This window comes from Hyaena hyaena, unplaced genomic scaffold (genome assembly GCF_003009895.1).
Source record: "Hyaena hyaena isolate Hyena2069 unplaced genomic scaffold, ASM300989v1 scaffold_4, whole genome shotgun sequence".
Taxonomy (NCBI): Eukaryota; Metazoa; Chordata; class Mammalia; order Carnivora; family Hyaenidae; genus Hyaena; species Hyaena hyaena.
This window is the reverse complement of record NW_024080636.1, coordinates 44,680-114,592: the sequence shown is the minus strand read 5'-3', so window position 1 is coordinate 114,592 and position 69,913 is coordinate 44,680. Positions and strand designations below refer to the sequence as shown.

The window sequence follows — 69,913 nt, the reverse complement described above, 5'->3', positions numbered from 1 at the left end:
GGTATCCGGTTCCTTGCACAGGTCGGGAGAGACTGGCATGGCCCAGGATGATTATGGAGGATGCCTTGAAGGAAGGGAGGAGTGAACCTGACCTTGAGGGAGGCTAGCCTGTGGCAGGTGGATCAGGGGAAGTGAGTAAGGCCGGGGACTGGAGGTGGGGTGGGCAGGATCGTGTCCTAGGATGGGGGGCAGGAGCTGGCAGGGGACATAAGGATAGAGGGGTTGTGGGGTCAGATGGTGGCACCTCTGAGCCAGGAGAGGGAGAAGGGACCGGGGTGCCCTGGGTCCCGGGAAGATGGTGAGGTCACAGCTGCTCACACAGCTGCTCACACAGCTGGAGAAGCAGGTAGCTATTTCGGAGCCTGGCTCTGGGGATTGAGGGTGGTGACCACAAGACAGTGGGCAGGGCTGTGTCCGGGGTGGCGCTGCCCCGTCATTCACAAATGTTTACTGAGCACCTACTATGTGCCAGGCTCTGTGCTGGGTGCTGGGGTGCATCTGTGAATGGGAGAAAAGTCCTGTCCATGCAGAGCTCATATCCTAATAGGGGAAGAAGACAATGACAAAATTGGTGCGACACAGGGGAGGTCCAAAGGTGACAAGTCCCATATGCCGGTCACTGTAGACCTACTGTGTGCTGGATATGGGTGAGCTGAGATCTTGGCCCTGTAGCCACTCAGCCTTGTAGGGGCCAAGACTGTGTGTGTGCATTTGCCCCCTTCTCTGTGGTTTGTGGTCAGTGGCCTGTGTCTGCGTGTGTGTGTGCACAGCTGTCTGTGGGCGTGGCTGAGTATATCCGTGCTTTGCTGGCAGCTCACTGTTTTCCTAAGTTTCTGTGTGTGTGTGTGTGTGTGTGTGTGTGTGTGTGTGTGTGTAGGGAGGTGAGGTGGTGAGGGCTGTGATTCAGACCTTCCTTTGCTGTGGCAGAAGCTGAGGTCTGGTGGGGAGGGGGTGCTTTTCCCACACACCTGTCCCCTTGGCTCTGGGGTGGGGATGGGGAGCCCAGAGGGCGCCCATGACTTTGTGGGAAGAAGGTCAGGGCGCAGCCGGAATGTGTTTGTGTTTCCTGGGTGATTGACTGGGTGATGGGAGCAGTCTGAGACAGATGTAGGAATGTTTCTGCTAATCAAAGCGGAAAGCAGGGGCGTGGGGGCCGCCTGAGGCCTCCCCCAGCCCCGCTCCACGGCCACCTGTCAGGGGCCTGGGAAGCAGCTGGGCAATGCTAGGGAGAAGCTCCCAGACCCAGGTGACCCCACTGTCCACTTCTGCCTCCCTGGGGATCGCCGGTCAGGCACGGCTCATCTGCTCCCCAAATATCCCCTGGTAGGTGGAAGGATGGGGTCCAGGGTTCAGCCCGGAGCACGATCCTGAGCGTGCAAGGGGTTTTGAGTCGGGTAGTGGGACTTTGGGCATCTGTCCCAGTAGCTGGGGGTGGGGGTGGGGTGGGAAGAGGACGTGTCCAGTTTTCCAAGGTTCCTCCTGGTGAGCCCCTATCTCCAGCCAGCCCTGCTAAGGGCAGCCCCCCTTTTCTTTCCTGGGGCATGGCTTATCAGCCCCGGAACAGTCAGTGATGGCAGGAAATCACCCAAATAGGAAAACTGAGGTGGGCTCCAGGTCTCAAGGGGTTGGGTGACATGGCCGTCCCAATTCCAGGGGTGCTGCCCTCAGCCCACTGCTCACCTGCTCCAGTCACATAGGAAGCCCATGGTCCTGGGGGAGGGGGCGGAGAAGGGAGGGGAGGCAGGTAACTGGACACCGAAACCAGTGTGGTCGGGGCTCTGCTGGGTCATCTACCCATCTTATGAGATCCAGTGACCCCCTGCCCTGTCTACAAACCTCCCCCGGGTGGGGCCGGGGTGGGGGCCCCTGCTGAGGACTCTGTAACTGAGGTCAGGGTTGTGGGGGGCCAGGGCTTTATTGGAGATGGTTGGCTGACAGTCAGCATGGCTCCTACCCCAGGACTCCCCGGGGAGCTGGGGGCTGTGCCTGTCCCCATGCCAGCCCCCAACCCTGCCCTCTTTGCACTGTGGTGACTTCCCCAACAGGGTCCTGTAAGGCTTGTGAGCCAGGAAGGACTTGCTGACTTGGTGGCTTGCCTTGTCTCCCAGGTTACCACGGGCAGGATGCCCCGGAACCCCAACTCTGGTGCTGGCAGCTCCTCAGCTCAGTCAGGTCCAAAGTCACTTTTTGCAGATTTGGCTCTGAGACGCCTCTTTTCTCCCTCTCATTTTCCCAATCTCCCCCTTGAAGATCAGGGGAGGAGGGATGTGCCTGTGAGTCACCCTATGACTCATGGGAAGCAGAGCCAGGCCTGGTGTGTGTGTGTGTGTGTGTGTGTGTGTGTTCTTATGTTAGGGGGAGGAGCCTGAGCTGAAGTGGGGAGATATCCCTTAGCTTTCTAGGCTTTAGAATAGTTTGAGTGGGGCGCCTGGGTGGCTCAGTCGGTTAAGCATCCAACTTCGGCTCAGGTCATGATCTCACGTTTGTGAGCCTGAGCCCTGCCCCGGGCTCTGTGGTGTCCGCACAGAGCCTGCTTTGGAGCCTCTGTCCCTCCCTTGCTCTCTCTTCTCTCTCTGCGCAGGTGTGAATGTGAGCTCCCCAGGCCAGGGAGATCTGTGTCCATTTCATTCACGGCTGTTTGCTCAGAGTCTACGGTAGTGCCTGGCGTACAGTAGGCTCTCACCGTGCGTTGCTGGATGAAGGTGACTGAGCCAGGGCATGGCTGTGGGCATAGAGAGAGGCACTGGGACAGGGGACTCTGGCCATCATTTCTCCAGGTGGAGTGGAGGCCTTCCTTTTCTCCGTCTCTGACCACATGAAGCTGGGCAGAGAGCCAGATGCCTGAGTTCAGATTCTGGTAACCAGTTCCCATCTCTAAGCAACAGCACCCTGGACCGTAGCCTAGGGGGCTCACCATGTTACCCCTTCGAGGTCTCAGGGTGGCATCGGACAATCCTTCGAGGTCCTTCCTAGCTCTAGGACCCAAAGGAAAGGGTTGGGAAAGGAAAGTTCTGGAAGTAGTGGGGTAGGGGGCAGGGGCGCAGAGAGAGAGGTGTCAGAGACACTGCTTAAAAAAGCAAAGCACCTAGAAGACCCAGACGTTTCATAGGAACGATCAATAACAGAAGCCCACCGCTCACTTACTCAGTGACCACACCCCCACTCCAGCCTCACATCTGTCTTATAGCACAAAGATGCCTGAGAGGGAGGCTGACCGTGTGCTTTCTCCACAGGGACGGTCCCTGGCTCCTGGCTTTTCCTTGGTGTCCCCAGCCGGCTGTACAAACCCATTTGGCCAGCCGCCATGATGGCCTGCAGAGAACCCGCGGTAGCTCCTGCGACATAGCTCCTCCTTAGTCCTCGCACACCGGCTATGTCCTTGTCACCCTGGAGGTCTGCCAGGTCTAGCTGACCAGCTTGTATTTTCTGGTATCCACATTTCCTCCCTTTTCACCCTTAGAAACAACATTTGCCTCCCATGAGCATCTAGCTCCACTTCCACTCTTTAGCCTCTCTCGGAGGTGATGGAAATGATTCTGGTACCCGGGGTCCCCAGCCATGTTTGGGCTCTTGGTGGCAGCTCCATCCAGGAGGCTGGCCGTCACCCACAGCTCTCACCCCATGTGGCCTCAGAGAGGAGAAGAGGGAGGTGATTCTGGCTAATGTCTTTTGCACATGTAAACTTTTCACTTTGAGATAACTGTGGATTTGCCTGCCGTTTCACGAAATAAGGCAGAATTCCCCTAGCTCTTTACCTGGTTTCCCCCAAAGGGAGCATCTTGCAAAAATATAGTATGATATCACAACCAGGATGTTAACACGGATACGGTCAAGACACTGAATATTTCCATTGCCACAGGGAGCCTCAAGTTGCCCTTTTATGGCCACGCCCGCTTCCCTTCAATCCCCTCCCCCTCTTTAACCCCCTACGGCTGCCCTGAAAGCACTAATCTGTTTTCCATTTCTGCAATTTTGTCATTTCAAGAATGTTATATAAATGGAATCGTGCAGTATGTAACCTTTTGGGATTGGCTTTTCTGACTCAGCATAATCTCTGGAGAGCCATCCAGGTTTTGTGGAGCTCACTGGACTGCTTCATTCCTTTTTGTTACTGACTTGCATCCCCTGGTATAGATACACGGTTTAACCACTCATTTGTTGAAGGACATCTGGGTTGTTTCCAGGTTTGGGCTAGTATGAATAAAGTTGCTGCGAGCATCTCTGAATGAGTTTTGGCGTGAACGTAAGTCTTATTTCTCTGGGATAAATGCCCAGGAGTGTAATTCCTGGGTTGAATGGTAGTTGCATGTTTAATTTTTTTTAAGTTTATTTGTTTTTTTGAGTGAGAGCATGAGCAGAGGAGGGACGGAGAGAGAGGGAGAGAGGGAGAGAGAATCACATGCAGGCTCCGTGCTGTCAGCACAGAGCCCAACTTGGGGCTCGACCCCACGAACTGTGAGATCATAACCTGAGCTGAAACCAAGTGTTGGAGGCTTAACCGACTGAGCCACCCAAGCGCCCCGCATGTTTAATTTGTAAAGAAATTGCCAAACTGTTTTCCAGAGTGGCTGTACTGTTTCACGTTCTCATGAGCAGTGTGTGAGTGATCCAGTTCCTTGGAATCCTCACCCACATTAGGTCTTGTCACCATTTTTAAAATTTTAGTCCTTCTGGGGCGCCTGGGTGACTCAGTTGGTTAAGCGTCTGACTTCAGCTCAGGTCATGATCTCACAGCCCATAAGCCCAAGCCCCGCGTCAGGCTCTGTGTTGACAGCTCAGACCCTGGACCCTGCTTTGGATTCTGTGTCTCCCTTCTCTCTGCCCCTCCCCCTCTTGCACTTGGTCTCTAGCTCCATCTCAAAAATAAATAAACATTAAAAAACGTTTTTTAATAAAATAGAATTTTAGTCATTCTGATAGGTGTATAATGATAGCTCGTTGGGCTTCGATTTGCATTTCACTGCTGGTAAATGATGATAAACATACTTCTGTGTGCTTGCCTGCCATCCTCTTTGGTGAAGTGTCCCTTCATCTGTTTGGCCCATTTTCTAACTAGATTTCCCCCCTCTTTTTTCTTTCTTTCTTTCTTTCTTTCTTTCTTTCTTTCTTTCTTTCTTTCTTTCTTTCTTTCTTTCTTTCTTTCTTTCTTTCTTTCTGTTGGATTTTGAGAGTTTTTTGTAGGTTCTAGACACTGGTCCTTTGTCAGAGAAGTGGTTTGCAAATATTTTCCCCCCAGTCTGTAGTTTCTCTTCAGCTTTTTAGGAGACTCTTCCACAAAGGAAAAATTTTAAATTTTGATGAAGCCTGACTTATTAATCTTTCCTTTTATAGCTCAGTACAAGTACTGCTTGCCTAGCCCTAGATCTCCAAGTTTTTCTCCTGTGTTTTTTTTTTCTAAACGTTTTATGTTAAAAAATTTTTTTACATTTATTTATTTTTGAGAGCCAGAGAGAGACAGAGCGTGAACAGGGGAGGGTCAGAGAGAGAGGGAGACACAGAATCCGAAGCAGGCTCCAGGCTCCGAGCTAGTGGTCAGCACAGAGCCCGACGCAGGGCACGAACCCATGAACCATGAGATCATGACCTGAGCCAAAGTCAGATGCTCAACCAACTGAGCCACCCAGGCACCCTTCCTAAAAGTTTTATAGTTTTACATGTCGCACTTAAGCGTACGGTCTCTTCTGAATTATTTTTGTATAAGGTATGAGGCTTAGGTCGAAGTGTACTTATTCTTGGAGTTTTCATTTTGCTCCAACACCATTTGCTTCTTTTCTCCATTGAGCTGCGTTTGCATTCTTGTAAAAAACTGGTCAGGGATATCTGTGTGGTCTATTTCTGAGTGCTCTAGTTTCATCGGCCTTTGCGTCCCTTGCTCTGCCAATATTATAGTCTTGCTCACTGGAGGGATGTAAGAAGCCTTACATACTTTATATATAAGGTTTTTGATAACTCATACAGACTGCTTCCTCTCACCCTGTTTTTTTCAAAATCATCCCACTGATCTAGTTCCCTTGCTTTTCCATATACGATTTAGGATAATGTTGTCTATTGTCTACAAAACATTTGGCTGGAATTTTCATAGGAATTGCATGAACCGTATGCCAGTTTGGGGAGAACTGACACTTTCACTAGGTTGGGTCTTCCTCGTGCACAAAGTACGTCTTTCCATCTGTCTTTTTCTGATTTCTTTCATCAGCTTTCTGAGAGCGATCAACATGCATGTCCTGCGTATGTGTTTCGTCAGATTTACACCTAAGTATTTATTGGTGTTTTGAGCAATTATGAATGGTATTTTAAATGTTTGTATCTTCTGTTTTGCTGCTGAGACTCTTATTTTCGTTGTTCTCAGATGTATTCGTCACACTTCTGTTATCTCGGTGTTGGCCTCATATTGTCTTTCCCCCTTCAGCTCGAGATCTTCCTGGCCTTTGGCATGATGAGCGATTTTCTAGGGATATCTGGGTATTTGGGGTATTATGGAATGAGACTGTATCTTATTAAGCCTTCTGCCGCAGACGGTTTCCTGGGAAGCTGCTTAAGTGGGAAAGTGACAAATAGGGTTAGAAGTCCAAATTACCCGCTTGGCCTCTCTCTGTTGAGGCAAGGCCTGGTGGGGCTCCCTGTCGCTGCACAGGTGGAGAGGAAAGTCCCAGCCCCCTACTTGGCCTTCCCTGAGGCACCTCAGCCAGGAGATTGGAGCACTTTATATACTGCTGAGAATGGCATTGAGGTTTCTCACGCCATCTCGCTGGCATGGGTGAGGCCCTGGAGTTTCCTCAAGGGTTTGGCTGGAGCACGCCAATTATTGCCTAAAAATTTTCTGCCTTGCTAGCTACCCCTTTTCTGGTTCTTTGGTTAGATAGAGTAGGCTTTTGTTGGCATCTGTGGTATTCAGACCCTTTGGCATTTCAGCTTCAAGTCTGGGACATATGAGGCCAAAAAAAAAAAAAATCCAACAACCAAGAAATTCATCATCGGGTTGTTTCTTGGGTCTTATGATCCCTAACTAAGCTACCTTCTTCTCCCCTCCATCCAGAACCCCCTTGGGCTCATTTTATATATTATGTCTAGAGTTTTAGCTGCACTCAGAGGACTAGGAAAATGAGTACATATCTACTACTCTCAGAAGCAGTAACATTTAAATTTAGGGGCACCTGGGTGGCTCAGTCGGTCAAGCGTCCCACTCTTGACTTCGGCTCTGGTCATGATCTCACAGTTGGTGAGTTCGAGCCCCACATCGGGCTCTGTGCTGGCAGCGCCAAGCCTGCTTGGGATTCTCTCCCCCGTCTCTCTGTCCCTCCCCTGCTTGCTTTCTATCTCTCTCTCAAAATAAAAATAAACATTTTTTAAATTTAAATTTTACTTTTTACTTCAGGTGGAGATTGTTGATTTAATTAAAAATCTTTGATTTTTCGTATACTTCCCTTTATGCAAGGCCCCCTCTTATTTTACATAAAGTGTGTGTGTGTGTCTCTCTCTCCTCATCCTTAAACAACTCCTATTGTCCTCCCTCCAAAGACTCCCCCTCTCATGTACTCAATATATGCCCTTAAATATGTGTACGCTGAACACTAAGGTAGCTTTTGGGTTGTGTGTATGCATTTCAAGTTCACACAAATGGCACCGTGTCAGACGTCCCGTTTTATTTACTTCCTTTTTAACTCAAACCCAGGTCTTTCGATGTGACCCACGTTGCCTTGCAGAGGGGTTCCTTCCGCCTACCACAGGCATCTACCGCAGGTCCTCACCCACTTCCCTAGTGAGGCATACCTGGCGCCTCTGCCTCACGGCCGCTGTGATCAGGGCCACCAGGAACATCGTGGGCATGCCCCCTGGCGACGTGGGTGCAACGTGCTCTGAGGTTTACACCAAGGCGTAGGGCTACTGGGTCACGGGCACACGCTACCACAATTGCCCCAGGGATGGCTTAGTGCTTCGGGGAGGGTTGTACCTGTTCGTGCTCCCGCCAGCTGGGTCTGGGAATCCTGTTGGGAAGACTTAAATAGCTCTGGGAGTTCTCTGGCTGAGCAGACATTATTTGGACAAGAGGAATGACTACCCTCTAAGGCACGTTTGGGCTTATAAATCACCAGGCAGTATAACCCAAGGTTCGCCGGCGTTTCCCCCTGGTGATCGGGGGAGAGTCCGGCCTGGTCTGGTGGAGGAGGGCTAAGGTATGGGATGGGGAAACATCCAGACACAGGGAGAGCCGCGAACCCCCAGGGATCCCAGAAGCTGAAAGAGCCCTTGGGAATTTGAAATGAACGAGAGGTGAAGGGAACAGCCCCTACTCCAGAGTCTGGCAAGCAGTTCATACTCAATATGCACCAACTATAAGGACCAAGGAAGGAATGATTGGCCCATGTGTGCCTTTGCACAGCTGCTGACAGTGGGCGGGGGGGGGGGGGCGGTCTGTGCTTCCGGGAACCCTAAACTCTCTTTCCTACACTGGCTCTGCCAGCAGGAGGTGCACATTTGTGAAGGGGCAGCCAGGGTCCTTGGGGCCCCCCAACACCTGCTTCTGATCTCCCTGCCTGTCTCTTCCAGCCCCTCAACTTTCATTCATTCGGTCATTCATTCACTCATTCATCCCTAAAATTCTCCCAGACACCTAACTGGGCCCCGCCCTGTGCTAAGCTTCTGGGGACTGAGAAATGAGTGACTCAGATGCCCCCCCACCCCCACCCCAGGACAGCCTCAGTTTAGAGCCCTCAGTCAGCCGGGTGTCCTTAGCCTGGAGGGCCATTCCACGGTCTCCTGGCCCGGCCTCCACTGGTTCTCTGCGGCTCAAGCCCCTTGTAAAACCAGCCCCTTCCCTGCCCCCCTCCCCTTCCCCCCTCCCCTGCATTGCTCTCCGCTGACTGTCTAGACTTCCCTTTCGGGACGTTTATTGCAATTTGTCAGTGTCTATTTCTGCAATTATTTAATTTTTTTTAAGCGTGTAACCTGTTACTCGTGACTGTTTATTCACAAGCGTTCAGTAAATACTGCGGAATAACTGTCAGAGGACTAGGGGCTAAAACGAAGGTGGCTGTGGTTTCTCCGCCAGGACAGAGAGACCGCTTCTGGCTGGGGCCAGGAGGGAGGGCTTCCTGGTGGTGGCGGTGACTCCGAACCCGACAAGGGAGCTCCAGGCAGAGAGAACCACGTGCACTGTCCACGGGCCCAACAATAAATTGCTGGGAACCAGCACGGAAGACTTGGGGCAACGGAGGTGGAGGTTGCTTTTTCTTTTCGAGTTTTTTTTAACTTTTTATTGAAGAGTAAAATGTGTAAAGAAAAATGCCTATATCATTACGTGCTCGGCTGGATGAGGTTTCGCATCCGTTAAACACACCAGCATGACCCGTGCCTGGATCAAGAGACAAGACATTGTCAGCATCCAAGAAACCCCCCTGTGCCTTCTGAGACATTATGTCTCCTGTTCCCCCCAAAATAACCACCATCCTGACTTCAGCGCCCTGTGGTCTGTTTTTGAAGTTCACATAAATGGAACCACACGGTGTCGACTCCTCTGTGTCCGGCTTCCGCCTCTCGGCATGAGGTGCGCCCGATTCTTACCCTGTGCTCCTGCTGATGGATATTCGGGTTATTTCTGGGCTTTGGCCGCCATGCATAAAGCTGCAGCAGAGGACCGTGTGCCTGTCTTTCAAGGGACATATGCATGCGAGTCTATTGGACATAGACTCAGGGGTGGGCCTGCCGGGTAGAGGGGAGGCCCACGTTCAGCCGTTGTAGACGATGCAGGACCATTTTCCGAAGTCGTAGTCCCAGAGATGTTCCCTGGGGCACCGGTGTTCTGGGCATCCCAGCTGTTCCACACCCTTACCAGCCCTCGATATTTTCTCGAATTTTCTTTTTAGCAATTTGGGCGGGTGTGCAGTGATACCTCATCGTGGTTTTATTTTGCCCTCCCCTCGTGCTTAACGATGCCTTTGTGTGTGTGCCAGCCACTTGCAGACCCTCTTTTGTAACCCCTCGCCCGCTTTTCCTTGTTGACTCTCTTTTTCTTATTGATTTGTAGGAGTTCTTTATATATTTTGGACAGTGAGTTCTCTGTCAGGTGTTTTGTTTTGTGAATACGCCATGGATCCGACACCAGGGACAGAGGTGGTTGACCTGCATTTCTAAAAGCTCCCGAGGGGCTGAGGGGGAGGACAGAGTGCCAGCCAGGAGGGAGGACCACCGCGGAGATGCTGCCCAGGGCGGTGGCTGAGCGGGTGGACGGCAGGGGCCGGGGTCTAGAAACACTTCCGCAGCAGAACCGACAAGCAGCATCTGTTGTATCATGTCATGACAAAAACAAGCTGCGGGTGGTGATGGGGCTGGGGGTGGGCAACGAGGCTGACTTCCAGGTCCCCCTGGCCGGCCGATGGGCTGACGCACTCTGCCCACCCGGCCGCCAGCAGCAAAAGGCGGCTTTGTCCTCTCCGGCCCCACCCAGGCCTGCTGGACGGAGATGCTCTGGGGTCACCGTCGGGACACTGGACAGAGTACCCAGTGGTGGAATCTGGGTCTCCAGTGGCAACTGGGGGACAAACGCCCCCCCCCCCCCACGGATACACACACACAGCTGGGCTGGTCCGTGAAGACCCTGCGCCCCAGATGGGCAGGCAGCTGCGGGATCTGCCCCAGGCAGGATGGACAATGACCGCCTGTGTGCAGCCTCCTGGCCCCTGCTGAGTCCAGGCTCAGGGGATGAAAGTCCTGCTCAGGTCCTCAGTCCCCGGGGAAAGGGGGGAAACCATTTCTGCAGTGTCTGGACTTCCAGCGCTGGAATTGGGCCTGACTCCCTCCCAGAAAGCAAGGACCCCCCACGTCTGTGCCCAGGGGTTCGTTTCTCACTGAAGCCCCACCCCCATTCTGTTTCTCAGCGTCTGCTTGGAAGAGTCTCGTACCCTCCGGCTTGAGCGTTGGGTTCAGCGGCTCATAGCGTTTCTACTATGACACTGTAACTAAACATTACGAACTCGTTCCACGATGGGAGGACTCACCACGTGCCGCACTCTGCCTTACATATGTGATGTCAGCCACTCCTCCCTCTGGCCTCTAGGGAAGTGTTCATTTTTTCCTTTGTCTTCAAATGAGGACCCTAACTCGCCCAAGTTCACACAGTCAGAGTGGCAGAGGCAGGATTTGAACTTGGGCCAGTTGGACCCTGCAACCCTCTTTTCTCCATCTCTCTGGATTGCCAGACAGTAGGGGCCATGAGGGGACTGAATGTCCCCCCCAACCAGTGACCTCATGGTCACATTATTCTGTCTATAGGAAGGGCCTGACTCTGAGCCGTGCTACCGGGAGGGGGAGGGGAGGGGGGCTATCCTGAGAGAGCTCAAGTTCATATTCTGGCTATGCCCTACCTCTCTGCCTGACCTTGGGTGAGTTGCATATCTCAGGGCCTCTGTGTCCTCATCTGAGCAATGGGGTAATCCCCACCCAGTCTCGGTCCCTTGGATTCTTGGGCGAGCAAGGTATGGAAGGGCCCAGCTGAGCGGAGCCCAGAGGACAGGGCTATCTGCTTTTGTCATGCTCCTTGTTTGGATCCCTCCTGGCGCCTAAGTAGACCTTTCCTGTTCCCTTTTTTGGTGTTAGGGAAGAGTCAGATGGCTCTCCCACCCCCTCCCACCCCAGCCTGCACTTTTCCCAGCTTACTCAGTCCCCAGCTGCCCAAGTGTCCCAGGCAGGCCCTGGGTTCTGGCCAACACTGGCGCTCCCCATCCCAGGGCTTCAGGCTGGCCAGATGGGCAGATGTCACTGAAAATAGCTTTGATAGGAGATTCTTCCCTTTCCGGTGCTCAACCACTTCCTCTCTGACAGAGCACGCGTCTCTAGAAGGTTCTGCCTGGCGGACCGAAGGGCATGCCTTGAGTCCTTGTTTCTCATTCTTGAGTGTGTCCTACAGTAGCAGACATTGAGTGGCTCCTCCCTTGGCATCCATTACCTCCCCTCCCTCCTGACAGGGCTGCCCACTTTTCTCAGCCCATACCTGGATGGGGTAATCATGGCCCATGCTCCCGGTGGGCCCTGATTGGTTTAAACCAATTACTGTATCCTATCTCATGGCTACTGTGATTGGTTCAGCGTTGGACACATGACTCAAGTCGTCCAATCAGAGCAGTGGCCTCTACTTAAGCTCCCCAGGAGGTAGACTTTCTCTCCCTCTCCACTGAATATGGAGAGAAGCCAGACCCAGACATGACGGGGGCCATACTGAGACCCCCCAGGGGAGAGCCAGCCTGGGAAAGGAGCAAATGCAAGAACATGGAGCCTAGAGATGGAGGCAGAGAAATCAGGTCCGGTCACCCGGTTTGCAGGGCTGGGTCTCTGCCTGAAACCTCAAATACCCACTTCCTTTTCACTTACTGCATAGCCCACAGATTTTAAAGCCACCTCAAGTTGGATTTTCTGTAACTTGGAATTGAAAATTTGTGCACAAAGCGTGTAGCATAATGAGGGCCAGCCCTCCAGTCCTCTTCCTTCATGTCGAGCTTACAGGATGGAGCCCCCGGCAATGCAGGCCATGCTTGTGTCATAATACATCCCTGTGGCCTCCTTAGCCTCAGGCGGAGCACCACTTAGAGGCCTCATATGGATGTTCCAGATGGGAGCACCAAGGCTCGCCATTCTCCACCCCTCCCCTACTCCGCTGGCTGTGTGCCTAAGGCCTCCGGCAGATGGGAAGGGCTTAGGACCCAGCCTGCTGAGTCCCCAGGCCTCTGGGAAGGCTCCTCTCCTCCCCCACCCTAACCCATCTGAAAATGGCAGCTGTGTTCTGTATTGCTAAAACTGGAGTGGTCCTGTCATGAGCATGGAAGGTGGAGTCTGCTCTCAGGAGCCTCCACTGTCAAGTCCAAACACCTTGCCCTGACATCCAGGACCCAGTGCCCTCCACATCTCCTCCTCACCCTCTACTCCTCCCTGGAGGCAGGAAGGGAAGCTTGTGGCAACTGTCTAGCCATCTGTCCTTACAGAAATGTGTTGGGTGTTGCCAGGCTAAGGGATGTCACCTTAAATTAATTACCATCAATCTCAAGTTGGCCCTTGGTATTTGTTCCGATGAGCTCCTTGTGGGTCATAAAGTAAAGGCTTAAGACAGCTATAATTTTGTTATCTCTCATGGATTCTGTGGGTCATGGATATGGGAGGGGATCAGCTGGGTTGTTCAGGGTTTCACAGAGTGGCAGTCACATGGTGGCTAGGCTGAAGCATCTGGGCACTAGCAGGACATCTCTCTCTCTCTCTCTCTCTCTCTCTCTCTCTCTCTCCATGGCCTCAGAGCCTTCCCATGTGGTCTCTCTACATGGGCTAGTGTGGGCTTCCTCACAGCATGGCGGCTCAGGATTTCAACAGGCGTATTCTACAACATGGAAGTGTTTCCCGTAGTAGCTTCAAGAGTGTTAGGACAGCACTTCCACTGTATTCCATTGCTAAGGAGTGAGTCACCAACTTGCCCTCCCTTCAAGGGGAGGGAAATTAGGCTTCATTCTTTAGTGGGGGAATGGAAGGTTCTAGAAGTGCTTGTGGGATGGGAGATATTGTTGCGGCCATCTTGGAAAACGCATCTGCAGAGTTCTGTTGGGCAGTGCAGCTGCATTTCTCTGGTCCCCTTGTTCCCCCTCTATGTACAAGGGCTCTTTCACACCTTCTCCTCCTTCCACAAACCTCCAGGGCCCTCTTCTCTTATTTGTAGCCCGTGGTGTTGCTGCTTTTGCACTGAAATAACGGAAGGGATCATGGGAAAACGTCTACGTGCTCCGCCCACTCTCTTGCTGGGCCCGGCACTGGCTCAGGCTGCTTTCCCTCCTGGTCTTCGTGGTGGTGGGGTACCTGCGAGTCTCCTTCATGAGCGCCCTGAACCCCATGCCTCCTGCCATCCGCACTCAACCCATACCAGTGATTTCCCCTCTCTGGGCTCATTCTCTGGGCGAGAATGCTAGTTCTTCTGCCATCTTAAAAAACAAACAAAACCTGAACCAAACCAAAAAACAGCCCTGTCTTTACCCCACCACTCATGCTGTCTGCTCCAAGGTCAACCCCAAGCGTGGCAAGGCCTGGATTAGGAGTCCAGAGGGAAGTCGGCATACTCTTAGGTCTAAATATCCAAGCAATATAAACACGTTAAACACTGGTGAAGTTGGGGCACCTGGGTGGCTTAGTTGGTTAAGCGTCCGACTTTTGCTTAGGTCATGATCTCACGGTTCGTGGGTTCGAGCCCCGCGTCGGGCTCTGTGCTGACTGCCAGCTCAGAGCCTGGAGCCTATTTCAGAGTCTGTATCCCCTCTCTCTCTGACCCTCCCCTGCACACGCTCTCTCTCTCTCTCCTAGAAATAAATAAAAATATTAAAAAAAAAACACTCGTGAAGTCAAATATAGGCTCCTTCTACTTGAGAAGTAGATCTTATTCTTTTTTTCTTACTCACGCAGTACTTATTTGTCTTCCTTCTGTTAAACTCTGAGCCACCCACTTCCCCCAGGCTGCCTGGGGAAGTATAGGAAAAGGAACCTACAAGGCAGAGGAGACAGACCCACAGGAGGTGGAGACGGCTCTGTCACGTGGCGAAGAGGAGAAAGACCACCAACGGTCGCAAGAGCCCGTGGGCTCTTGGAGGACAAAGCCCAGAATGTTGTAGGAGAAGAGCTGTTACTTCAGAGAAAGGTCCCTGACATAGTCAATGACGGGGCTCCCAAACACAGCCCCAATTTCCAGCCCCAGAGCCAGCCACCCGTACCGTGGCAGCCCGGGCCCCAGTGAACGTGGCTGCTATGTCCATACCCCATAAAATAGCTCTGGTTCAGAAGCTGTTGGGGGGGCGCCTGGGTGGCTTAGTTGGTTAAGCGTCTGACTTTCGCTTAGGTCATGATCTCGCGGTTCGTGGGTTCGAGCCCCGCGTTGGGCTCTGTGCTGACTGCCAGCTCAGAGCCTGGAGCCTGTTTCAGTCTGTGACTCCCTCTCTCTCTGACCCTCCCTGCTCACGCTGTCTCTCTCTCTCTCTCTCTCTCCTAGAAATAAATAAAACATTAAAAAAAAAAAAAAAGAAGCTGCGGCGGGGAATAAGTGAGGTCAGGAGACGTGGGGCTGCCAAGCTGCTGAGGCTCTCATCTGTCAGTGTCTCCGGCGGTTTTAGCACCAAGGCAGACAGTGATCGGCTCAACAGCTGAGCGGTGCTTGTGACCAAGTAGGCGGAGATGAACTTTGCACAGGCGACCATTTTCAGGGGATGCGGATGCAGGAGAGCTGCTCTCATTTCAGAGAAGACAAAGAGAAGTAGATCTTGGTGAAGAATCTGGATTCAGAATTCTCCCACTTCCGGAACACGGAGGCAGGCGGGGAACCAGCCTTGGCCACGGCCGTGGCCTTGGCGCTGGTCTCCAGCCCGGCCTCCTTCTTTTCTCACTTTCGGTTCCCCCCACACCTTGACCAGCCCTGAGCACCTGGCGTGTGGACACCCAGCCCAGACCAAGCTCTGTCCACCATCCCCCACCCTCGCAGCAAATGGCGACCCTTGGCCACCACTGGGGAAGGGGACAGGAGGATGACTCGTGGGTCCCTCCGAGCCCCTTGCCTGGGTCTCAGGGCACCACTGCTGCTCCCCTGTATCGCCACCCTCTTGGGAAGAGCTGTGTTGACTTGCCCTTTTAATAAGCTTCTCTCCCCGGTTCCCAGCTTAACCCCTTCCAATTAGACTTGCACCCTCCTCTCTGCAGGAAGTATATCTGTCCCACTCTCTTGAGCGCCCCCTCCTGCCTGGCTGGTCCCCCCCTTATCTCTCCCAACAGTAAAGGTAGGGGGAGCCCAGGGCTCAATCTTTGGACCTCTTCTTTGTCTACATCCCTTCCCAGGGTGATCTCATCCGATCTCTTAGGTTAATTACCATCCACAAGCCAATGACACCCAAATGTGTGTCCCCAGCTGGGACCTGGACTTCAGACTCCCACGTCTGGCTGCCTGCTCCACTGGGCCCGTTTCAGATGCATCACTGCTCATCTCAGCCCTCGCCCGTCCAACCTCAGTGCCTGCTGTCTCGGCTCCCACGCAGCCTGAACTTGCCCTTCAGTTGTCGAAGCCCCGCCCTCCCTGCCTCCCACCTTCTTATCCTTCCTGCTCACACTTCTTCCCATCTGGCACGCCATGTATTTGCCTCATTAATTGTTCTGTTGCCTGTTTCCCTCTGCTGAGACGGAAGGTGAACCGCAGGATCCCCAGACTGTGCCTGGCACATAGTAGATCCTCAAGAAATATTTCTTGAATGACTGAATGACTGAATGAATGAATGAATTGCTGATCAGTCCTTGCGTTCTTTCCCCCATGAATGTCCACTTAGTTTCAGAAGGTCTCTCAACCCTCAGATGAGCTGCAGCCTGTTTATCACTCCGGACAAAGGGTGTTCCCCTAACTACCCACCATACTGCCCTCCATTACCGTATGCCCTTCCTGAAACCCTCCTGTGAGAAGTCACCTCTTCCCTGAAGCCCTCCTGATTCACCCATCACTTTCTCTCTTTCTCTGGTGCCCTCCAAGGGCGGGGGGACCATATTATACCTGTGTTACCTGTGACTGGGGTCTGTCCCACCCTCCCGATGGACAGTGCACTTGCCAGGGAGGGCTACATCTGTAACTCCATGCTCAGCAGAACCTTAGTATACAGCGGGTGCTCACTCAGTGTTTGCTAACTTGAGCTGAACATTTGGCTTAGTGTTATGTGCAACATTTTTCATGAGGCCTTAGTTTCTTTTATCTTCAATCATGTTGATTTGTTTTTGGATTCATCTTTAATTTGTTGTTGTTTTTTATTACCTCTTTTTCCTTTTCCTGATTATAAATCAAGTGTGCCTGGCAGAAAATGTCAAAAATACCCACGAGTATAAAGGAAAGACAAGATTACCCATGATTTAAGAATCCAGAGATAATGATTATTAGCATGTGGGGTATCAGCTTCGACTTTTTTCTTTTGGGAGCACATTTTTTCTTTTACTAAATCTTATATTGTGACCATCTTCCATGGCGTCACAATTCTTCAAAGACACCACATTTCATGGGTGTCTGATATTCCACCCGTTCTACTCAGATCATCAGAAGTCACTTTACCGAGCGCCCCACGTGCTGCCCTGTGCCACACTCCACGCACATACACGCCCCCACCACCGCCGACGCGCTGGCGCACACGCCCGTGTGGCTGGCTCCCTGTCTCCACAATCGAGGTGATTTCCCAGCAGAGGGTGAGGAGTGCACCGATCATGTGGCCTCAGCAGGGTGTGTTCCAGTCTTTTCCTTTTATGGTCCCTCAGACAGACAGATGTCGGGACAGACACACGCGGGACAAACAGGCAGGAAGCAGAGAGGGGCCCTGGCAACGTGGAGGCCATGTCTTTGGGGGTGTCTGGGCTTTCCGGGGGACCAGGGGACGGGGAAGATGGAGTTGTTGGGAGCAGTTGTTGGGAGCTTGTCCCTGGCTGCACTCTGAGGGACAAGTCCCAGACAAAGGGAGGTGACAAAACAGGGCTTCCTCTGCTTAAGGGAATACAGAAGGACGTGGGTGTCCACAGGACCAAAAACCTGAACTGCAGAATCCTGGGACCCCAGAGGGCCTCAGTACGACCTCAGTGGGACTGGCCCAGAGGGACCTCCTTGTCCAACTTTCCAACGGTCAATCGCAGGTGCTGAGGTCCAGCGTAGGGACCTCGTGGGACTACTGATTTGGGCAAAGAGCTTTTTCTGCCTCCCCATGTGGCCTGGACTAGGTCTCCCCCGGCTTCTGTCCCCAGAGCCAGAGTGAGCTCTTGAAGTCTTCAATGGGCGTTGAACGCAGTGCTCCGGAGGGTCTTTAGGACTGGGCAGAGGGGTTTGGGGGGAGGGTCCTTGAGCAGCAGGAGAGGAGAGAGGGAGGGAATTTGGAGACTGGCACACGGGCTTGACCTCAGAGGCGTCCACCCCTGTGCAGACACTCTGCCTTCCCTGCTGAGTCCTATGTGACTCCTTATGTCCCCGCAGATGCAGAGGGCAGTGCAGGGAGAGAAGAAGGTCCCCGTGTCCGGGATCCCCTGCCCACAGGGAGGTTTCTGGCATGGTCGCTCCAGGGAGCTGCCCTGTCAGGCTCCCTCCCAGACTGCTCTGGCTCTCATGGTCTGAAACTAGAGGCTGTTTGCCGGGAAACGCGGAAAAGCATGAACTCGGCTCTAGGGAGGAGCAGCAAATGCGTGAGGTCCGGAGTCAGCTCGGCCTGGCTAACTAACTGTGGGATCTTGGACAAGTCATTTGCCTCCCAAGAGCCCAAGACACACCCAGGGAGGAGGCTCCAGAGGGAGACCACCCTGGGACCATGTTGTTTCTCTGAGTCTCAGAAGCCTGCAGACCATTGGTGAGGATGGAGGGCTCCCTAGAAAAACACTGAAAACCACCTCAGCACTGGGCTCAGTGGGGAGACAGGCTGGGTTTCTCCCCTTGGTCAGGGGAAGAGGCTTTGCAAAGGCATGATTACTGGGTCACAACACCACAGTGTGGCCGTGCTGAGTTTGCTTAAAGAAGGGAGACAGCCTTCCCATTTTGTAGATGGAGAAACTGAGTCTCAGAGAAGGAAAATTACTGTCCCAGGCACTAGGGACTAGAACCCAGGATCCCCCTGCCTCTCCCCTTTCCACCCCTCCGCCTCTGCCCTCTGGCCACTCTCCTGAGCTTCCCTGGGGGTAAGAGAGGGGGCTGGGGACCCCCAGAAAACAGAACCCCAAAGAGAAAACCCTTCCCTGTTGACTGACTGCCCGAGACCTTCCCAAACCTTCTTTCCAGGGTGGGGGTTTGTTTCTGTGACAGCACGGGGTGGGTAGGACTGGTGCCGGGGGGTCTCCTGTTACCCCACATCCAAGGGGCACCCCAAGTGGGACGTGGTCCTGCCTTGCAGAGAGACAGCCTGGCACTGGGCCAGTGCCCCAGCGGCAGCGGCAGCTCAAGGCAGCTGGATGGGGCTGCCGCCAAGAATCCCAGGAATGCGGAGGGGCTGTGTCCTTCCCGCTCCTTTCCTACCCCCACCTCCTAGAACAGGATATTCCCCGTCCAGGGAAGCCCAAGTCCAGCCCTCTTATGGGAAAACCTCAGGGTATGTGAGGGGGCACCGCTCCTGCCCCGGGATGGGCTTTCAGTTCAGGGGACCCCAGGGGTCTGGCACGGCAGAGGAGGACGCAGCGGGTCTGTGTGGGTTCCACTGGGTACTGAGGACCTACTATGTGCTAAGTGCTTCGTGTGCACCAACTCACAGATCTCACAGCCATTGTCGGAGAGTCTGTTTTCCAAATCAGGAAGTTGAGGCTTGGCGGCGCTAAGGAGCTTGCCTGAAGGCACCAGCCGGCACGTGGCAAAGCCAGACTCCATCCGGGTCAGCCTGACACCGATGTCTTTGCTCTCAGCCACAGGGCCAGGTGGTCTCAATGCCGCTGTGGCCACAGGGGGACGGTCTCCTGGTGCCCCCCCCCCTTGGCACCTGCAGAGGTTGGGGGGAGGGGCGTGCAACAGAGAGGCAGCCCCTTCCCCGGCAGCTGGTCTGTCCTGTAGTTGGCAAAGGGTCAGTGTGGAGTTTGTCTCTGAGATACAGGGGCCCGCAGGCCAGCTCTCCACCTCTCCGTGGCTGCTCTTGCAGGGTCCTGGCACTGGCGAATCCCGGAGTTTGACCAGGGTACATTCCATTGGTTCAGGAGGGGCTCCTCTGGACCCCTTGTGATGAGCAGGGCAGGCTGTCCCTGGGAGCGGGGGGGCAGTTCAGGGAGAGGAGGTGGGGCTCAGGAAGGCTGAAGGGAGATGCAGATGTTGGGGGGAGAGCAGGAGGGCACTGACCCCAGCCCTGTGATGCTACAGGTATGTCCCCCTCTGCCAGCCTGCACCCATGTCCTCCCTCCCGAGGCCGGCCTGCCCCTGGCCCTTCCTCTGGGCTGTACCTCGGGGGGCATCACCCAGAGGGTCAGGTGCAGCCCTCCCACACTGGCCGGAGAGCCTGGAGTGCCTAGACTTGGACCAAGCTCTGCTGGCGGCTGATGGGGTGAAGGGGGGAGGGGTGGTGCTAGAGTGGGGGAGACAGAGAGGCCTGCGGAACATTGGGCTGTGCTGCAGGACAGCCCAGCCCCAGAACCCCTCCCCAAAACAGGCCCCCAAGTGGTTGGAAACACAGCCATCTACACAGGGGGATGAGCCCATTGAAAATAGGGGAAACCGAGGCTCAGGGGGACCAGGAGACCTGCTCAAGGTCACAGAGCTGTCACTTGGCAGAACTGTAATTTGAATTCTGGTCTTGGCCCTCTCCAAGGGTGTCCGAGCTAGAACCACTCACTGGGCCCTCCCCTGCTCCTGGCCTTCCATCCTGGTCCCTTAGCCCCAGAGGTCTGGATGGTTCTGCTCCAGTGTGTCGTCCTGCGCTGGTGCCTGGTCCCCTGGGGGGCCAGGGTCAGGTAAACAGGATCCCAGCCGCACTCCCTGACCTTGTTTACCTCCCGAAAGAATGCGAGGGCATTCTTCCCCTTCCCAGGCTGTGAGTCACCCCTCAGCAATGCGCCAGGCTCCCGCCACTGCCTGCCCGGCCCCCATTCAACCCCCTCCGGACGGGACCCTTGCCTCCTCACCGGGTGATGTCAACCATGTTAGTCCCCCCCACCCCCTCCCACCCCATGGAGCCCACCAGGCCTTGAGTCGTCATGGCGACAGCTCACAACAGGAAGCAGGGCCCAGTGGAGGCCTGTGCTGGGGCAGAAACACAGGAAGCCGCGCTGAGCACTGCGTAGCATTGTCAGCCTCGTAAAAAACAAAACAGGACAAAAAGATTTAATGAGAACAATTAGCCCAAAGAAAAAGGAAAAAAAAAAAAGGCCAAAAAAACAAACAAAGCCAAACAGCCTGAAGGCAGGAGGCTGGCTGAGCTCCAAGGACCCCGTGTTTTCCCTCCCAACACAATGTCGGTTAAATAATACTTCCTTCTCAGAAGAAGCCTCCTGGGGAAGAAGGGTCCTTCCCGGTGGCTCCTCTGCTGAGTCTCCCCAACTTCTAAGGCCCCCAAGGCTAGCCTGGCTCTTCCTGGTTCCCCTCGATAGCCTTGACCAAAGCTCATTTTCGTAACTTCCACTGAAGGTTTTGAGGGACCCCTCTCTCCCCATGACATCATTACTCCCCGGCTGCTGGGAGTGAGGCATCCAGCTCGTGGAAGAGAGCACAGGCCGTCCAGCCTTCAGATGGAAATTCACCCCCTCCCCCGGCGCCCCCCCCCCCCCCCGACTGTGAGATGCACAGAGATAGCTCTTGAACTTCAGTCTTCTCACTAGTTGGCCATCGTCACCATCAGCATCATCCTCGCCACCCCACTGAGGTGGGGTGAAGCTTAAATGAGTGGGCGCTTCAACTCTCACATAGGTGTTGAATGAACAAGAGGAAGGAGGAGCGAGCCAGGCGGAAGTTAAGTGGAAGGGGTTTCCAGCCCAGTGTGAACAGTCAGAGATGGAACAAGATGCCCTGGAAGGCACAGAGCTCCCTGGCAGTAGAGATGGGCGAATACAGGCTGGCAAGACTTGGGACTTTGGAGAGGGGAGGGTACAGCGCAGGCGCCCCGGGGCTCCCTCCCTCCACCAGCTGGGGGGCGGGTCCGGGGAGTCTGTCTGGAGAAGTCCATCTGCTGTGACTGCGGAGGACAGCCCACCTCTCGGGAGCTGGAAGCCCAGCTCTCTCTCCATCACCTGGAAGGGGACCAGGACCTCGGACAAAGCCAATTAGGCTCCAGCACGGTGGAGGCCACCATTCAGGTCCTTAGGAACATGAGGATCGTGAATGACACTGGCAAGACCGCAGCAGAGTACAGGCCATCCTGCAATGTGGGCCCAGCAGTTCCTGCCAAAGTCAGGGACCCAGGAAGCAGTGCAGGGCCCGAGCTGGGGCGGGAGGGACGGGGCACTCAGGTGAGCCTGGGGGAGGCTCGGGCCGGCCCTGGGCATCAAGGAGGCCACACAGAGGAGAAGGAAGAAGCCGATAGGAATTTGTCTGGCGGTGATGGAGCAGGTAGCTGCTGTGCTCAGGGCACGGAGGTGTGGTGACGAGAAAGCCCAGCGCGTTCTGGGCACAGGAACTGGGGCCATGTGACTGCCGTGCGACTTGGTGTCAGGAAATAAGGAGTCAGTTCTACATACTACAGGCACCAGTCCCCACTGGTTGCTTCTGATCCGTGCAAGTGGACAATTTAGGGGGCCGCCTCTGCCAGCGAAGGAACGCAGGGTGCAGACGCACCAGGAAAGAGCATAGGATGGGAGATCGGGGAATCCGGGGTCTGCTGATTTGGTTTCTTCCCCTTTGAACTCAGTATCTGTGACCCATCCTGGGAGTTGAATGAGTATTTATTGAATAAATAACGGCCACCTTATACTGAGATACATAGTTTGCATACATTGTCTTACTAATCCTTCCTCCAATTCTATGAGGGAGGCCGCATTCTTCGCAGTTTTTGCAAATGAAAAGAGGTGACTCAGAGAGGTTGAGGGACTTGCCCCAGGCTGCACAGCATGTAAGCTGGATTCCTGCCATCTCAGGAGACTCAGAGAGGTTGAGGGACTTGCCCCAGGCTGCACAGCATGTAAACTGGATTCCTGCCATCTCAGGCACACCGCGCTATAGGATTTACCCTGTGCTGGCCCCATGCCAGGCCTTGGGGACACACAGACGGTCAAGCCCCAGCCATGCCTCTGAGGAGCGTGTTGGGTTAGTGCCCTCAGCTTTCCCAGTCACAGACCAAGGGGTGGCAGAGGAAGACCTAGGTTCCTCCGAGCTGCCGCACAACCAGCCTCCACGAGGAGCTGGCAGTGGGGAACCACCATGGACGGCAGGGAGGCTGTCCGGGCCCAGCGGGGGGCGCGGGGTGGGGGAAGAAAGGCTGAGGTTGGGGAGGGAAGGAGGGGCACCTGAGCAGAGATCAGGTAACCGTGGGGGGGTCCTCTGAGAAAAGGAGCAGAGACCTGGGCTTGGTGAGGGACAGGAGCCGGGGTGGTGAGGGTCCAGGAGGAAATGGACATTAGTCCCAGGCTCTGGCCCTTGAGCTGGAAGCCAGGATCCAAACACTGCGGCTGGGGGTGGGGCTCAGGTGTGCCCCGGGAAGGACACGCCTGCCCACGCCGGTCTTCTTCCCTCCGTCCGGTGCCCCCCATGCACCTGCCTCAGGGGGTGGGAGGCAGGGCCAGGATCTCTTTCAATCCCCGGTGGAAATCCTCACGGGGGCTGTTGAAATGGGCTGCAGGAAGGGGACAGAGTCTGCGGCGGCCTGTGTGTGGAGCAGGCGAGGGAATAGGAGCTTGGCGTTGCAGGCCGGAGCTGCGGGAGGGCCAGGTGGGAACAGTGCTTGTCTTCTAGGACAGGAAGGGACAAAGGGGCATCACAAATGGCCGAGGAAGGGGCAGCGGCTTTGGAGCCACCAGGCCAGAGTCCTGTTTTGGTTCCGCTCTACACCGGGGATTGGGGCTCTCTTGAGTTACTTCCCTCTCTGGGCCTCGGTTTCCTCATCTGTGAAATGCAGGGTTCTGACTGTCAGGACAGGCAGCAAGCTGGCCTTGTGCTTGAGCCTGGCCCGTCCGGGCTCAGCCCTGTCTCTGCAGTCACTTGAGAAGACCCGATGGTGAGATGTTTTAATAACACGGGACATGATACGCTGTGCAGTGCGGGAATGTTCTGGCCACAACAATCGCTAGCTGCGTGACTTGGGCAAGATGCTCCGTCTCCACACCGGTTTCCGTGCCCATAAGAGGAACAGTGCCTACCTCCTGGGGGGCAGGGAGCAAATATGCCCACGGTGGCAAAACGGTACAGGTGGTAAGTGCCCAGAGAACCATCCTGAGATGCCTTCTAACTAGGGATCCCCCAGGGGCAGTTTTACTTCTGGACCCTGTGTTCCTCCTGGCCCTCAGGGCAGAGATGGGACCGGGCGGAGGAGGAAGGAGAGAAAGTGAGAAACTCTCCGACCCAGAGGTTGGGAGGGCCTCCCTTGGCCTTGGTCTCCTGGCAGTGATCTTGGTCCTGGGGCCTCGGCACACAAAGGGAGCTGGGAGCTCACAGGGAGGCCTAGGTCCCGGGGGAGAGGTCATGGCCTGGGCTCTCAGCCAGTCACCTAACCTCTCCAGGCTCCAGGGTGCTCCTCTGTAGAAGGAGAATGGAATAAGGACCCGAGGACATCACCCTGTGGAGGCTCTGGGTGTTCTCCCTTTCCAGAATCATCAGCTGCCCTTCCAGCAGCCTCCACCTCTGTATTGGTTTTTGCCTGGCAGTCTACACTCATGCTCAGAGTCTGCCCTAAAACTGACAAAGCCCTTGACCCAGCCCCGTCCCCCCCCCGCCCCCAGACCTCTCCTCCTTCCCTCTTGTCCATTCCGTCTCTCCACCTTCACCTGATGCCGTGACCAGCACTCTGGAAGTGGCCACATCTCTCCTGGGCCTTCAGCGCCTTCTGAGTCTCCCACCTGCTCCGGCTCCAAGAGCCACCCCCTGCTGGCGTTTCCTCTGTCTCCTCTGCTTTCGCTGCCAGCCCAGCCCGGACCTTCTGGATCCTACTTGGGACCCCGGCTCCACCCTCTTTTCCCCTCCCAGCCCAGGCGCCACACCCACGTGGAACCCCTCCCCAGCAGGGGCTCAGTGAGCCAGGACCCACAGCTGAGCTGTGCAACCTTTAGTTAGCTACTTACCTTCTCTGTGCCTCAGTTGCCGCACCTGTAAAACAGGGCTAAGAGTGGCTTCTCCATCCTAGGGTGATGGAGGGATGGACTGAGGAATAAATGGAAAGCACTCAGAATGTGCCCTTGCAGAGCAAGACCAAGCCTCAGAGCACCCGAGTCACACAGCCAGTAAGCATTAGAGTGGGGACTTGAGTTCGTTCCCTTCCATTTTCCTGGGGACACACCCATCTCCCCCATCCTCCCTGAGGGGGTTTGCAGAGAAGAGCAGGCATCCCATCTCCGGGGTGGAATTCCAGGCACAGAAAAGCCAGTGGGGTAAGACCCCCTGAGGATCTGAAGTGACACCAAGTGACACCTCTTACGTTGCTGCTGGGGTTCCTGCAGGTTCTGGCTCTGCCTTCTTTGGGGCTCCATACCTTGAGGGAAGCTGGGGAGCAGGAGCTGGGCAGACAGACGCTTGGGAGCCTGGCGCCACCTGGTGGCCACAGTGAGTCCCACTGTCCTCCCGAGCGCTCAAGAACTCTGGAGAGGCATCTGGCATCCGGTAGCCATCTCTCTGCAATGACTTTTTCAACTGGCCCTTTAACAGCTCCCCCTACTTCCCTTCTTCTTCTCATAAAGCCCCTTCTACCTCTCCCCTCCCCTCTTCCCAATGCATTTCTGAAGACCAGCTTCTTACTGACCGTACTTTATTCACTCAACAACCACTGAACTCCTATAAAGTGCCTGGCTCTAGACAGAGCATGGGATGCTGAGATGAATCAGATGTGTTCCTTGTCCTGGAGGAGCTCCCAGTCTGATGGGAACACACACAGAGACAGCATCAGGACTGTGACTAGGGGAAGCCCAGGGATTTTGCAGGGGATCAGGCAGAAGGGTAGCCTGGGGTGTTTCATGGCGCAGGAGGCAGTTGAGCATCATTTTGAAAGATGGACACGACCGCGACTGGTAGAGGTCCTCGGTAATCACGGGAGGGTTGGGGAGGAATGGCAGCAAATATTGAGGTCCTGAGCTGGGAGCCATTGAAGGGTGGTCCAGTGTGTCCAACACTACCAAGCAATTGACTCAATTCTGATTCTATCCCTCGGGAGATAGTGTTGGATCCCATAGGCTAAGGGCTCCTTAGTCCTATAATTCTCCCCCCGCCACCAGCTCCCACTTCAGATGCCAATCACAAGTCTACCTTGTCACCTTGTGCTGTTGACCAAATGATCTGCTATAAATCAGAGATTCCCAAGACATCTTCCTCGGGCTCAGTGAATCTGCTAGAGCAGCTCTCAGATCTAAGGAAAACAGTTTACTAACTAGATTATCAGTTTATTATAAAAGGGTACAGCTCAGCAACAGCCACATGGAAGAGAAGCACAGAGCAAGGTCTGGGGAAAGGGGTGGGGAGCTACCATGTTCTCCAAGTCCACCACCCTCCCGAGGCCTTGGTGCGCCTGGGTGGCTCAGTCAGTTAAGCGTCTGACTTCGGCTCAGGTCATGATCTCACGGTTCGTGGGTTCGAGCCCCGCGTCGGGCTCCGTGCTGACAGCTCAGAGCCTGGAGCCTGTTTCGGACTCTGTGTCTCCCCCTCTCTCTCTGACCCTCTCCTGCTCACTCTGTCTCTATCTCTCTCTCAAAAATAAATAAAAAACATTAAAAAAAAGAAAAAGAAAGCCAATCCAGAAGCTCTCTGAACTCTATCCTTTTGGGTTTTTACGGAGGCTTTATTACACAGGCATGGCTGGTTAAATCATTGGCCGTTGGCTGTTGATTCAACCTCCAGTCCTTCTCCCCTCCTTGGAAGTTATGGGGATGGGGCTGAAGTTGGAACCCTGTAATCACCTGGTTGGTTCCCTTGGCAACCAGCCCCCATCCTTAGTTGCTTTCCAAATGTCACTTCATTAACATAAACTCCGATGTGGTTGAAAGAGGTTTGTCAGCAATATCAACATGTCTTTATGGCTCTTAACATGAAGGGGATTCCATGGGCTTCAGAAGTACGGTCCCAGGAATGGGAAGAAGACCCAGGACATATTTCTTATTAGTATCACAGTATCATGAATGGTTAGTGGGTGTCACTCTGGCTGCAAGTGCTGAATGGAAGAGGTGGCAGGGACCAAGGTGAGGGACCGAGGTGCTGGTGGCTTGATCTGGGAGGGAGAGTGGTGGTGTGGTAGTGACCATCGTGGTTGGGAGGGGAGGATGGAATTGAGAGGTGGGTGGGAGTTGAGCCAGAAGGAGGGTCTGGGACACCTTTCAGAGCCTGAGAATCTGCATTTTTAATACTTAAATGCAAACTTTAAACAACATATTTACCTTTATTTTGATTTAAAAAATCACATGTTACTTTGCCATAATTAATTAACTAGACAAGAAAAATCATGCGTTCATCTCAATAGATGCAGAAAAAGCGTTCAACATTCTGTTGTAAAGAAAACTAGGAGGGGCGCCTGGGTGGCTTAGTCGGTTAAGCGTCCGACTTTCGCTTAGGTCATGATCTTGCGGTTCGTGGGTTCGAGCCCCGCGTCGGGCTCTGTGCTGACAGCCAGCTCAGAGCCTGGAGCCTGTTTCAGTCTGTGACTCCCTCTCTCTCTGACCCTCCCCTGCTCACACTGTCTCTCTCTCTCTCTAGAAATAAATAAAAACATTAAAAAAAAAAAAAGAAAACTAGGAAAAGAAGGAAATTCTCTCAATCTACTAAAGGGTGATTTAAAAAAATCTGTTGCTGTTATCATCAATACTGGTAAAACTTTGAGTGCTTTCTCCCTAAGATGAGGAAAAAGACAGAGATGTTTGATCTCAATATTTCTAGTCAACATCAGAGGAAAAGTCTGAGCCAGTGCAATAAGGCAAGAAAAAGAAAGACCTACAGACTGGAAATGAAGGAAATCTCAGACGCGGTCCTCTATGTAGAAAATTGGGTGAAATTTACAAAAAACTGGGTGAAGTTTACATAAAAGTTAATAGAACTAATAAACGAGTTTGGCAATGTTGTAGGATACAAGGTTGATATTAAAAAAATCAAAGTAGTTCTGTATGCCAGTTGTGAACAGCTGAAAATGGACATTAAAAATGTCACCACAGCAACAAAACACTTAGGGATGGCTCTGATGAAAACGTGTAGCAAGAGTACTCCCAAAACTGCAGACCACATTGCTGAAAATTTCAAAATTGTTGAAAGAATTTAAACAAGGGCTAAATATTAGGTGTTGTTAAAGGGAGAGTTATAACATTTTCATGGATTAGAAAATTGAATATTGTTGAGGGGTCAGTCATTTTAATTTTTTTTTTTTTTTTTTATTTCTAGAGAGAGAGAGTGAGCAGGGGAGGGTCAGAGAGAGAGGGAGTCACAGACTGAAACAGGCTCCAGGCTCTGAGTTGGCTGTCAGCACAGAGCCCGACGCGGGGCTCGAACCCACGAACCGTGAGATCATGACCTAAGCGAAAGTCGGACGCTTAACCGACTAAGCCACCCAGGCGCCCCAAGGGGTCAGTCATTTTAAAATAGAGCTACAGATTCAACAATACAAATTTGATCACGACTTTTTTTGAGAGGGCGGGAGGGGGAAGAAATTGGCCAGATGGATAACTATATGGAAAAGAATGAAACTTGATCCTCACGTCACATCATATACAGAAATTAACTCATAATGGATCATACAACTTAATGTAAGAACTTCCATTCTTTGAAAGACACCTTAAAAAATTAAAAGACAAGGCACAGTCTGGGGAAAATATTTGCAAAACTTTTGTCTGATAAAGGACTTGAAATGTATGAATAAATTTATAAATTCTTATAACTCAGAAATAAGACAAGCAACCAGACTTAAAAAAACTTTTTCCTGGGTGGCTCAGTCGGTTAAGCGTCCGACTTCGACTCAGGTCATGATCTCACAGTTTGTGGGTTTGAGCCCCGCATCAGGCTCTGTGCTGAACGTTTGCTCAGAGCCTGGAGCCTGCTTCCGATTCTGTGTCTCCCTCTCTCTCTGCCCCTCCCCCGCTCATGTTCTGTCTCTCTCTGTCTCAAAAATAAATAAAACTATAAAAAATAAATATTAAAAAGTAAAAATAAAACTAAATAAATGGGCAAAAGGTTTGAAAGCACATTTTACCAAAGAAGATATAGAATGGCAAATAAGCAAATGAAAAGATGCTCAATGTCATTAGTCATCAGAGAAATGCCAAGTTGTCTCCACTCTATCAGCACACATACAACAAATAGTTAAAGTGGAAAACACTTAATATCGAGTGTTGGTAAAGGCGTGGAGCAACTGGAACTCTCAGTGTTGATGGGAAGATAAAATAGTCCAGCCAGTGTTCAAAACAGGTGGATGGTTTCTCAGAACGTTGCCGTTTACAACCCAGTGACTCATCTAGGTTGTTTCCCAAGAGACGTGAAAATAGCTTCCTAGGCATGCTGCCACAGGTACATTTCCACTGGACTCCTGGATAAATCCCTTTGTTTCTCATTATTTAAAACTTTTAAAAAAATGTTTATTAATTTTTGAGGGGGGGAGGGGCAGAGAGAAAGAGGGAGACACTGAATCCAAGGCAGGCTCCAGGCTCCCACTGGTCAGCACAGAGCCCGACGCAGGGCTTGAATCCATGAACCATGAGATCATGACCTGAGCCGAAGTTGGACCCTTAACCGACTGAGCCACCCAGGCGCCCCACCTTTGTTTTTTATTTCCTACACTTTTCTCTTAGTTGTTTTCCACCTCCTATACTTACTGGTCCTCACCAAAGTCCGTGAGCTGCTCTGTACCTTGGGCCATGGTAGATGACTCAATCCCTTGTATGCATGTTGGATAGATGACTCAATCTCTGGCATCCATTCTTTGCACCATGACTAGTTCTTGCCAATGAAATGTGCCTGGAACGTGTGTTATTTCCATGGAAGTGACATGCCTTCTTTGCTTTCTATCTTCCCTTGTCTATCAGCTGATTGTTCCTAATGTCACCAATCCATGGAACAAGGAAGCAATACTTCCTACGAATGTCTTGTTAGATGAGAAAATGGCCTCCCATTAGTTTCTGGTGCTGTCAGTCATTATTTTTGTTACACAGACTATTTTTTTACATTTTTATTTTAAGTTTATTTTTATTCTGAGAAAGAGAGAGAGAGAGGCAGATAGACAGGGAGAGAATCTCAAGAAGGCTCCATGCTGTCAGCACAGAGCCGGACTTGGGGCTCGATCTCACACACCGGGAAATCATGACCTGAGCCAAAATCAAGAGTCAGACGCTTAACCAACTGAGCCAGTTAAGTGCCCCTATATAGACCATTTTTAACGGGCTCCGAATATAATTTTTGGTTCAAAGTAATTTTCCTTTAGAATTTGTATTTCTTTCTCTGCCATCTTCTGGCCTCTGTTACTGGTGATGCCAGACTGATTCGTATTCCTTTCTTTGTGATTTTGTTTTAAATAGAAAGCTTTAAATTTTTTAAATCCTTGGTGTTCAGACATTTCTTAGTGTGTAGAGGTGTTAGCCTTTTGAAAACGCATCCTGCCCATCAGCTGACAAGCTTTTCATTTTGGGGGTAGATCTCTGCAGAGCGCTGGGCGATTCTTTTCTATTTGGCTCCCTTTGGCCTCCCTACCTTCCGTTTCTGAAACTCCCGATAGCAAATGTGGGACCTGGATGGACCCTTTATAGCTCTTGTTTTTTCTTTCATATTCTACATCTTTGTGCAATGTGCTAGGATCCACTAACTCTTCATTCAGTTTGAAAATTTCGGCGACATTTTCAACGTCCGAGAATTCATTCTTATTTTCTGACGGCTCCTTTCTCAAAGCACCCTGTTCTTGTTTTGCTCATGGGGTGTCTCCCAAAATATCTCTGAGGAGCTTTCATCTCAAAGAGCCTGAATTATTTTTATTTTCTTTTGAGTGAGGTTTTTTTTTATTATTCTTTGTATTTCTCTTGCAGCTGCAATTCCCCCCTGAAGTACCTGCTACTTTTCGGATAAAGACGAAAATCCTCAACATAGCCTAAAATACCCTGTAGAGTGTGGCCCCCCCTAACTACAGCTTCAGAAATGTTTCTTTTAAATTTACTTTAATGTTGTAGGGTCACCTGGGTGGCTCAGTTAGTTAAGTGTCCGACTTCGGCTCAGGTCATGCATGATCTCACGGTTTATGAGTTCGAGCCCTGTGTCGGTCCCTGTGCTGACCACTCAGAGCCTGGAGCCTGCCTGGGATTCTGTGTCCCCCTCTCTCTGCCCTTCCCCTGCTCATGCTCTGTCTCTTTTTTTCTCTTTCAAAAATAAATAAACAGTAAAACAATTTTAATATAGTTTAATTTTTGGGTTGTGACACATAATATATGTAAGCGTGTATAAAGCATACGGAAATTCAAAGATAATAATATTCATAACATAAACAACTTCCAAATTAAGAAAGGGCACATCCCCAGGGCTGTGTGTTCCTCTGCATTCATACACACCTCGCTCCCCAAGGAGGAATCACTATTTTGATCTCTGCAATAATCATTTCCTTGTTTCCCATTAGTTTTACCATCTATGCACACATCCACACACAAAATAATGTCAGCTTTGCTTGGTTTTTAACTGTAAAGAAGTGGTACCCTATAATTTGTATTCTTATTTCTTTTGCCAACCGTTATTTTGAAAGATCCATCCAAGTTGATATTTTCACTGTGGTTCCTTAAATCTCAATGCCGAATAATAATCATGTGAATAGAACGGGCTTTACTTGCTCAGTCTTCTGGATTTAGAGACTGGTTCCAGTTTCTGGTTTTTACAAATACTATTGGTATGAACATTTAAAAACGGGTTTTGGGGGTGCCTGGGTGGTTCAGTGGTTAAGTGTCCCAGTTCCGCTCAGGTCATGATCTTAGGGTTTGTGAGTTCGAGCCCTGCCTTGGGCTCTCTGCTGTCAGGGCAGAGCCTGCTTCGGATCCTCTGTCTCCCTCTATCTCTGCCTCTCCTTGCACCCCCCTCACAAAAATAAATAAACATTTAACAAAACAAAATAGGTATTCAGGAGTATATGTGCAAGCATTGCTTTGAGGTGTGTCCCTAGGTGACAAATTGCTGGCTTACAGATTCTGTGCAGTGTCAAATGTATCCAGTAGTGCCAACCCGATTTCCAAAGTGGGTGAAGCCACTGTCATTCACCAGTTGTGTGTGAGAGTCCACGCTGTTTCACGCTCCTGTCAGGACTTGCTGTTATCAGACTTTTAAGTTTTGCTTAACAGGTGGGGGTGAAGTTCTATCTCGTTGGGGGTTTGTGTTTCCACTGCTCATGGGACTGAGTAACTTTTCATCGCAGTGATTGCTTGTTCCTCTTTATGAAGTTAGGGTTCAAGTCTTTTGCCATCCTTCTCCTCTCTTGTATTTCTGTTACCAATTGGTTGTCTATCCTCTCTCTCATTTTTTTAAAAATAGATTCCACGCTCAGTGTGGAGCCCATCTCAGACCCTGAGATCAAGACCTGGGCTGAAATTGGGACGCCTGGGTGGCTCAGTCGGTTGAGTGGCCAACTTCAGCTCAGGTCATGATCTCATGGTTTGTGGGTTCAAGCCCCACATTGGGCTCTGTGCTGACAGCTAGCTCAGAGCCTGAAGCCTGCTTCTGATTCTGGGTCTCACTCTCTCTCTGACCCTCCCCTGCTCACGCTGTCTCTCTCTCTAGAAAAAAAAAAAAAAAATTAAAAAAAAAAAAAAACTGGGCTGAGATCAAGAAGCGGAAGCTTACCAACTGAGCCACCCAGACACTCCAGCTGTCTATCGAATTCCTTATAGAGTCTCCTTTGTCAATTAATGAGTATTTTAAATGTTTTGTTCCTCTTTTTTTTTTTTTTTTTGAAAGAGAGAGAGGGTGCAAGTCAGAGAGGGACAGAGAGAGAGAATCCCGTGATGGGGGGCAGGGAGAGAGGGAGAGACAGACAGAGAGAAGCAGGGCTCACCCCAAGTGGGGGCTCAACCTCACGAACATGATCTCAACCTCATGAGATCATGACCTGAGCCAAAGTCAGATGGTTAACGAGAAACGACTGAGCCACCCAGAGACACCCTGTTTTCTTCCTCTTTTAACTGTCTAGTCTCTGATACAGTTCATGAGGTGAATGTAATCAGTTATTGATTGTTTCCTGGGTGACTTAGGTTCCTTGTGTCTCATGTAAGAAATTATTCTCTACCCCACGTGACTAAAGAGATTTTAAAATATTGTCTTCTAAAAGTTTCGCAGTTTTACTTTTTACATTTAGGCTTGAAAGTCATATGGAGTAAATTTTGATGATGTAGGAGAAATGATACATTTCCCCCCATAAGAATCACTAATTATTTGGCACCATTTATAACAAAGTACATACTCACTGACCAGTGATCTCAGCCTCTCTCCCTCCAAATCTATACATATGTTTGTTGAGTGTTTTGGTAATGTCTTGCTATCTGTGAGGGACAATTTCTTCTCCACCATCTCCTCTCCCTTCTCTTCCTTTAAGGGTGCCCTGGCTAGTCTCAGTCCTCTGTACTTCCAAATACATGTTACATACAGCCTATTCAGTTCCCCCAAATGGGGTGATTCTGTAGGATTGCCTTGACCATATAGATCAACTTGGAGAGAGCTGATATGGTTCCAGTATTGAGTCTTTCGATCTATGAACATGGCTTAACTCTCCATTTTATTTTATTTTATTTTTTAATATTTTTTTAAATTTATTTCTAGGGGAGAGAGAGAGAGAGACAGCGTGAGCAGGGGAGGGTCAGAGAGAGAGGGAGTCACAGACTGAAACAGGCTCCAGGCTCTGAGCTGGCAGTCAGCACAGAGCCCGACGCGGGGCTCGAACCCACGAACCGTGAGATCATGACCTAAGCGAAAGTCGGACGCTTAACCGACTAAGCCACCCAGGCGCCCCTTAACTCTCCATTTTAAACCATTTTAATTACCATGTAGTTAACACACAGTGTTAGATTAGTTTTGGGTGTACAATACAGTGATTCAACAATTCTGTATATGTATTACTCAGTGTTCATCGTGGTGTGTTCTTCATCTCCTTCACCTATTCCCTCCATCCCCACCCCCACCCCCGCCCTCTAATAACCACTGATTTGTTTGTTTATTAAAGATTTTATTTTTGGGCGCCTGGTGGCTCAGTCGGTTAAGCATCCGACTTTGGCTCAGGTCATGATCTCACAGTTCGTGGATTCAAGCCCCTTGTCAGGCTCTGTGCTGACTGCCAGCTCAGAGCCTGGAGCCTGTTTCAGACTCTGTATCTCCCTCTCTCTCTGACCCTTCCCTGCTCATCCTGTCTCTCTCTCTCTCTTTCAGATATAAATAAAAAACATTAAAAAATTAAAAAAAAATTTTATTTTTAAGTAAGCTGTGCACCCAGCATGGGGCTCAAACTCATGACCCCAAGATCAAGAGCCGCACACTTCACTGACTGAGCCAGCCAGGTGCCCTTACCTGTTTGTTTTATGTGTTAACCCTCCATTTTGATCTAGCCTTTAATGTTTCTCAGTGTAGAATTTTTTAAATGTTTACTTATTTATATTTGGAGAGAGAGAGAGACTGTGCATGCATGCGTGAGCATGCAGGGGAGGGGCAGAGAGAGAGAATCCCAAGCAGGCTTTGGGCTGTCAGCGCAGAGCCTGACTCAGGATCGCATGAACTGTGAGACCATGACCCGAACAAAAATCAAGAGTCAGATGCTCAACTGACTGTACCACCCAAGCACCCCTCTCCATATAAAATTTTATTCCATAATGACCTTGCATATATTCACCGATTTATCCGTAGGTACTTTACATAGTTTTATTATGCTATAAATGATAGCTTATTGTACTTCACTTTCTAATCATTTATTACCAGCATAGAGAAGCCCAAAACAACAGATTTTTGTATATTGGGTTGTTTTTAATCCAATTTTTGCTAAATTCTTTTATTAACCTGAAAAAATAATCTGAAGAATTATTTTGGATTTTCTACAGAGAATCTGAAAATCATGACACTGCTATTTATTTCTAAACCTTTTGCCTTTGTTTTCATTCTGTTGTCTTACTGTCTAGGACAGCACACATGCATAATGTGAAATCTTCCACCAGCCGCATTAAAAAAATCAAAAGAAGTAGGTGAAATTCATTTTTATATTTCATATAATCCAATATATAAAAATATTGTTTCAATATGTAATCAATATAGAACTATTTTTTAACATTTATTTATTTTTGAGACAGAGAGAGAGAGAGAGAGCGTGAACAGGGAAGAGGCAGAGAGAGAGGGAGACACAGAATCCGAAGCAGGCTCCAGGCTTTGAGCTGTCAGCACAGAGCCCGATGCGGGGCTCAAACCCACAAACCACGAGATCATGACCTGAGGCAAAATCGGACGCCTAACCGACTGAGCCGCCCAGGCGTCCCAATATAGAACTATTAGTGAAACATTTTATGGTGTGAATTTTTACTCGACCAAGTTGTTAAAAATCCGATATCGGGGCTCCTGGGTGGCTCAGTTGGTTGAGCGTCCGACTTCGGCTCAGGTCATGATCTCACAGTTCGTTGGTTCGAGCCCCGCGCCGGGCTCTGGGCTGACAGCAGCTCAGAGCCTGGAACCTGTTTCAGATTCTGTGTCTCCCTCTCTCTCTGACCCTCCCCTGCTCACGCTGTCTCTCTCTCTCTCTCTCAGAAATAAATGAAAACATTAAAAAAAATTTTTTTTAAATTAAAGTCCGATAAGCATTGAGTTTTACCCTGACAGCTCAACTGGGACTAGTCATAGTTGATATTCTCATTAGTCACAGGTGGCTAGTGGCTACCATACTGGGCAACACAGGTCTAAGATATCTGGTGTCGTGTTTCATGGAAATGGAGATTGCAGCCATCCTTGCCTTTGTTATCAATCTCAAGGGGAATGCTTTCAATATTTCTCCATTAATTAGGGTATTTGCTGTAGGCTTTTTGGAGATTTCTTTACCAGGAGAAAGACATTCCCTTGTTTTAAGACATAAACAAATGTCTAACTTTTCCTGCAGCTATAGAGATGACCCTATGTCCTTCTCCTTTAACTTTTAACGTGGTGAATTCCATTGACTGATTTTCAAATGGTAAGCCAACCTAGCATTTCTGCATGAGACCCAGTTATCACTTTTTTATATTGTCAGATCTGGTTTGCTGATGTTTTGTTTAAGATTTTTGTATCTATATTCCTGAGTGACATTGGGCTACAATTTTTTTATTTTTGCACTATACCTGTGGTGTGCAGAAAAGTTGAGGTGAGACTAGAACAGTTTTCTTCTTTAAATAATTCATAGGCGAAGCCCTCTGGGCCTGAGTTTTCTTTGTGGGAACATTACTGATGGTCAAGCTAATTCTTTTAATGGTTATGGGGAAATCTGATGTCCACTTGTTGCCATGGAGCATCAGGTTGTGATGGTGCCAAGATAGTTTCATACCAGTTGGTACAGAGCCTCCACTCCCCACCCTCCAAGTGCCACAGCCACCCCAAGGCTGCCCAGATTCCCCAGACCTTTTGATGATACACAGATCAAAGAGTTAATGCCTGGTGTAGCCAGGGGTCTCTGCTCAGTGCAAAGGCAGGCACCTGTTATGAGTGCTCACTGCCTGATTGTTCGATACTTTGGTACTGTGACCAGGGATGCTCATTTAGGTTTTCTCTCAAGTCAGTTTTGGCAGGTTACAGCTTTCTAAAAATTTTCCCAGTTCATTAAAAATTTTAAGTTACTGTAATAGTTATTCATAATTAACTTTTACCGTCTCTTTTTCTCAATATCTGCAGACTCTCTAGCTCTTCATTCCTGATATTGGTTAATTGTGCTTTCTCTCTCTTTTTTTAATTTATTTCTGAGAGAGAAAGAGAGAGAGAGAGAGAGATACAGCGTGAGCAGGGGAGGGTCAGAGAGAGAGGGGGACACAGAATTGGAACCAGGTTCCAGGCTCTGAGCTACCTGTCAGCACAGAGCCCGACGCAGGACTCGAACCCACGAAACGCAAGATTATGACCCGAGCCAAAGTCAGATGCCCAACCAACTGAGCCACCCAGGTGCCCCCTTTCTCTCTTTTTTCTTGATCAATTTCACCAGAGGTTGTCAGTTACAATCAGTATTTTCCTAGAAGTAATTTTTGTTTTTTGCTGATCCTTTCCATTACCTTCTTTTTTTAAAAAAATTTTTTTAAACATTTTATTTTATGAGAGACAGAGACAGAGCATGAACAGGGAAGGGGCACAGAGAGAGGGAGACACAGAATCTGAAGGAGGCTCCAGGCTCTGAGCTGTCAGCACAGAGCCCGACGCAGGGCTTGAACCTACAACAGTGAGATCATGACCTGAGCTGAAGTCAGATGCTCAACCCACCAATCACCCAGGCGCCCCATTTCTGTTACCTTCTGTTCTTACTATTACTCTGTCCTTCCTTTTGTTTTCTTTGTTTTACTTTACTGTCCTTTTCCCAGCTTTTTGAGATGGGCACTTAGTACTTTTGGCCTTTTCTCTTTTCTAATATAAACATTAAAAGCCATAAACTTCCCTCTGAGTCATGTTTTAGCTGTATCCTGCAATTTTTTTTAAGATTTTATTTTTAAGGGCGTCTGGGTGGCTCAGTTAGTTAAGCGTTCGACTTCAGCTTAACTGAAGGTCATGATCTGGAGGTTGGACTCCCAAGTCGGGCTCCTTGCTGACATTTCAGAGCCTGGAGCCTGCTTCAGATTCTGTGTCTACCTCTCTCTCTGCCCCTCCCTCCCCTGCTCACACTCTCCTTCTCTCAAGAATAAACATTAAAACTTTTTTAAAAAAAGATTTTTTAAAAGTAATCTCCACACCCAACATGGGGCTCAAACTCACAACCCTGAGATCAAGAGGCATACACTCTACCGACTGAGACAGCCAAGCACCCATGCAGCTTTTAACATGTAATATTTCTTTTTTTTAAAAAAATATTTTATTTATTTCAGAGAGAGAGAGACAGCATGAGCAGGGGAGGGTCAGAGAGAGGGGGAGACACAGAATCTGAAACAGGCTCCAGGCTCTGAGCTAGCTGTCAGCCCAGAGCCCGGAGCGGGGCTCGAACACACAAACCATAAGATCATGACCTGAGCCGAAGTCGGACGTTTAACCGACTGAGCCACCCAGGCGCCTCAATGTGTAATATTTCTATTCCATTCAGTTAAAAGTATTTTATAATTTCTTCTTTGGTGCATCAGTTATTTAGAAAGAAACATCTTAATTTCTAAATAACTGATGCACCAAAGAAGAAATCAAAAAATTTTTCATTATTAATCTCTGGTTTATTTGTGCTGTGGTCAGAGGAGTTACTCTATATGATTTCAAACTTTAGCAATTTCTTGAGATTTATGGTTTTTGTAAATATCCCATAAGTCTTGAAAAGTATTCTGCAGTTATAGCCACAGTGTTCTATGGAAGTCCATTAGTCAAGTGTTTTCATCATATCTTCATTGAATGTATTTCTGTTTGTTCTACCAATTACAGAGGGGTGTGTTTTTAGATCTCCCACTAGAATTGTAGATCAATTTTTCCGTGTAGTTTTCTTCATGCTTCTTATCTGTTAAGATTATGGAATTTGCACACAGATTTTAAATTGTTTTATCTTTCTGGTGAATTGGATCATTTTCATTATGAAGCAAGTTTCTTTATTTCTAGTGAGGGTGGTGTTTTGTTTTTTTCTTCCCCCCAGTATTTAAGGGACCAGACCAGCCTTCTTTTCGTTAGCCTTTGTGTGATGTATTTTCCCAAGCATTTGCTTTCATCCTTTCAATACCCTTATGTTTTGGGAAGTGTCCCCTTGGAGTGCCTTCTCCAAATTGCATGTAGTAGGATTTTTATCCAGTCTGATAGTCTTTGTATTTTATCTACAAAATATCTAGTCCACTTGCACTTATTGAATTATAGCACATTTGAATTTATACCTGCCATCTATTTGTCCACCTGTCTTGTATTTATTTTTCTCTCCATTCTCACTTGGTTTAGGATTCAGTGGGTTGATTTTCTTTTTATTTTCCTGGGATGAATATTATAAACTGCAGTTCCATTCTTCTAGTTTACCCTGGTAATGACAAGTTACCTTCTTAACAACAAGTCTAAGTGGATTTCATATCTCCATTGTCCTCCTGAATAATTAAAGGATCTTAGAACCCTTTAACTCCAATCATCCAAGTTACACGCTATTGTTCTTGTGTGTTTTAATTCTATTTTTATCCAAACGACATTGTTATTGTTTTATATTATCAATGTCCTTCATTGTTCTTTATTCCCTATTGCATCAGACCTCTGTCTGTGATCATCTTCCTCCCGTCTGAAGTCCTTCCGTTGGAATTTCCTTTAGGGAGGGTACGCTAGAGGTAAAGGTTTAGTCTTAGTATTTGTAAATATTATTATTTCACCGCCTCCTGGAAAGATATTTTCACTGGGCACATAATTCTTGAAATAAATTTTCACTGGGTATATAATTCTAAGATGATGGTTATTTCTTCCTGGGACATTAGATAAATGATTCCAGCGCTTTCTGGCTGGCTTCGGTTGCTTCTGATGAAAACAAAACAAAACAAAACAAAACAAAACCAAACCCAAGTGTAAATCTATCATCTCTTTCTTTGTGCTCCAGACGGAGTCTTTTGGACTTTATTCTGACGGAATAAAGAGCTATCGGAGGTTTTTAAGCACTAGGGTGACCCAGTCACATCTGCACTTTAGAAAGCGCTCTCTGGCACTGTGTGGACACGGGCTCGGAAAGATGTGCAGCACAGAGCAAAGGACGAGGGGTGTGAAGGGGAGAGGGCAGAAAGGGAGGACTTGAGATCGATGCAGGTAGGCGGTGGGAGCCGGAGGGGCGCGCTTCCGGGCGGGTATGAATGGTGGCGCCGGACCGAAAACGGAAGGGGGTTGGGGTGGGTGAGGCTGGGACCTCGAGATCCATTCATTCCACAAACAGTGGAACGACTACTATATGCCCAGCGCCAAGTGCGTGGCAGCAAAACCGGTCCCGGTGTGCACATTCCATCGCCCCGGCCACACCTGCCGGGAATTATTGCCTTGCCGGGGCCCTCCGCACAGCCGCCCACGGACGGACGGACGGACGGACGGCGGACGGAGTGACCAACATGCAGGCGCCCGCTCAAGACTGGCCAAACCACGCCGCTCCGGAGCCCGGATCTAGAGGCCTGGGTCCTCAGAAGGAAATCTCGGCTGGCCCCGCCCTCCCGCAGCTCTGGGGTGCGCGCCCCCGCCCCGCGTAGGAGGTGGGCCACATGGCCTCCGCGGTCTGCCCGCTTCACAGCTGCCCAACCCGGGCGTGTGGCTTCCGGCCTCTCAGGGTCGCCGGGAGCATTTTAAGAAACGCGTCTCGGTATTAAGATCTCGTTCCGCCCCAGCGCCAAGCAACACCGGCGCCAAATAAGTCCCGCGGGCCGTCGCCGCAGAATTGCAACTCGCGGCCCCCGGCGCCGCGGCGGGTGGGGCGGGGCTCCGTGGGGGGCGGGGCCAGGAGGGGGCGGGGCCGCGGGCGAGGGAGGCCGGGGAGGGAGGGGCGTGACCTGCTGGGCGCGAGCCGAGCCCCCGCCCCGCCTCCTCCTCGCGCGCTCGCTCGCTCGCTCGCGCAGAGGAAAACGTTGCGCAGGTTCAAAAATGGAACGTCGGCGGCGTGAGGGAGCGCGAGGGGGTGTGCGCGCGTGCGCGTGCGCGTGCGCGTGCGCGCCCGGGCGAGGGTGACGGGGTCCCCGCCGGCCCGAGCATCGCGCGCCTCAGCCGCGGCCCCGCAGCTCCGCCCCCGGCCCGGCCCGGCCCGGCCCCGGGCCCGCTCGCCCGCCGCCCCGCATGGAGCTGTCAGCCATCGGCGAGCAGGTGTTCGCGGTGGAGAGCATCCGGAAGAAGCGCGTGCGGAAGGTGAGGCTGCCTGGGGGCGGCTCCCAGGACCCCTGTGGGGTCCCCCGTTGTCCCCAGCACCGTCCCCTCCACGCTGGCGGCGAGGGGGAAAGTGGGGCGGGGGGGCCCAGGCAGCTCCGTGCTGCTGGGCTCGTCTCCCCAGTCCGTGCCTCAGTTTCCCCTGCCACCTTGTAGGACGAGTAGAATAAAAGTTGTCGCCCCAGCATCCTGGGGGCAGCTGAGCCCGCCAGAGCTGGAGATTAGGATCAGACTGTAGGGATCCTGAACGCCATCCTTCCTCAACCTCCCCTCATTCTAAATAAGGGGAGATTGAGGCCCAAGTTGAGGAAAAGGCTTGCCTGGTGTGCTAAGCGTCGGAGCTGGGTCTCGAACTCAAAGACTCTGGACTCGGTACCGAGACCTTTGAAGTTGGGGGCGGAGCTTCAGCCTCCCGCCTCTGAAGACTAACTCTGGACTTCGACCTTTTCGGATCCCTTCTCCCCCCACCTCCGTCTTTCTCGCGGTCTTCCAGCGCACACCTCTCTGGCTTCCCCACCCCAACTCTGAGCCCCGCCCGGCCGGGCTCCGTGAGGCCGCCCACCGCGCTGGGGCATCCTCTAAGCTCCTCCCCCTTCCCCTCGCCTCCGAAGCAGACGCCCTGCAATTTCAGGAGGCGTCTGTTCCACCGGGTTCGGGTACCCGCGCCTTGGGGCTCGACTCTGGCGATCCGTACTTCCTGTGCACCTGTTTGCAGAGTGGTCGCCTCAGACCGGAGGTTGGGGATGGAAGCCCTTGGGGAAAGTTCACCCTCTGGCAGTCACCACCATCCTTTACCTTCATCTCCTCTCGGCAGCCCTTAGGGAGGCTCCAGTGGCAGCGCTGGGAGGGGTCTTGGAGGCCGCCTCCTGCCATTTGACAGAGGCAGAGACTCAGACCCCAGCAGAGGAAATGACCTGGTCAAGGTCACGCAGCGAGGTAGAGATGGAGGTAGAGCGGGGGCTCAAGTTGACTGATTGCTGGCTCATCTTCTTTGCAGAGAGAAAACTCAGCCCTGGCGGCTGGGGCCAAGGGTGAAGTTTGAGGTGGGCGGTGGACTTTTGCTTCGCCCAGCTCTGATGGGGGTTGAACTCTTGGGGCTGCCCTCCCCCCTCCCTCCCCCTTCCTCCAAGGGTTCCTCCATTTTAATTTATTCCACAAAGCCCAGTGTTTTCCACTCACCGTAGCTGAGCAGATATAGTGGTTGCCCTCCTTCCCCATGGTAGTGCCAGAGGAACATCATTCCTTCAGTCGCCATTCAAAACAGATTTACTGAGGGCCTGTTATGGACCAGGCACCATTCTCAGCCCCAGAAAATATGTCCCTTCCCTCACGGAGCTGACACGCTAGCAGAGGAAACAGGCAACCAATGAGTAAATAAATACAGATGCCCCCCAGTGGGGCCCAGCGTTATGCAGGAAGAGAGCTGGAAGGTGGGAGAGATGGCATTAGAAAGGTTGGTCAGGGCGGGCCTCCATGAGGAGGTGATCTATCTCGGTCTTGAAGTTTTGGTGCGGATGGCTTTGGACTGGAAGGCCAGGCCCCTGTCAGGGAGGAAGGGAGGGGTCAGGCTCTATTTTCTAACTACTAGACTTGTGACCACCACTTCTGAAGGTGGAGACTTCGGTAGCCTTTTTGGGGGTCCCGCCGGTGGTCTTTTGAGTTGAGAGTCCTGAAGTCACCAGGGTGTCGCCTCTGGGCCAGAGGCAGCTTCTCCCGGAGAGGGGACTCTGGGGCCAGCGCCGTGGGAAACGTACCAGGGAGGAATTTTTCTAGGATCTGGACAGTCTTCTGTTCTAAAAAGTCAAGAGTTAGGGTCTCGGCGCTGGGACTCTGGACCCTGGACCTTTGGCAACTCATGTCCCATTTGGTCTTCGTTTCCCCATGTGTGACACAAGCTCTGAGCTTCTGAAATGTTTGGGGCCAGATACGCTCCTGTGCTTTCAGAGGAAGGACAGTCTGGGGTGATCATGCGGCAGCCAAAGTTTGGGTGTCTCTGGGCTGGGGGGGATCTGGTGGGAGGTGGGTGTCCCTGGGCTGTGTATGTGTTGGGAGGGGACATCCGTCCGCAGTAGGTGTTGGGCCTTACTGTCCTGTGAGTTGGGGTTGCCGTGCATCTCACTATTTTTGCTTCTCTTTCTTCCCAGGGTAAAGTGGAGTATCTGGTGAAATGGAAAGGATGGCCTCCAAAGTAAGGCTCGTGTGTGTGTGTGTGTGTGCGCGCGCGCGCCTACCTGTTCACCCTTCTCTCTGCCTCGTGTTTCCTCCTGCCTAGCTTTTAGCTCCAGCTGCTTTAGTAATTGGCAATTGGACCTTGATTAAATCCTCCTCCTCTCTGGGCCTCAGTTTTCCCTCTGCCAGCTGACGGGCTGGAAGGCCATGAGGGCCAAGGTGGGCCCAGCTTCTCTTCTCTCCTGCTCCCCTCTGGGTTGAGCTGCATCTTCTGATTGGAGCCCCCCCTCCCCTCCTTCTGGCTTTTCCTGGCACCTGGGAGGTGAAGGCCTGGCATCTTGGCTTCAGAGATGGCCACTGGCCAGGTGGAGGCAGAACAAATACTAGCTGCTTGTGGGTTTGTGGGACTGGATAAGACAAGTCTAGCCAGTGGGGCATGAGTCCTCAGTGCCACAGAGCTGGGGACAGAGCCGGAGCCCACGTTGCCTTTGGACAGCATTCTCCAGTCTCCCAAGCAGATTTCCGTACAGCCTTGTGAAGCAGGTATGGTGCTGATCTCTAAAGACGCGAAAACATGTTCAGAGAAGGTAAGCACCTTGCCTTAGGTCACACAGCAAGTGGAGGCAGAGGTGGGACTTGAACTGGGCCTCACCACTTTCAGATGTCTCCTTTGTGCCTCTTCCATCGCAGAGTTGGGGACAGGTTGCTGGGTCCAGGACCTCTCCCAGTGGCTCCACCTCTCCCGCTAGGGTCCAATCAGGAACCTTCTTCCTGACCAATCACCTCCGAACAGGGCGGTGGGAGCCGGAGGGAATGAGCAAGTCGTGGGGCCTCTCCATTGGTCTGTGGGTGCCCTGCCTCCTTGCCCTTCCTGCTAGGGACTGCTGGAAACCCCCTTTGCCCAGAGCCTCTGCTTTCTGTGCAAGGGACTTTCTGCCGTGTTTATGTTGAGGGCTGACCTGGTATTGGATTCTAGGAGCATCTTGGGAGCCTGGGGGTAGGGTGGAGAGAGCGGGGAGACCGAGCAGAGGGGAATACAGCCTGTGTTACCTGAGCCGCCCTTCCTGCAAAATACGTTCAAAAGGCCAGGCCCTGCTCTCCTCTCCCAGGCTCCTTCACTTTGGAGGTGAAAGGCCTGGGCCTGCGTGTTCAGGACACCGGGCAGGTATCTGGAGGACTGGGGTTGGTGGCTGGCCAACCAGCAATGCACTGGTTCACTCCTGCTGCCCCCTCCCCCACACCCCAGACTTGGAGAGGGCTCCCCTCTTCCTCGCAGGACACACCTGGGTGAAGACACTAAGAGTTGAGGGGGAGCTAGAAAAGGAAGATGCATAGGGTGGGCAGCAGAAGCGCGGACTCCCCGGGTGGGTGCTCCCCCCCCCCCAGCTTCTGGGCTGGACATTGCCCTGGGGGGGTAGTCAGCAGCCTGTGGGCTGTTTTTCCTCCTCTGTAGACTCCCATCTTTTGAAAGATTTCCTTCTCTAAACAGAGGTTCTTATCAACGAAGAGTTCCTCCTTCCACTTTTTAAATCCTAAGTGGATATGTCTGCCTTCCAGAGCTTCAGCCAGCAGAAAAGGACCTAGCATTCCAAAGGCAGTGCTCGGGCTTCTGCTGGCCAGAGCCCCTCGCCCTGATGCCACTTGTTTCTTAACACGCTGAGAGCACCAGGTGGGCCCTAATGCCCGCCTTTTGTGACTCCCCACAGGGGTTCTGGGAGCCCCGTTTGACCAGATGACCTGGGGCATCCCTCGCTCCCCTGCACGTTGGTCCTGGGTTCCTGGTCTGGCTCACAGCCATCCAGGTCCCTAACATGCTGGGGCCTCTGCTCCCTCCTCTCCAGATTGGAATCACTGAAGCCTCGGTCACAGCATTGTCAGGAGGATTAGATGATGGAGATAAAGTACCTGGTGCTTTCTCAGATGACCAGGCACTTAGGAAATGTTTGCTGTTAATACAAAGTTAGTTCAGCTTCTAGGTCTCCCTGCAGCCAGGAAAGGGATCTGGGAAACCCCATTCCTCCTAAGAGCTCAGCATAGCCTTAGAAATGATTTAGGTCAGTCCTCAGGTGGGGAAACTGAGGCTCAAAGTGGGGGGAATCATTACAAGAATATAGCTTCCAGCCGCATGCGGTGTGGTACCTACTTCATGCCACCCGCTACATCACCCCATTTCACTTGGGGGAAAACAGGTTCAGTCAGGGGGGGAACAGGAGAACCCAGGCTCCTTTGTACTCCACGGGGGTGTTAGTCTCCCCTTCTCAGGGGCCCTTGCTTGGAGAAGAGGCTGAGAAAGAGGGTGGGAGTGGGTAGTTGGGCAGGCCTGGGAGCCTTGGCTGGGGCAGAGCTGGCCTTGTTGGGGAGGAGAGTCTGATTCTCCTGCTCAGCAGCACCTTCCTTGCCTTGGCCAACGAGGCTTATGTTAATGACAGAAACCATGATTGAAACAAACACTCGCTCTGTGCCAGGCCCCTCTTAGGCCATTACATGCTTTGCCCATTTTCTCTCCCCAACTGCAGATAAATGACTGCCTTTCATCCCCAGCAGATGGGGCAGAGGAGCTATCTTGTTTGTTCTGGAAGGTACTGCATATTGCCCAGGGAGGGGCTGGGGGAACAGGGCTGGGGGTGTTAAATTACCAGGTACCGGCTCTCAGCCCCACAGGGATTGTTAGATACCCCACTTCTTTCAGCCTGCCCAGGACCGCTGTTCCCCCCTGGGAATGCATTCCTCCCTCCCTTCCTTCCTTTTACCACATGTGAATGCTACTCCATCTTTTAAGGAGGACTTTGATAATGAAATTGTCAGTGGGTACAGCAATAACCAGGCTGCTGGTCAGTAAAACCTTGCCTGAGTCGGGCCTTGGCCCATTTTTAATTCCCTCATGACAACCCATTTTACAGATGGGGAAACAGGTCCGCAGCGGAGGAAGCCATGGCCAAGGTCATCTACAGCTGGGACCATTGGAACTATGGTTTGGCTGACCTCAGAGCTTGGGGACCTAGCCCCCTGTGATACTAAATGTGACAGAGGATCTTTTTGTCCGTTGGTCTTTTGACTATTCAGTAAGGAGTGCTTAGGCTTTGGAGCCAGACCAGGGTGCCTTTGAACCCTCGTTCTGTACACTTACAAGCTGTGTGACCCAGGGCAAAGCCCTCAGACCTCTGCGCCTCCATTTCTCCACCTGTGAAATGAAGCCCTGGCCTCACAGGACTCTGTCAAGGCTGCCCAAGATCAGAAAAGTTTTGGTAACAGGGTAGCAGTGCCAGGGCCAGAGGAGAGGCGTCATCTCCTTCCAGCGCAGGGCTTGGGCAGCGGCAGCAGAGTCCAGGGTTCGGGCCCCGGAGGTTTTTGGGTTTTTGCACTTTCTTGGGACTGATTTATTAACGCGTGTTTGCTTTTGTTCCGTATCACTCTGAACTAAGTGCTTCACGTGGCTTAGCCCAACTAATTGTCACATTAAGCCCCCAATACAGGGACCCTTAGTAGTCCCACTTCGCTCAGGAGCAAATGGACGCCCCAGCCGCGGACTGACAGGCGCACCCGAGCCCGCCGCGCTGCTTCATATTTTGGGGGGCTTTAAATTGGAGGAGTGGGGACTAGGATGGGCCTGGCTCGGGGAGCCCCGCCCCCTGCACGGCGGGAGCCTGCGCAGCAGAGCCCAGGCGGGGCGGCCGCTAGCCTGTTTACACCGGCTCGGTGGGGCGGGGCCGTCGGTCACGTGGCCGTGTTTACCTCGGTGCCGTCCCCGCCCCCGTCCCTCATTGGCTGGCCTGGTAATCCGGGGCGCGCCCCTCCGTGCGTGCGCGCGCACGGCCCCGCGGCAGGGGGCGGGGCGGGGCCAAGTGGGGCTCTCCGCCCCCCACGGAGCGCTCAGTTCCCGCCCAACCCGCGCCCGCCCCCTTGCACGCCCCGCCTCGCCCCGCCCAGCGACCCGCAGACTCAGCTTCGCGTTATCTAGGCTGTGGGCCCTGCGGGCCGGGTGCTCTTCTGCCAGCGCCTATTTCTTCTTGGCAAAGTGGGTTTGCCCTCGACGTGATCTCTCTCTCGCCACATTGCGGAGCGAGGCTAATGGCCTCCACTTTATGGGGCAGGGGTGTCCGAGAGAGTGAGACGCGAGTGCAGTCCCCCTCGCTTTCCCTTCCCGCAGCACCGAGCAGGACCAGGACGTGGCCTCCTGCTGCCTAGCCTGAGCCTGTCCCCATTGCCTCAGACCCCAGCCGCCCCAGCCCAGTAACAGTCCACCCTGAATCCACTGCCCCTTTCTGTGCACGTACTGTGTACAAGGCCCCTGTCCGACACAGGACATGGTCAGTCAGGCACTGTCCCTCTCCCAAAGACATCACAGTCTGGCCGGGAGCCAGATGCAGTGACATGTGAGAGACCCAAAGGTAGAGGGTGGCTAGGATTCAACAGCTCCAACCATAGACTGGTCACTTGCTGTCTCAGTGACCTTGGCAAGATGCTTACCCTCAGTGCCCCTGTTTCTTCCTCTTTAAGTGGGGGTAACCTATCTTTTAGGGGTTTTATGAGGAATTGATGAGTCCTTGGCAGCCGTGCTGTTACCATGATGGTGGCGGTGGTGATTCTTAAGATGAGGAAACTGAGATCCGTAGAAGGTTAGGGACTTGCCAGGAACCACCTAGCACCCACATCCACAACAAAATGGGCAGGGCAGTGGGGAAGTGGGCAGGACAGAAGGGACTAGAACGCTGTAGAGACATTTTAACAGAGGAGAGAGGATGAGGCAGAGGACCAAGGAGGAACACAAAATTCCTCTTTTCTTGTTTCTAGTTACAGTTGAGGAAATTCAATCTTTGTTTTGGGAGAGGAAGTTTCCGAGTCTTTGCCAGTCTCTGGTTGCTTACACTTTGGGCATTACGCAAACTATTAAAAAAAAAAAAAAAACCTGTTTCATTTTTAGTATTTCTTCAGGGTGAGCAAAACCCTGCAGTGGTTTCTATGGCCATTCCCAGAGCACCTAGGGGCCAGGGCTGGGCTGGGCACCGTGGGGAGGGCTTACAGCCTGCTAGCCAAGATACCAGCTGGATTCATCAATAATTTTGGCAGTGCCAAATGCACAGGCTGTGGTGAGCAGCAGGGAGGAGGTTGGGAGTGGGATAGCTTGGAGAGGATGTCAGGGGAAGTGACAAGGGCCTGGCTTCTAAAGTATGAGGAGGAGGTCATGAAAGGACTGGCCCTCAGGAGGCAAGCACAGCATGTACAAGGGACGTGTGATTGGGCCCAATCAGGCTGGACATGTGGCACTTGAGTGAGGGCTATAAGGTCTTCAGGGCACGGACCTTTGTTGCTGAGTCCACAGAGCCTGACATGGGGCCCAACGTACAGTAGGTGTGCGGAAATGTCAGTGGAAGGAGGGAGGAAAGGATTCTGTCCTTGGGTAGCTTCTTAGAACCTGGATTGGACTACTGGTAGGTGTCAGTGCCCCAGGACAGTTGAAGATGAAGGTCTTAGCTCGGCTGGTTGGGGCTCCACCCGGCTTCTGTGCCTCTTAATACCTCCCTGATGCCTCTCACCTCCCTTCTTATCCAGCGCATCTGGGTGCAGCCTGGGTCAGAATCATAGTCTGTGGCTCGAGTGTTGTTTGTATGCGAATGTGTACACACACGAACACGTATGTTTGTATGTGCATTGTATATGAGTGTGTGTACACATACACACATTTAGATACGTGTTTTAAAACTTATTTTTTTTATGCACTAGTCTCTCTTTATGTTGAGTGATACTCTGGTTTTTCCATACATGGAAGTCATTATAAAGTTTTGGGGTTTTTTTTTCAGTCTGTTTGTTTTTTTTTTATTTTATTTATTTCTGAGAGAGAGAGATGGTGTGAGCAGGGGAGGATCAGAGAGAAAGGGAGATACAGAACCTGAAGCAGGCTCCAGGCTCTGATCAGGCTCTGAGCTAGCTGTCAGCACAGAGCCCGACTTGGGGCTCGAACCCACAAACCGTGATATCATGACCTGAGCCAAAGTCGGATGCTTAACCAACTGAGCCACCCAGGTGCCCCTGTTTTTTTTTTTTTTTTTTTTAATGTTTTATTTACTCTTAGAGAGAGAGAGAGAGAGAGAGAGAGAGCGAGCATGAGCGGGGGAGGGGCAGAGCAAGAGAGGGACCCAGAATCCGAAACAGGCTCCAGGCTCTAGGCTCTGAGCTGTCAGCACAAGCCATGACAATGTGGGGCTCGAACCCACAAGCCGTGAGATCATGACTTGAGCCGAAGTCCGATGCTTAACCGACTGAGCCACCCAGGTACCGTAGTCTATGATTTTAAGTAATGTCTACACCCAACGTGGGGCTCAAACTCACAACCCCAAGACCAAGAGTTGCATGCTCCTCTGACCGAGCCAGCCAGGCACCCCTAAAGTTTGATTTTAAAATAAAATTATTAAACAAAAAAAGTGACCTGCTTTAGGGGCACCTGGGTGGCTCAGTCAGTTAATCACCCAACTCTTGATTTTGGCTCAGGTCATCATCTCATGCTTCATGAGTTTGAGCCCCGCTTCAGGCTATGGGCTGACAACGTGGAGCTTGCTTCGGATTCTCTTTCTTCTCTCTTTCTCTGCTCCTCACCTCAAAAATAATGAATAAATAAACTTTTTTAAAAAAGTTACCTGGTTTAAAGGCAGATATTAAGTAAGTATAGGGGGGAACAAGGAAGGCTTGGGCTGTGGAACTGCTGAGCCCTCACTCCCAGATCTGTCCCTACAGGGGATGCTCTCCGCTGTGGGGAAGGGGGGGACACCACGGGGACCTGTTGTGGCATCGCTGCACCATTCAGTCATTAGACCTCTACCAAATTCCTGCTGCGCGCCAGGCTCGGTGGGAATGTGTGCCGAGGAAGGAGGGAACAGCTCGGCCCAGGCAGAGGGGGCCGTCCTGGGGTCAGAGCTGAAGGATAGCTTAGGGACAGCAGAAGTAGGAGGCACAGAGCACTCAGTTGAATGCATTAAGCAGCACAGGAGTTTCTTTATAGTTGGGGAAACGGAGGCACAGAAATAGTGAGGAAATCCTGCAAGGTTGTATAGCTAGCCAGGGCCGGGCTGGGCTTTGGACCCAGGTGGTCTGGCTCTAGAGCCTCCGCTCCTGACCCCACGCTCATGCCTGTCATAGGAAGGGAAGCCTGGGAGAAGTACCCTGTGCTTCTGAGGCGAACTTGAGGTCTAACTGGGGGGTCGGACACAGTTATTTAGAGGCTGATGTGATCAGTGCTCAGAATGAGGGCACTTCTAGTTTGCGGGAGCCCCCTGTCCCAGCCTGGGCAGCGAGGAACAGCTCCCGGGAGCAGGTGACAGTTATGCAAAAGCCTGTCTTCCTCCCAGTGCCCTCCACGAGCTGTCACCTCCGTGCGTGCCAGTGGGGAGCAGGGCGGCTTCTGACCTCTCATCTCCCTGCAGGTACAGCACGTGGGAGCCGGAAGAGCACATCCTGGACCCCCGCCTGGTCATGGCCTATGAAGAGAAGTAAGGGGGCCTCAGCCTGCCGCTGGCTTGGCTCCGGACGAGGGTCATGGGCGTGGGGGGCTTGTTGGGGACAGCCCGGCTTAGTCCGCAGCTGAGGGTAGGGGGTGGGCATCGGGTCCAGGGCAGCCGAGGGCCCGGCGTCCCATTCCTGTCACTGAGTGACGCTGGCCACTTCTCTGTCCTCCCCAGGCCTCGGTCTCTCTGCTGTAAAATGGGCCATCCGTGATAACACTCGCTCTGGTTTCCGCAAAGTAGGGGTTTCACTTGCCGTCAAGAGGATAACCATGCTTTTCACAGCTGCCCCGTGTGAGGGGCACAGTATCAGCAATGCCCAGTCATGGCCTTGGGGACAGATGAGAGAGAGATTCTCCCTAGAGATTCTCTCACCAAGAGAAGGGGAGTCCGGTGAAGCTGGAGAAAGGCCAGGGGAAGGACCACGGCTCTGGAGCCAGGACATCTGAGTTCCGGTCCGTCCCCTTGGCCGCCTCCCAGCTCAGCGGCCCTGGGCAGAGCTGCCCTAGGGCTCAGTCTCCCTTACCTGCCAGTGCTCTGCTCTGCTTCCGAAGGTTGGTTAGCAATTAGCAGCCCCCCCCGCCCCGAGGGGGCAATGAGGGTGCATCTCAGCGGGGAGCCTTTGGCAAAATGCTGTTTCTTCTGATGTGGGGGCCCTTTGAGGCCAGCCGTCGCCGTCTGCTGCCTGAACTCCAGCTTGACCGACCTCCCTGCCAGCAGGCAGCCCAAATCCAGCTGCCTCTTCCCTGGACCCTGCAGGGCGGGCTCTTTTCACAAAATCGTTTTCATTTGGCCCTTTGTGGTGGCCTCCTGAGAGGGATGAGAGGCTCATTTGATGGATGGGGAAACTGAGGCTCTGAGAAGCTGAGGAGCTTGTCCATGTGCCTCACGGCTGGGAAGCAGCCCACCTAGGACTTCACCCAGAGCTCCTGACTCCAAGTCAGATGCCCTTCCTCTGGCCCTCCTTGCCCTCTTCCCACGGCTTCTCCCCCGGAAGTTTCCCGATGCCGGTCCCAAGTAACACCTTCCATGGTTCTTTCCGTTAAAAATCAGGGTGTCCGTGTCCCTCAGCTTCTTCCTGGCCCTGGGCGCCTGGGAGAATCCTGTGGAATGTCCTGGACTGCAGCGAGGAGAGGGCCGGACAGGTGCCAGAGTCCTGGATTAGAATCCTGGCTCTGCTGCTCACCAGCCGTGAGTTGGTGGGCAAGGCCTTTTCCCTCATGGAGCCTCATCTTCCCCATCTGTGAAGTGGGGTTAATAGTGCCAATCCTACGGGGCTCTCATGGGGAGCAGGGTTTCTGAAAGCACTTTGTAGACCAGTAAGTGTGGACACACGTGTGTGAATTATCTTCTCGATGGGAACTAAGGGCCATTCGTTCATTTGTGCAACAAGCGTGGAGGGTCCGCTGTGTCCCCAGACACTGTCCCAGGGGTCTGGGGACACAGCAAGGAGCAGAACTGACAGACATCCCTATTTTCACGGGGCTCCAGTGCAGAGACATGCAATAAAAAGCCATCAAAAGCCGTACGCAATATCAGATGGTCATAATTGCTGCAAAGACAGGGTTGCGGGCAGGGAGAGGGGAGAGGTAGGGGTGCAGGGGTCAGTGGGTGCTTAGGTGGGGGTGTGATCAGACGCCTGGAATAAGTGACAGATGAACCCAGTAAGTATTTTAGAGGACATCCCAGGTATAGAGAACCATCAGTGCAAAGGCCCTGGGGTGAGAGCCAGTGTTGAAGAAACAGCATGGAGGCAGGCATGGCTGTGAGTGTGGCTGGCCGGAGTGGTGTGAGCTGGGTGAGGTGCGGGGGTGAGGCAGGAATAGGGGAGCTCAGGGAATGGGGGGCACAGCTCAGGGAGTGCCGTGTGAGTCCCGGTGCAGGATTTGCGTGTTATTTTGAATGAGTCAGAAAGTCCGTAGTTAAGGAACCAGTGAAGAGCTTGGAGACTTCTACAGACCCGCTGTGTGACTTCCAGCCTACTCCTGTCTCCATCTCGGTGAAACACGGATGATGCCCATTTAACACCTGCTTAGCAGGGTTTTAAAGAGACTCAGAGGGAGCCTGGCAAGGGGGCTCTTCTGGGGAGTCCCGCCCGCAGGGAGAGCCTGAGAGGGCATGACTCCTAGGTGGCCATGGCCCTACGCCCTGGACATTGGTGGGCACGACCCAAGGCTGGCAGAAACCAGGCCCTGGGTGGTAAGGACTGGATAGAATGGACCTCTCCCCCTTCACACACACGTGCACGCACACGCACGCCTGCACGCTGAAGATTGGAAACCAGAATCACGTGTCCTAGGCTGCCTGCCCCGGTGGCCCTGACTGGACCCTGGACTTGACCCTCTCTAGGCCTGGAGCCCAGAGCTCAGTGGCAGAAGTTGTCAGAATTTTGGCATGGGGCAAGTGACGTAACCTCTTTGTGCCTCAGTTTCCCCAGCTATAAAATGAGCATAGTGATGGTGGCTCCCTCACAGGGTGGCCTTAGGTAGAGCAGTACCTTGTGCAGAATGTCCAGTACGTGATGGTCACAAACACGCCATCATCACTGTTCTTTTCCCCTAAGGCCCTTCCCTTTCCCCGTCTACTTCCTCCTCCTCCTCTTCCTCTCTCCTTTTCTTCCCATCCTCCTCCACCTCACTGTATTATTTTAGCTGTTCTCCCCCCTAGTTTGATACATCCCAGGGACCTCTCTTGTTCTTCCCAAGAGCCCTGGTGGCCAGCTGAGAAGGGACCCCCTTGCCCCAGATGAGAACCCTGAGGCCCAGAGGGGAAGTGGCCGGCCGAAGTCTCCCGTGGGTCAGGGCAGAGCCGGGCCTGGAACACGGTGTCCGGGCGCTCAGCGTCAGCTTCCGAGAGAAGGTTCTCACCCTCCAAGGCTGGCGGGTCCGTCCTGGCAGTGAAGGGGCTGCTATCGCAGTGCTTCCTGGACCCCAGGGAAGTCCAAGTTCAGGAGTGGGGGGGGCCTACTCGAGGTGCGTCCCTGGAGGTGGCGGGCAGCTGCTGCCCTGAGGAGGGCTAGTGGCGGAACAGGTTTCGCAGAGCTGGATGGAGGGACGGCCCCGGGGTCACACAGCAGGGCGGGAGGGGGGGGGCGTACTCCGGCCCCCGCGTTCTCTCTCCAGCCCACACGGCCTCTGCAGTGGGGGCTAGCGACAGAAAGTGGGGTAGAATGCAGTGAATTAGGCAGAATGAACATGGCTTTGAGGCTTCCCCCCCACCTTCCGGCGCTGCTGTTGGAGTCTCTGTCATGACGTCCTGTGTGTGGCTCTGTGTGCATCCTCGGGTTGTGTGTGCGTGTTTGTGTGCGTGAGGTGTGGTGGGGGGGCACCCGGCAGAGAATCCGGCATCCACCAGGGGCTCCATACAGGCAAGGTTCCCTCCCTGTCCCCAAGCAGATGGTACAGGCGGGGGCCTGTCCTCTCCACCAGGTTCATGCCGGTCCCAAATGGGGAAGGTCTGGGCAAGGCTTCACTCACAGGAGGACTGTTCCCAGTCGCATCAGCTCCCCTGGGACGTTGGAGGCGAATCTGATTGGCAGGTTGCTATACAACTCTGCTGAGGGTGGAGACCGATTCGTTTTGGACGGTGTTCCCAGTGGCGTGTGGAGCAGGGCTCTGGCGGGACCCGGAGCCCAGGAAAGACATGCACGCCCGAGTCCATCCTCCGCAATTAGGACCAGGGGCTGTGCCCTCCCCTCTTGCAGATGGGAAGACCGAGGCCATGGGATTTGAACATGGGACCCCACTGTTATGGTCTGACGAGAGCGACAGGGAGGAGTCCCGACCCCAGGATTGGGGGGTGGCCTGTGGTGGGTGCCCCTTTCCCCATAGACAGCAGAGGCCTGGGTGGAGCGGATGCTTTACTTTCCCTTAAATGTCACCAGTGTTTGCTTTTCTTCTGCCGTCTGCTTTGGACCCCAGGGAGGAGAGAGACCGAGCGTCGGGGTATAGGAAGAGAGGTCCGAAACCCAAGCGGCTTCTGCTGCAGGTAACCCCGCCAGCCTTGGTGCCCACCCCCCTGCAGGTCCCCATGCTCCTCCCACCAGTCTCCCCCGCCCCATGCATTTGCACCAGCCGGTTGAGCTGAACCACTTACCCTCACTCTGCCCAGGGCCCTGGGGGGTGGGCACTTAGTGGGTACGTGTCCATGGGGGGAGGTGGGGAAGGAAAACAGCCTGGGTAGGAGATGCTATGGGTATGAGGGTGGAGGATGGATCTACGGCTGACGGGAGCCTCGACTTCTGAAAGCTTAGAGTCTTGTAAATTAGCCTTCGCCTTGCTCAGTCACCAGAACACAAGATCGTCATATTTGAGAACCTCAGAAACATACATGTTAGAATTGAGGAGACGTGGGAGCCTGGGATTTTAGAATCCAAGAAAAGGAGACCAGAATTCTGGAGCCGTAGTCTTGGAACGCCCTAGAAATGTGTCATTTTTGAGTAAGAACAAACCGATGGGGCCTCCTTTTCCCGTCCTCTGCCACAGGCGAGGGGCAGGGGGGAGTCTAGAGTTTGGGACACCCCCGGTTACCCCGGTCTTGGGGCCACCTTGCTGACATCACTGCTTTGCTTGGAAAGCGGGTGAAGTTTGAAGGGATGCGGTTATGTGATTTGAGGCAAGTCTCTTTGCCTCTCTGAGCTTGGGTGTATTCTTCCCTGGAAAATCGGGACGGTCAGCATACCTGCTCTCCTTAACTGAATGAGGTTCACCCAGGGATGTGAAGCCAAAAATGAGGCTTCTTGGTCCCCACGTGGTGTGAGTCCCATCCAGTCTCCTGCCTACCCTTGATTAGAGGTCACCTGAGGCTTTCCCCAGACAGGATGGGTTTCCCATCATGCGATGGGTATTTTCCACAGGGTTTGGTGTGAATTGGGTCCCAGGAAGGAAAGTAGCATCTACCTGTCAGGCATCTGCTCCGTGCTCAGCTCTGTGCTCAGTGCCACTCATCTGCACACCCAGCCTCCAGGAAGCTGCATTCAGTCTCTCGCTGGCTAGTAAGCTAGCCCTGAACTTAGCAACTTAGAGCAATAAACAGTATATGATGCAGTCTCGGTGGGTCCTTAGTGACTTATAGTTCAGGTTCCAGTCGCGATGTCAGCCAGGTTTGACCGGGGCTTGGACGATCTGCTTCCGAGGGGGCTAGTCATGTGCCGGAACATCAGCACTGGATGTTGACAGGAGGCCTGGTATTTTCCACGTGGACCTCTCTGAGGGCTCCCGGGTGGCCTCACAGCATGGCTGCTAGCTCCCCCCAGAGTGGATGATCCGAGAGAGAGCGAGCAAGGAAGGAAGAAGCGCAGGGTCTTTACTGACCTAGCCTCGGAGGTCCCACCCCACGGTACCCAGGGTTCCAGGGGACGGCGTGCGTGGCCGTGAATCCCCTGAGGCGGGCATCGATGGGGCAGTCTCAGAGGCTGGCCGCTCCAGTTTCCTCAGACAGAGGTTCAGGGAGGCCGGTAGTTTACCCAGAGCTGGATTCAAACCCAGGTCTGGCTCCGGGCGCTCCCGGACGCCTGTGGGCAGCTGCAGGTTCCCGCTGGGCTCTTGATGGCCCGTGGGCCGGGCTGAAGGAGCAAGTTTTGATAAAGCTGCCGTCGGATAAGCCCTCTGGGCATTGCAGTATCGTCCCAGTCTCCACCTGCTGGGCCCCCCTGTCCCGTAGCAACCCGTGCCCCATGCCGAGGGACGGGCATCAGCGGGCAGGACTGGTGAATGGAGCCTGCGCGTGTGGTCTTTGCCCCCACCTGGGAGATGTTTGACCGGCAGGCCCCATCCGAGGGCCTCACTCTCCGTGGGGGCTCTTGGTCCCCGCTGACAGGTGGCAGCAGAAGGTACTGTCCCAGCCTGATCCAGGCCCTCCCAACACCTTAGCACCAAGGATCTTTCTTGGATTTAATACATTTCTGCCAAAGTCAATTAGACAAACCCCCGGAGGACAAAAATCCAGCCCTTACATGGTTGGAGAAGGCGGCCTCTGGCCCCATTTTAACCAGAGTGAGTTGAGGCATCTGCAGAGGGCTGGGCCCGTACAGGGCCCTGCTGCGTCTCTGAGGGAGGGGACCCTGTAGGCTGCTGGCAGAGCACTGTCCCTGTGGCCGTGTGACAGTGCACCCAGTGCCATGTGCACCCCTGGTGACTTGCCACGGGAACCTTAGGGCCTCCACCTCACACCATCTCCTACGCAGCCTGGCTGCCTCAGCTTTGGGCGTCCTTCAGTAAGCAAAAATTCCTTTCCTGTGATGAAGAACTTAATTTATCTGCTTCACGAGTCCAGGTTTGGCTTTTCTTGGTCGATTTTCAATCTGTATCTCTTGTCGGAGCTTCTGCTGTGCACGAGAGGAATGTACCCTCCCACCCCCATCCCTGCAGCACCTACAAACCCCCCTGGGGAGAGGAGACTGCCCTGTGGGGCCAAGATGAGTGGTTTGGGGCTGGGGCTGGTCGGGGCTGGCTTTCTGGGCCGGGTGGGGGTTGGGCCGATGGCCGCCTCTGGGCCACGGAACGCAGGGAAGGGTGCTCCAGGCGGGAGGAACAGCATGAGCGAAGGCGCGGCAGTGGCGGGGAGGGCAGGGCTGACCCCCGGTGCCCTGGCTTGCCCCCGCAGCGGCTGTACAGCATGGACCTGCGGAGCTCCCACAAGGCCAAGGGCAAGGAGAAGCTCTGCTTCTCCCTGACGCGCCCACTCGGCAGCGGGAGCCCTGAGGGGGTGGTCAAGGCAGGGGCGCCCGAGCTGGTGGACAAGGGCCCCTTGGTGCCCACCCTGCCCTTCCCGCTCCGCAAGCCGCGCAAGGCCCACAAGTACCTGCGGCTCTCACGCAAGAAGTTCCCGCCCCGCGGGCCCGACCTGGAGAGTCACAGCCATCCACGGGAGCTCTTCCTGCAGGAGCCAGCAGCCCCGGACGTCCTGCAGGCGGCCAGCGAGTGGGAGCCTGCTGAGCAGCCCCCTGAGGAGGAGGGTAAGGTGGCCAGGCCCCGAGGCCCAGTCCCAGAGCCCTCGGAGCTGGGAAGTCCCCTTGCGCCTCACGTCCGGTGGCCGTCAGGCCCAGAGAGGGCGCCGCGTCCTCCCGAGGCCGCCCAGCCCGCTGAGGCCCAGGCTCAGCCCAGAGCTCCTCCTGTGGCCCCACTGTGGGTGAACCGGTCCGGGCAGGGAAGGTTAAGTGTAGTGGCGTCCTCCCGTGTGTCCAGCCCTGAGCTAGGCCACCACCTGGCCGCGGACGCGGAGGGGGACCCGGTGTTGGGCGGGCGGGGTCCGCATGCCGCCTCCCGCTCCCACCTTTCCTGCGCTGTTGCCAACGCTGCCCCCCATCTCTCTGCCTCTCTCCCGTGGCTGCCGCAGATGCAGACCTGGCCGAGGGGCCCCCTCCGTGGACGCCCGTGCTCCCCCCGAGCGAAGTGACAGTGACCGATATCACCGCCAATTCCGTCACCGTCACCTTCCGTGAGGCCCAGGCGGCTGAAGGTTTCTTCCGGGACCGCGGTGGGAAGTTCTGAGTCACCATTTTTACTCTTCGTAAACTGTTTGCTTTGGGGCTTGGGGTGGGGACTTCCAGAGATGGGGAGGGGTTGGGGGCGGGGTAATTATTTTATTTAAAAATACATGGAACAGGAGAAGGGGGGGAAGATCCTGACACTTTCCCGCCACCTCGCCCCTTTCTCTGCGTGTGATGTTTACAGAAAGGCTCGGTGGTCTGTTTGGGGGGCTGGGGAGGCCCCGGCGTGGCTCCAGTGGTCCGGGTGCCCTCCCCGGGCCCCCCGCCCCTGGAAGCCCCCCACCACCAGTGTTCTCTAGAGTCGCAGCAGCTGGTCCCAGGAACCAAAGGAAAACGGGAAGGCCCAAACCCTCTCCCTTGAGCCACCCACTCCCGCCTTTTCGGTGTGTTTCCCTTTTCCTTTTGGGGGGTGGGGGTGGGGGAGGGGACCCTGTGTTTCACTTTCCACTCCAGCTTTGCGGTGGGATCTGGAGGCTGGCTTTGACCAAAAATGACTGGGTCAAAATGAGGGGGCAGGAGGAAGACTTTGAGGCTTTTGGGGTGCGTCCCATGCCCTTCAGAGAGGTCTTTCCCAGGGGGTGGGTGCCGGCTGAGCCCCTTCTCCAGGGAGCGCGCCCCTCCCCCCATCACCTGGACTGTGAGGCGCGTGCACTCCGCCCTGCGCCCTCGTGACCGTGGGCACCTGTCTGCAGACGTGTGTGCATCGGGCAGGCAAGTCTCCTGTTTAGAAACCCTGACCCGGTGAAGTGGGGTGAGTCGCAGCACCTGAGACCTTGTCCCGGGCACCCCCCCGCTTACCACCCGTGTCCGGCACGTCTCCTGCCAGGATCGGCCCCAACTCCGTTTGCGCACAGCTGTCAGCAGGGGGCAGGGCGGCCTCCGATGCTCCCGGCCGCAGTGTGGTGCTGTGGCCTCAAGTGGCCGGCCACAGGCGTGCGGGTCTGTGCAGGTGCCGCCGCGGGGCGGCACTGGCTCTGAGGCACTTGGGGCCTGTCCTTCCTCCCCGAGGGGCTCTTGTTTTCTCTGACTCAGGTGACTCTTCAGCCCTACCCGCTCCTTTCTTGTTCTGCCCTCCCAGAGAGGGAGGGAGCGACCTGTCACCTTCTCAGGGCCTTCAACTCCGGAAACCCTCCCTCCTCCCATTCTGGGTCCCCTCCCCATTCGTCCCAAATGCCACAGCCCAGAGTGATCTGGTTTTCCTGTGGGGGACCCCTGCCGTGTCTTCCTGCCTTCGGGCTGCAGTGCTGTTGTGGACGGTGGCCCAGGTGGCCCACCGAGCAAGGGGCTGTGGCTGCCAGGAGGAGGAGGGCCCCTCAGTTCCTGGTTTGCACAAATGTGCCCTGTGGGCAAGGAGCTTCCCAGGCTGTGGGGAGTGGCTTCTCCCCCTCCCCAGCCCTGTAAGGGAGAGGAAGCCAGATATGCGGGGAACACCAGAGGAGCAAAGGCTGGCTCCCTCCGCCCTTCCCCCATCACCAGAGTTGGGGCACTTGAGGGGGGCCTGCCCGCCTCTCCCAGGGCTGTCTCCCCACTCTGCTTTGTCCTGAGGAAGTCAGCACAAAGATAGGGCGGTTCTTTCCCCAGACCCCTTCTCGCCAAGTTCCCAAACCAAAGACAGCCTGTACCCCATTTTTGTTGGGGGTGCCCTGCCGGCAAGATTCCCAAATCCCTGAGTCTCTCTCTCCCCTTCCTCCTTAATCCTTTGTTGTCCAGGGTCAATTCAGTGCTTCCATTGGGGGGTGGTCCCCCCTGGTGGTTCCTCCCGGCCTGGGACGCTGACTTTAGAGGAGTTCTGTGGGGGTGGGCCCCAGAAGGAGGGGCAGTAGGACACCCCCACCCCGCCCAGCTGTGAGACCCTGGGTCAGGGAAGGGCAGTTTGAAATTGGGGGGGCCTCTGCCAGGACATGGGCCCCCCACAGGTGTGAGGGTGGTGGGGAGGGTGGCCAGGACGGCCTCTCTGATTGAATGCCGGTGGCGGTGGCTTTGGGACTGGGCTGGCAGCTTGCAATAGAAGGCACCTCCCCTCCCCCCCAGGGGACATGGGACCTCTTCCTGGCTCATGGGCACTTTCAAAGAGCCGCTTGTGCAATTTGCAGGCTTGGAGATTTGGGGGGCTCTTTGTGGAGTGAGACAGCTGATGCTCTGTCTGCTGCAGCAAAATGCCTCTTGCCGCTTCCTCAGCCCTTCCTGGCGCCCAGGCCATCCTGTGTCTCAGAGGGGGCAGAACCCTGGGCTCCGGGGCTCCACGCGGCTCCTCCCGGATGGAGACCTCTGTGAGGGGCTGGGTGTGGCCTTGCAGGCCTCTTCCCAGCCCTGAGCGTCCCCGTGGGGCCTGGGACCCTGAGCTCCCATCCCGCCCCTCCCCAGAAGGCCAGTACTTGCAGGGGTGGGGGAGCTTAGAAAGAGGTGGCGCCCCGTCTTTCCCCCTCTCCCCCCAGCTCCCACCCATTTTGAATGTAGAGAGCCCGGTCGGTACTTTCCTCTTGCTGCGAGATGGGGCGAGGATAGGGTTCCTCCAACCCCCACTCCCCTCCCCTCCCCGCATGGCCACTTGTGACGCCCAGCCCAGCCAAGCGAGCCCCATCACCCCTCCAGGGTGATCCCCTCCCTGACTCCCCTCCTGGGGGGGGGGGGCGCTGTGCCGGTGTAAGGCAGCTTAGCTTTGCTTTGTAAGTGGCCGCCCCTCAGCAGAGGAGCGCTGCCTTTGCGCAGGGTGAGCGTCGAGCTTTGTTCAGACAACGTGAATGTATTTGGGAGGGTTGGGGGTGCGAGTGGATTCGAGCACATGCCTTTTCCTGGTGAGGGTGTGCTGGGAGGGCTAGAGCGGATGCAGAGCGCGGTTTATTTTTGTACTGATATTGGTAAGAGACTGTATAGCATCTATTTATTTAGATGATTTATCTGGTAAATGAGGCAAAAAAAATTATTAAGAATACATTAAAGATGATTTTGAAAAAAAAAAAGCTCTCGAGTTTGAGCCTTGGTTTTGGCGGAGTCACAGCTGGGCCGAGGAAGGAGCCCTGGCCCCCAGGGATTTAGGCCCCAGGTCTGCCAGTTGCTGACCGTGATCTTGGACATTTTTGGAGCCCCCCAGACGTACAGCAGGATTACTTTGCTTGGGCTGGGAAAGCGGTTGGGGCCCGGCGGCTAGATGGGTGGGCACCCACTGTTAGGGTCCCTGCAGAGAGTCATCAGAGGCTGAGCAGTGCTTGAGATCCCTTCTTTTCTCCGCTTCCTGTCAAGAGTGTTCTTTTCTAGAACCCAGGGGTGGTCCATATCTCTGTGTTTGGGCTCATTTTGGGCTCTGGGGAGAGACCAGACGGGAGCATGCAGGACTGGTGACAGAGAACAGGTAAGAATCGACTTGCGTCCCCACCCTCCCAGTGGCCACCCAAGTGGGGAGTGGTGGTGGCCACAGCCATGGATGTGTCCGGGAAAGAGAGAGAATGGATCGGCTGGAGATAGACTTAGGTGGTAGAATTGTCAAGGCTTGGGGAATGACTTGGTGTGAGGGCGAGGGAGGTGTTCCCGATTGTGCCCGGGCTTCTGGTTTGGACAACTGGGTAGATGGTGGTTCTTCATGCGGGTGGAGACTGGCGGAGAAGCAGGTTTGGAGGTGCCTTGGTCACCCCCCAGAAGCAGAGCCCAAGACAGAGGTTTTATTTGGGAAGTGATCCAAGGAGTAGGAGTGAGGGGTAGAAGGAATCAAGGAAGGGAGCGCCTGGGTGGCTCAGTCGGTTGGGCGTCCGACTTCAGCTCACGTCATGATCTCACGGTTCGTGGGTTCGAGGCCCGTGTCGGGCTCTGTGCTGACGGCTCAGAGCCTGGAGCCTGTTTCCGATTCTGTGTCTCCCTCTCTCTCTGCCCCTCCTTTACTCGTGCTGTTTCTCTCGGTCTCAAGAATAAATAAACATAAAAAATTAAAAAAAAAAGAATGAGTCAAGGAAAGAGGAAAAGCCACAATGAGGTGGGTTATTGAGGTCACCGTTATGGCAACCGCTGTGTCATTCCACCTGAAGTCACCCGAGAAGGATACAGGTGTCTCCCAGGGTTGTCCATTCCCGAAGGATGAGGGGCGGGAGCGTTATTCCCTGAGCGCCATTGGCACTGGTCCAGGGTGGCCCCAGGGTTCGATAAGCCCAGCCCTCAACTTCCAAGCTTTGCACACGTAACCTTCCGCCATCCATCATCCATCTGTTGTGTTGGAAGAGCCTGGGGTTGAAGGTGGAGACCTGCTGCCAGTCAATCCAGTCGCACATAAACTGTCCCCATCCACAGCTAAAACAGAGCCGAGGCCAAGACATAGGTGCCCTAGGGGGTGGGGGCCCATTAAAGGTGTCTGACCGGCCCACCCCTCCCACCGCTCCTCTGTGCATTCTCCATATAAACTCACTTTTTCATGGAGTCTTCCAAGAGGTGGCCAGTTACAATCTCTAAACAAAAACTTGGTAGCGAGCCCTCGGTGCTGCAAGCCTGTAACTTTCTCTCCTCCTCTCTCTCGCTCAGCCCGAGTTCCCACTGGTCTAGGCTGTTTGCCCGATGGGGTGACCTAGCCTCTTGCTCATGAAGAGTCTGAGCCCTTGTTGACTCATCTTTGTCACATCAGCTGAGTTTGCTGCAAGTGCCTGTTTACAGTCCTCACTGGGCACCCAGAGAGGCCTCAGTGACCTCTGTGCCCATAGTATGTGGCAGTGACCCTGGCATCCCGGGTAAGCAAGGGCAATTCGCCACATCAGTGAAGTAACCATGCTTTTTGCCGAAGTGACCAGCTGGTACGTGTAGCTTCTGAGGAATTCCTTACACTGTCCCCTGGTGGAAGCGTTCCCACCGCTGGAAACGAGGACCTCTGACCGACCAGGGTCTAAATCGCAGCAGCGAGGAGGGCCAGGGCAGCGCCTGCCCCTCGGCTCTGCCTGGACACAGCACTGTTGGTTCAGTGCCTATGCTCGATCCTGGTAGGCAGCGGCCCAACTCTGCAGGGCAATGATGGCGACGGGATGGATGGGTGGTGTGGGCAGAGGAGGCAAACCCTCCTTCACTGCGGGTCGGTGTCCGATCTGGTAAGTGCGAACTTCCCCAGCAGGAAAGGAAGCCAGTGTAATCAAAGGGTGATCGACTCTTGCCACAAAAGGTCCAGCTGAGGGGCGCCTGGGTGGCTTAGTTGGTTAAGCGTCCGACTTTCGCTTAGGTCATGATCTCGCGGTTCGTGGGTTCGAGCCCCGCGTCGGGCTCTGTGCTGACTGCCAGCTCAGAGCCTGGAGCCTGTTTCAGTCTGTGACTCCCTCTCTCTCTGACCCTCCCCTGCTCACGCTGTCTCTCTCTCTCTCTGTCTCCTAGAAATAAATAAAACATTAAAAAAAAAAAAAGGTCCAGCTGATCTCCTTGCAGGATGATGCCATATCGAGGGCAAACCCTCAGCACTTGTCTCTGGCAGGTTGGCCGTCCATCGGCTATGGAGACTAGCCTTGGGACAACCTTGTGAAGGGAAGCCTGGGCTGTTAGGCCAATGTGTATCCTCCATGTCATCCGCTACGGTCATTCCATTGGTGGGTTTGCTGTGTTGGCACTGGGTGGCAAGGACAGGCTGGCTGTTGTCCCCTGTCAGATGGGTAGACAGATCACCCTGTCCTGTTGAGATCTTCTCTATAAGGAGTGCTCTCCAAAGGGCTCAAATCTGAGATACAGCCTGCCCCCTTCAGGGGAGAACATGGTCAGATGTAATAAATCCAGCCCCAAATTTCCACCAACCTGAGCCTTCTGACCCCTCCCTAGAAACTATGCCAAGATGGTTTTGGCATCTGCTATGGTCACCTGCAGAGGCAAATGAGCCCCACGCCCATCCAACATCTGGTTTGGATGTTGATGGTTATGCCACACACACCATGCGTAATTGAGATCTCAGGGAGAGTGGGCGGAGTCAGGAGAGGAGAGGGGCCCTGGTTTTCTCGCTATTAGAGGGCAGGGCGGGGCCAGCTCCCCTCTACTGATTGGGTTTGAATCTTCGGCTGCAAAGAAGGCGCACCAGGCTTTCTTTCTTATCAGTCTGCCCAGATGTGGGCTTAAAAGCCATCAGCAGTTCAATGCCAAAAAGGGATTCAGACCCCTCCTCATGGCATCTCCATCCCCTAATAGATTGTCAGGGCCAGGCTTTATGGGGCCATCTTGGCCGCGCCCCGGTGCTGCTGGGTAAATCCTGAGTCACGGGGAATGCTTCTCACAGCAACACCTTCTCCTGTATGGTTTGTTTCCCCCACTAAGTCTCAAGCCCTCCAGCCCAGCCCCACGTTGCACATGGCCCATTCCTGTTCCGCATCGCCCATTCCTGCTCTGGGGTGTCTGCAGCTGCCATAGTTGGCGGCGAGTTAATGATTTCCTCCTGGGGAGGGAGCATGTTTCCCTGGTTGGTCCATGCTGGGTAAGGAAAGGAGGCAAAGGGGAACTTTTCTTTGCCTTCCTTCTTGAGAAGGAAAAGTGTTATCTCAGGTGAGGCCTTCACGTGGTCACCAGGCGAGGGGTCTGCTCTTCCCCAGTCAGGGCTTCCGATGCCAGCCCGAGGGGTCAGAAGACCCTGGTGGTCAAGTTTGTCAGCCACCTTATCCCACATGTTTTCATCCCAGGGCTTAGGGTTCTATTCCTTCGCCGTCGGGGTCCCCAACTTCGCATAAGAGGCAAGTGTGCCCAGCCTTGTCCGCACCTCTTATAACTAAATATCGGGCCTGATGGTCAGCAAGACGTGCCCCAGGGCTTTGGGAGATCAGGGGCTCTTTAAACTCTGTCATAAATACGAATATATGTCATAAAATATGAAAAAATATGATATATATAGATCTATGAAAAATATTTTCCCAAGCAAAAAACTTACAAAAGCTCTCACAGCAGAGCCGGAGCTGATGGTGGTTGGCTTGTGGCTGCCATTTTCTTTCTCCGGCTTTCCCACTGGGCCAGCGCCACCATTCAAGGGCTAAAACCATCACTATCCCAGCCCTTTATCTGTTACGGGTCACTTGTGTCCCCACCTCCCCCTGCCTCCCTAAATTCATGTTTTAGAGCCCTGACTTCAGGTACCTCAGAATACGACTTTATTTGGAAACAGGTTCTTTACAGAGATAAGTAAGCGAAAATGAGAGGTCATAGATGGGCCCTAGCTACCATGTGGTTGGTGTCCTTATACAAAGGGGACATGTCCCAGAGACGGACATGGAGGGAAGACAGTGTGAAGGACATGCTGAGGGGAAGGCTGTCTACAAGCCAATGAGAAAGTCCTGGAACAGACCCTTCCCTTATAGTCTCAAGGAATCAGTCTTGCCAGACTTTACCTTGACCTCAGACTTTGGCCTCCAGAACGTTGAACAAATGAATTTCTGATGTTTAAGCCGCCTGGTTCCCCATTGGTACGGCGGCCCCAGTGAACCGCTACCGCATCTGTGAGAATGAAGTCTGGGACGAGGCTTGAGTGCAGGCACTGTATTTGGGAGGGGGTCCTAGGAAGCGAGAGTGAGGACTGGGGGTCGTTGAGGTTGATGCTGTGGGCAACGGGGGCTTGATTCCACCTTCTGGGAAGCACTCAAATGCATCCTCCAATTCTCCTTCGGAAGGACCCAGACAGGCCTGCTTACTCGAAGGCTTTTATCTATCCCTCAATGTCAAGGATGCCTGGGGCATCGACTCCCTTTTACTTACAAACTGTGCCCCTCAGGCAGGGGGTGAAGGTGAGGGGTCGTCTACCCAGCTGGAGCTAAAATCAGAAGTAGGGACAGAAGTTCTGTCCTCAAGTTCTGTCTTTCTCTGTCTCAAAAATAAATAAATGTTAAAAAGATATTTTTAAAAATATCTTAAAGGTTTTAAAAATGCTTTGGAGGGCAATCCCTCTCCCCACCCCCAACACTGTTATTCTTTTTGAGAATTCTTGTGGCTATTCTTTTTTTTTTAATGTTTTACTTATTTCTGAAAGAGAGACAGCATGAGCAGGGGAGGGTCAGAGAGAGAGGGAGACTCAGAGAGAGAACCGGGACTCACCCGAAGTGGAGCTCGAGCTCACCTGATATGGGACTTGAACTCATGAACCATGAGATTATGACCTGAGCCAAAGTCAGATGCTTAATGAATAAGCCACCCAGGCACCCCTGGGTCTCTCCAATTCTCCTTCTTCTCCTCCTTCTTCTCCTTCTCCTCCTCCTTCTTCATTTATTTTTGAGAGAGACAGAGAGGAAAAGCATGAGTGAGGGAGGGACAGAGAGAGAGCGGGACGGAGGATCCCAAGTGGGCTCCTCACTGATAGCAGAGAGCCCGACGTGGGGCTTGAACTCATGAACTGAACCATGAGATCACGACCTGAGCTGAAGTCGGATGCTTAATCAACCGAGCTGCCCAGGGGCCCCCTCTCCTGAGCTGAAGTCGGATGCTTAATCAACCGAGCTGCCCAGGGGCCCCCTCTCCAAGTCTTATAAGGACACTGGTCATGTTAGATTAGAGGCTTACACTGCTTCAGTGTGGCCTCATCTTCAATAATTACATCTGCAATGACCCCATTTCCAAATAAAGTTCCATGCTGAGGTTCTGGAAAGGATATGCATTTTGGAGGGGCACATACACATTTCACATTTATTAGATACTTTCTCACGTATGTGGCAGAAAACTACTAATTGTTTCACTCTATTCTCCTTGTTGTCGCTGTATAACCCCTGAGTTTTTGCAAGTTCTATGGCCATCCACGATAAAGCCTACATTTCCCAGACTCCTTTGCTGCCAGATGTGGCCAATTAGCTAACTCTTGGTCAAAGGAATGTGCCAATAAAGGCCAAATGGCAGCTATTGGGACCCTTCCTAAGAGACAGCTAGCTTGGTCCTTTGCCCCTTTCTCCTCCGCTTCCCCAACCTAGCTGACAAATCGTCTTAAGCTCTGCAGCTTAAATCTGGACTTTTCTGTTTGAGATAAGCCTCTGGCCAGGACATCCCATACTGCACATACTGTCCCCTACTGTCCCGTACTGTCCCGAACTGCACAAACCCAGAGGGTGCATTCACACAGCAGAGGACAGGCCGGGAAAGGAGACCTTGGGTCTTTGAGGTGAACAGACCATCCTCAGAGGGCCCTGCTCCCGCTTAGTTTCAGCCTCTGCTTTGGGGGCTTTCAGTTACTTTCAGGCAGTCTTGATTTAACCAGTACATTTTTTTATAGTTCTTTAATATCCCGTAGGTTTTTGTGCCCCGGGGGGTGGGGGGAGAGTGCTCAATTGTATTGTTGCATAGTGTACTGGATAATTTATGAAAGTAATAGAACTCTGGAAATCAATTTTCCTTGAACGTTTAAACATTTAAACATTATTATTAACGTGATTAATTACGCTTCCTTAAAACTTAAATGGCAATTATAAGTCTGGTATGATTGATTTTTTTAAAACCTTTAGACATATTTTTTTTTCAATGTTTCTTTATTTTTGAGAGACACAGAGAGACAGAGCGTGAGCGGGGGAGGGGCAGAGAGAGAGGGAGACACAGAAAGCGAAGCAGGCTCCAGGCTCTGAGCTGTCAGCACAGACCCCACTGCAGGGCTCGAACCCATAAGCTGCGAGATCATGACCTGTGCCAAAGTCCGAGCCACCCAGGCACCCCTGCTTTTTCTAATTTCTTAAAATGGGTAGTTAATTATTATATTTATCTCTTTTGTGGTAATGAAAACATTTAGTCTATTCACTTTTTTCTGAGTATAGCTTTTTTTTTAAAAGCCACTTTTTATAAACAGCTCCTAAGTCAATTTTTTAAAGGTAAACTCTGTCCCCCAATGTGGGTCTCAAACTTATGACCCTAAGATCAAGACTCATATGCTCTACCTATGGACTGAGCCAGCCAGGTGCCCCTCACAGCTTTTGCTGTTTTCTCTAGATTTGGGTTTGAAGTTACATCAGTTAGGGCACATTCAGCTACAAATAACAAAATATCTGACTCACAGTGACCTGAATAATGCAGACGTTTATTATCTTATTTAAAGGGAGATTGGAGGCAGATGTTTCTACCTCCAGTGGCTTGACAGTGTTATCAAAGACCCCTACTTTTTCTAGCTTTTTGCTTTATCATCCTCAGTATGTTGGCTCAGTGTCTTCATGGGCATCATCTTATGGTTGCAACATAACTGCCATAGTTCCAGACATCACATGTTCTCTCCCACTCATAGGCAGGAGAAACAAGGGAAGGCCAGTGCCATGAAACCCTACTTGCCTGACATGTCTTTACAAAGCAAAAACAAAACCAAAAAGCTCTCCTAGTAGAGATTTTCTTATGTTTGATTGGCCATAAGTGAAGCACAAGGCCACTCCTAGCTTCAAGAGAGGCAAAACAGATGGCAAAGGGCAACAGGGTTACATGACAGACACAGACCAATCGTGATGCATTCCTTGGGCTATAGGCTTTGCCACTCCAATCAAACATAGTTTCTAATCATTTCCCTTTATGTACGTATTTGGCTGCTACATTGTTTGGCACATATAAGTTTATCATTGTTTTAGTCTTTCTTTTTTTAAAATTAATTTATTTTCAAGTTACTTAACATACAGCATTAGTCTTGGCTACACTACAGTGTAGTCTTGGCGTCTAGAGTAGAACCTGGTGATTCATCTCTTACATATGGCACCCAGTGCTCATCCTGAAAAGTGCCCTCCTTAATGCCTGTCGCACATTTAACCCACCCACCCCCACGTTCCCCCTCCAACAACCCTCAGTTTGTTCTCTGTATTTAAGAGTCTCTTATGGCTTGTCTCCCTCTCTGTTTTTATCTCAATTTTCCTACCCTTCTCCTATGTTCTTCTGTTTAGTTTCTCGAATTCCACATGAGTGAAATCATATGATATCTGTCTTTCTCTGACTGACTCCTTTCACTAGCATAATAGCCTCCAGTTCCATCCAGGTTTTTGCAAATGGCAAGATTCATTCTTTCTCATCACCGAGTAGTATTCCATTGTGTATATGGAACACATTGTCTATACCACTTCTTTTTTTTTTTTTCACTACTTATTTTTGAGAGAGAGGGAGAAAGAGCATGAGTGGGGGAGGGGCAGAGAGAGGGAGACACAGAATCCGAAGCAGGCTCCAGGCTCTGAGCTGTCAGCACGGTGCCTGATGCGGGGCTCTAACCCACGAACCGTGAGATCGTGACCTGGGCAGAAGTCGGCTGCCCAACCAACTGAGCCACCCAGGCGCCCCCCCCCCCCACATCTTTTTTATCTGTTCATCAGTTGATGACATTTGGGCTCTTTATATAATTTGGCTACTGTTGATAATGCTGCTATAAACATCGGAGTGCATGCGTTCCTTTGAATCAACATTTTTGTATCCTTGGGATAAATTCCTAGTAGTGCAATTGCTGGGTTGTAGGGTAGTTATATTTTTAATTTTTTGAGGAACCTCCATACTGTTTTCCAGAGTGGCTGCACCAGTTTGCGTTCCCACCAGCAGTCCCAAAAAGATCCTCTTTCTCTGCATCCTCGCCAACATCTGCTCTTGCCTGAGTTGTTAGTTTTAGCCATTCTGACCAATGTGAGGTGGTCTCTCACTGTGGTTTTGATTTGTATTTCCCTGATGATGAGTGATGTTGAGCATCTTCTCATGTGTTGGTTTGCCATCTGGATGTCTTCTTTGTAAAAGCATCTATTCATGTCTTCTGCTCATTTCTTCACTGGATTATTTGTTTTTTGGGTGTTGAGTTTGATAAGTTCTTTATAGATTTTGGATACTATCCCCTTATCCAATATGTCATTTGCAAATATCTTCTTCCATTCCTTCGGTTGTCTTTTAGTTTTGCTGATTGTTTCCTTCGCTGTGCAGAAGCTTTTTATCTTAACGAGGTCCCTTGCTTTCATTTTGCTTTCATTTCCCTTGCCTCTGGAGACATGTCTAGTATGAAGTTGCTACAGCCTAGGTCAAAGAGGTTGCTGCCTGTTTTTTCCTGTAGGATTTTGATGGTTTCCTGTCTCACATTTAGGTGTTTTAGCCATTTTGAGTTTATTTTTGTGTGTGGTGTAAGAAAGTGGTCCAGTTTTATTCTTCTGCATGTTGCTGTCCAGTTCTGCCAGCACCATTTGCTAAAGAGACTGTTCCCCCCCCCCCCCCGCATTGGATACTCTTTCCTGCTTTGTCAAAGATGAGTTGGCCATATATTTATGGGTCCATTTGTGGGTTCTCTATTCTGTTCCAATGATCTATGTGTCTGTTTTTGTGCCA

General features: G+C 52.6%; 1 protein-coding gene across 2 annotated transcripts; it reads left to right on the top strand.

The window, feature by feature from the left end:
• Positions 1–40,271: 40,271 nt before the first annotated feature.
• CBX7 (chromobox 7) lies at positions 40,272–57,749 on the top strand. 2 transcript variants are annotated; one of them, XM_039237427.1, is made up of 6 exons: positions 40,272–40,534; positions 42,697–42,740; positions 50,137–50,202; positions 54,135–54,201; positions 57,097–57,169; positions 57,550–57,749. In XM_039237427.1, the coding sequence occupies exons 1-6, from the start codon at positions 40,466–40,468 to the stop codon at positions 57,702–57,704; spliced, it is 474 nt and encodes a 157-aa protein (XP_039093358.1). In that variant the 5' UTR covers positions 40,272–40,465; the 3' UTR covers positions 57,705–57,749. The 2 variants fall into 2 exon arrangements, with proteins under 2 accessions (XP_039093358.1, XP_039093348.1); XM_039237417.1 differs by having other exon boundaries at positions 56,818–57,169.
• Positions 57,750–69,913: the final 12,164 nt, after the last annotated feature.

Bases quoted from the DNA above. Each gene is read 5' to 3' on its own strand.
- CBX7 (XM_039237417.1), top strand. From the start codon at position 40,466: ATGGAGCTGTCAGCCATCGGCGAGCAGGTGTTCGCGGTGGAGAGCATC. The intron at 54,202-56,817 runs GTAACCCCGCCA...TTGCCCCCGCAG, and splicing joins CCAAGCGGCTTCTGCTGCAG to CGGCTGTACAGCATGGACCT. The intron at 57,170-57,549 runs GTAAGGTGGCCA...TGGCTGCCGCAG, and splicing joins GCAGCCCCCTGAGGAGGAGG to ATGCAGACCTGGCCGAGGGG.